Below are 72089 nucleotides of genomic sequence, written 5' to 3' on the forward strand. Positions count from 1 at the left end.
AACATAAGATCACAAGTTCCGAATTTCACAACTTTACAAAGTCACAATAAACATAAGTCACAAGTTCTACTCCTCATTTGTATCCTCGCTATCTCGAGATGTTCGTTGCTGCTCTTCTTCTTGCTTCCTCTGATTTTCAACTCTGTAGGATTGCTGCTCTACTTGCATTTCACTTTGAACCCTTCTCATTTCTTCAATCTCTCTAGTCAATGATGTAACCCTCTGACTCACAGTTTCTTCAACTCCAGTACTTGGATCATAAAATGCTGAGGTGGATGAACTGCCCTCATACGCATAACCCTGTGAACCCAAGCCATATATCCTCCCCTTCTGTCTTCCACCTACAACATCAGACCAAGTATGATACTTTGAAGTGTGGGCTGATCCTGAAGATGATCCCTCGCTAGTGGAATGGCGGCTTTCTCGAGCTCGTACAAAATCATCCTACGAGAATATAGCTATAAAATAAATTGTAATTTGATATTACAATTATTTTTATTAAAATAAATGTTTATTCCAAATTTCCAAAAAAAATTACTCACATGAGCCTTCTTAGCCTTTTCATCAACCCACTGATGATCAGCTTGATATTGATGAGTTGTTGTATGTAACTCAAGTGGTGTTGGCTCTCGACCAAGGGACTGTTTCTGTAAATTTAAGAAATGGTTATAATCATATAAATATATTTAATAAACTAATTTAAAACTCTTACCAGTCGCCGCCTATGTTCCGTATGAGGTACCGATCCACCAGTATGAAGAGAGCTCCCTAAACCTCCACAATCAGAGGCTCTGTTCTGTTTATTCTGCTATCTCACTTTTATAAACTCAGGAGTCGCCCAAGCACTACTTAAATCAGCCCAAACGCCCTCTCCAATCCAATTAGGATGCTGCCCAGACTTTCTAATGTCCGTGAACATGTCCCTGAGATGGGTCGCTCCTCTCCTTTCAAAATTTGTTCTGATCCTCGTGCTGTGCTCAGGAAACCACCTAAATTCTTTATGTAAATATTTAGGCAATAACAAAAAGATTAGTACAAATTAAATTACATATTTGAAATCATACCAAAAAAAGTATACTTGAAATTCTCCAAATCATATATCTCTAACTGGCTTCGGGATCTTCTTCCAGGATAAGTAAGGAGCATCATATTTATTCTTTATTATATTCCGGATCATATGTATAGGAGGCCTTCAAGGATTGAAGTTGCAAGTAACATTTTTTTCAATAACATATAATATATCAAAATAAAAATAACTTAATAACTTAAATTGGACTTACTTATCGCCCTCGGGCTCAATATATTGACGCTTATCTGTTGCAGCTGCATAATCGCTAGCGCCAACCTCTGGTGGTTTTGATGGTCCACCCTGTTCATGCTGCACCGAATAGGGGTAGTAATATGGGTAGAGGTAAGGAGGACGTGGACTAGTGGATGGACCTGCTACCTGTGATGATGGTGGAGGGTAATATAGATAGAATGGAGAGGCATGTGTTTGATCTAGAGAGGGGTAGTGAGGACTCGTCGAGGGAGGAGGGAAGTGGCCAGGGAAGTATGGAGGTACAATAGCAGGTGGATCTGATTGACCCTGACCCTGCTCACTCGGGGAATGCTGCTGGCTCCTAGCAGGTTGTGGCGGTGGTGGTGTAGGTAGATCTTGTTGAACTGAAGGCCCCTCACCTTCTTCAGGCTGTGTGGCTCTGCTAGCAGTAATCTTCTTCCAGCGGAACTTTGAGGCAAATGATTTACGAGGAGGATCGTCGCCTGAAGCCATCTGCAATATTAAAAAAATAATTAATAAAGCATTGTAAATAATTAATAAAAAAGGTAATGAATTACGAGAAGCAGTTAATAATGCAGGTAATGAATTACAAAAAATAGTTAATAAAGTAGTTAATGAATTATAAAAAGTAGTTAATAAAGCAGTTAATGAATTACAAAAAGTAGTTAATAAATATAAGTTGAAAAATAATTTAATTTTCTACCAACTAAACATCATTCCAATAATCTAAAATAAAACTTTCGTTAACTACCGTCAAAGCCCCTCCCCAACCCGCTCCTTTCTCGTTCCCTTTGCCTAGGGGTATCATAATCAGGTTTCGAGCCGAGTTCAAGTTAAAACTGGAGCTGACCCGTGTTCGAATGAGTTGACCCTATACCGACCCAATTTTGTAAATGGGTTGAAAGCTCTGACGCAGACCCTGCTTATTGGGCTAATGGGTTGACCCGACCCGACATGGTAACCCAAATTTTACTGAGTCGAGTCACATGAGAGAGAACGCTAGGATCCATTAAAGAAGAGGTCAATCTCTAACCATTTAGAGTAACTGACAAGATTTCTGACAATGAAAAGCATATATCGTTCACTAGACTTGAGTTCCACTGGCTTCACTCGAACCTCTTTGGAGCTGACATAGACATGTTGATCGACATGCTAGTACCGTGGAAATCAACACTTTTTAGTACTCTCATTGACCACAAGCCCACACCCATCTCTACTAGTCATTCCTTTGATATCCCGCACTCAACTCGCATAGTCATACAATGATATACTAAGATTAAAAATTAAGATAAAAAAACTTAGAATTAACCTGCAAGTGACTTTTCACTTCATAATTAGTCAGCCCGTCAACCTTCATCAGTTCTCTGATTTGTTTTGGAGTTGCTACTGCAAGAGAAAAAAGGCAACACAGCTTTAATTTGATTTAGTCTTTTAAATTTTTGAATAAGCAAAAGATCTAGTCTAGTTTTGCTACCTAGCTCCTTTGAATCTTAGAAAGGTAAAATTCTAATTCAATTACAGAGGTAGGAATAAAAGCTACATGCTATAAGCACCTCCAAAAAATATGTTTTTTCTTCAGATAATGATAATCACACACTAAAGGAGGATACTGTATGAATTCAATCGCCACCCTTGAATTTCAGATTCCATTTCAATCACAGTAGCATCACTAAAAACAACAAGCCAAGAGCCTTAAAATTATTACTATTTTTTTTTTCTGATCATTACACATCAAAGTAAAAAACTTTTAAAGAATTCAGTCACCTTAATGTTTCACTTTATAAACAAAATTATCATAACATTCCAATCTAACCTTGCGCACTGCTGAGTTGGTGAAGAGTAACGATGAAACGCCCATGTAGCTCTGGTGACCAGCACCGCCGTGCTTTTCTCTGCGGATGCTGCTGATACTGTTGTTGTGGCAGCAAGCCTAGCTGGTCATTTCTAGTGGAAGAGGATGCTATTATCACTACCTTCGAGTTCAAGCCACTGTTGTGATTGTCTTCTTCCGTAGCAACGGCGATAGGAGCTGAGCAAGGAACCTTGATTGGCAAGGGCACGAAGGAAAGATTCAGCAACGAGATGCATAGCTTCTCCTCTTCCTTCCTAGGCGCTAGCACGGCTTTCAATGGTAAAAATGCGATGCCACTTTAAGATTCTAGAGACAGGGCATCACAGTCCCTCCGACTGTGGGATCCTTCATCCTTCTTCTACTAAAATCCCATAAAGCCAATCCTTTTCAGAATTAGCAAAGAAGGAAAATGAGGGGGAAAAATGATCAATTCTTAGATGAGCTCCTCTTGGGAATCTTCCTTGCAATTGATGCTTTCATAGCTCAAATTATCGCTCCAGAGCTTAGCTGAGCTCATCCACCCCATCTTCTCCTTGCTCACCTCCCCCAAATTTATTGCTTCCTTCTTCTCCTTGTATCCATTCAATCTAGTTTCGAGTGGAATAAATTCCTCAAGGATAATGTAAAGGTTGTTTTCCTCCCATGATCGTCCGGTACGAAGTGGATCGTCCCGGGACGATCTGGACAGATTGTGAAAAAATCTGCATGTTTGTCTATACGAACCTGGAACAGTTGGGACATACCGTCGGGACGAACTAAACCCGAGAGTTTCGTCCCGGGATGACGAAATTGGCATTTAATTTCGTCTAGACGATCTGGTCCACGATTTGGTCCAGAGGAGATCATCCCGGGACGATCGAGGACATTGTCCGGGACGATCCTGTTTAATAAATATCTGATTAATGTCATTTTGAAGAGAGAGAAAGTCTAGGAGAGAGAAAACCGAAGGGAAAAGAAGAAAAGTGGATTTTTGGGCGACTTCCGTCAGTTTTCATCTGTCGTCGTAGTTGGAGAAGTTGATCGACTCGAAGTAAGGCACATTCCGCCTTTCTCAATTTTCAGAAACGAGAATTTTGACGAGTTTTCTGTCTCGATTTTTATTTCCGTTAGTAAATTTTTGGTATTATTTTCTTCTGACAAAGGTTTTACCGTGTAGCTTTTGGTATGTTTTTGAGATGATAATTAAGCACGTTTTGAGTATTTTCTCAAAGATTTTTACGAGATATTTTGAATTCTGCGGCGTTTTAATTGAATTGCAGGTTATGAGGATGTTGAAAAGGTTATGTTAGTACAGTAAAAGTCTTATAATATTGTTGTGGATATTCTGTGATAATTTGGTAAATTTCTGAATCTGTGAATTTTGTGTAAATTCTGTATAGTGCCGTTACGCCGCTGATTTTTCATACGAATTCTGATTTTTCTAAATTGATACATTAAATGAATTGAAGTATTTATATGCTATCAGAAGGGAGTTATAAGGGGCTAGGATCCTTTGAGATTCTGTAAGTGTCAGGAAAATCTGATATGAGCTCTGAAATCTGAAAATAAGTTATATTCTGGAAATTCCGAATATCTGTTCTGTTTTGGTGCTATAAGCACAAAAGGAGGCATAAGGGGCCAGAATCCATCGAGATTCTGTAAGTGTCAGGGAAGGGAGACATAAGGGGCCAGAATCCGTCGAGATTCTATAAGTGTCAGGGAAGGGAGGCATAAGGGGTCAGAATCCGTACGATTCTGCAAGGGTCTGTGAATCTGAAATCTAATGTTTGATATTTGATAATCTGTTCTGTGACTTATCTGATCTGTTTTATGAATTATCCGATATATGATTTCTGATTTTTGTATGATTCTGGTTATTCCGTACGATTCTGTCTGATATGTAACATGAAAGCTTTATGATATCTGTTCTGAACCCTGATTTGAAATAACTTTAGTTTTCTGTATTCGTAAGCTAAATTCTGATTGAGCAAGTATCTGTTCTGCTTGTTCTATGATTTCCGTACGCCTATTTTCTGATGTGAATTTCTGACTATTTTGATTGATGAGTGATGTCTTGCTGAGCTGTTAGCTCATCATTATTTTCTACGTGGTTTTCAGGTTCTGGGAAAGGGAAGGAGGTCTTGAACTAGAAGTTCTATGTCTGATATGAGATTAGGTATTTTGTACTTTTGATTTTTGTATAGTCATGGTTGTTCTGTTCTGTTCTGTTTTTTCTATCGGAAGCCATTGATTGTATTGTAGATGATTGTTTTGATGAAAAGAAAAGATAGATGAACTATTTTGTATTTGGATGTTTATAGCAGCTCTGTATTTTTCTGTCTATTTAATGTTTGGAAGAAAGTCAGAAGCAAATTCCAAAGCTAGATCCTGAATTTTCAATGGTTGTGTCACGGCCCGATGCGAGCGGGATCCGTCCCGGTCGAGTTGGGTCGTGACACACAGTCATCACCTCCACCTCTCTGGCATTGATCCATCTCCAATTTCATCCCACCGATCACTAAACCCCACCAATTCCACAACCATCAAAATGAGATAAAAAAAATTATTTTTTTTTAACAAAAAAAAGAACAATGAGCTGAATATAAATATGATTTGAGATCGAAAGTACCATTTGCGAGCAGAAGCATATATAGAGGGAGTTCTCGCTTAAAAGCTTTGATCTTGCCATATTTCCAATAATATAATTCTAATATGATGGTGTTATTAATGTATATGCAAAATTACTATAAATACAAATTATTTTAATGCCGATAAAAGAAATCACACAAGGAATCATTATACCTCAAAATGACTCATAACTCATTTATTATTTTCAATTCAAGTTGACTTTTATATATTTCCTTACATTTATACATTTATTTATTCATTATCAGTTTATTATATACCCATCACTGAGAAGATAAACACCAACCTAAGAAAATTCAGTGATTTCTTGTAGAGTCATCATCACTGTGGGGGCCCATCGACCCTGGCTAGCCAAAAATCAATAGGGTTATACTGACATACACTTAGTAAAATAGTACAATTCTTGTTATAAATAATCAGCCTGGTTATATATTTCAACATGATAATCATAATTTATATGATCAACAAGATTTATAACAGGAGTATCATTTACTACAATAAATAAAATGAATATGTGTAGACCTATGAAAGGGTACCGCTCAGCGGAGGACAAAATGCAAAGGGTTATACGACCGCACCACCGCGATGGATGAAATGATCATAGGCCTTCATGCTCTACACAAGCAACCCAATGAAAGGGAAGATTAGATCGCACATACGATTAACCATTGAGGATAGCGACTCTCGCTAATGCACCTGATAGATAATAATATGTATGACTTGATCGAAACAGCGTGTTTCCCCACCCAATACATAAGCTCGAGTAGGGATTATTTGATGGTGGAGTTCCATTTCCCATGGGCGTAAGCCCCTGTGTTTAATTACATCTCATGCTGGGGACTGAGAATACTCTCGATTAAGGATTAGACATTATTCTTTCAAGAAGGGCATTGGTACAAAGGGGAGACTAATAAATTCAAATCAAAGGGAAAGAAATGGTTCAAAGTGGCTTAGTCAACACACACGGCTCAGATCCACACTCGGAGGGATTAAGGTACCGAGAAGAGAGCAGAGAAAAGGGAAACAATGCACTCAAAGCATGCAGAGGGGAATGATGGAGGTGGCATCATCCATGTGAAACGTATAGGTAGGATTTATAGCCCCTGATGAAAAGAGAACATACCCACCGATGAGTCGAATTATGAGACACCAAATGTAGTAGCCTTAAACCCTAAATCTAAGGTGGGTTTAGTGTTCTACACTCAATACTAACACATGTGTCATAGATAATGCATCTGGGCTTATATCCTGCCTAAAGAAAAGCCAACTAACCATCTAAACAGATAAAATCCATGTTATCTAGTCTTTATGAAAGATGGATAGGTAGGTTGAGTGTTTTAGAAGTAAGATTGACATCTAGATAGTTTCCAAAGTAGCCTTAGTCTTATGTAGGGTGAATACGCCTAGTGCTAATGCAATTAATTTTAATTTAATGAGTTTTAAATGCTAGACATGCTTGTTAAGTATGCATAGAATTTTAAAAATAGGCTTATAGAAAATAATTTTTAGAAAAAGACTGGGCATCCCCAGATCTGGCACCTCATCCTCATATGTTAGATTATCTGGACTCTACCCGCAGGTGAGGAAGTGCCTTTTAACCAGAAAGGAGAGAAATTCAATAATATGCATGCAATTCTGAATGATTCTCGCTATTCTCTAGATCGTTAGAATTCTATATTACTTAATTCCTAAAATATTAATTTTTAGTTACGAGTAGAAATTTTTCTCAGTTCTTGAAGCTAGTGTATAGCGAGATCACGCCATGCACATGCAAGAGGGAAACATAGAAAAACATGCAATTTCTACTACGCACATAAAATAAAGACATTCAATTTCTCCTTTCACGATTCATAAGATACATCAATGGTCTTTCTTTTAGGCTACAATTCTAGTCCAGTTGAATCTAGTTTAAGGTCCTTCCTTAACTTCCATTTTTTCTTAAGTTGGTCTCATTTATTATTTAGTTGTGCTTTATCGTAAACCTTTACAATTTTCTTATAAAAGTTCTTCATCAAATTGCTCCAATCTTCTTTATTAAAATATATTGTTGGACGATTGCCAAGATCTCTTCCCTATACCAAAATCATAAAAAATTATCTTAATATCCCGCTCCCATATCGCAGATGCTTCATCATTCTTCAATTTTCTCATTTTTCGTAACCTAAGAAAATATGAGTAATCAAATCTTCGTTCAATTCATCAAATCTTTGTAATCAACAGAAATTTTTATATTAGTTATAAGAAATTATGAGTAATATAATAAAATGTATTAAAGATGGAATTTAATTACTAAATGATTGTAAACTAAAAATTTCCTTAATTAAATAAAAGTTGCAGGTAATGGCGGCTACTTCTAATTAAAAAATCATAGAATAATTATGTTAACTTATGATACTATTTATTGTAATTGCAGGTACTTTTGTTTAGGAATTACAACCCATATAGTTGTTATTCAGTGAATTCTTAATGGAGAAATCAAGGAAATTATAAAAATGAATATCATAACTGTAAACCTAATTAGGGGTGTAAACGTGTTGAGTCGAGCTCGAGTCAAGGGCTGTTCGAGCTCGACTCGTGAGTAAAATATCAAGCTCGAACTTGCGTGGAGCTCAAAAGTTGAGTTTGATTCGAGTCATTATAACGAGCTCATCAAGCCGCTCGATTTCGCACCCTGTTTTCATTTTCCACCCGGTTTCAATTTTCCTGCCTAGTTTTCATTTTTTCGCTCTATTTCAATTTTCCCGCCCTGAAGAAAAGAAGGCTTGCAACTTTTGCAAAATATAATTAATGTTTTTTTTTTTTATAATAAGAACTAATGCTAGGAGCCATCTGATACCATCCTCATAAACGGTTGGCTGTCTTGGAAGATAAGTTTATGCAACAAGTTATCCGCTAGTGAGCAAATTGGTATCAGTTTTGCAAGTCAAACAGAGAAACAAAAAAATAAGACACAAGAAAATAGAAAAGAAATAGTAAGGATGAGTAAACATGCAAGTGGTTTACATCGGTGCGAAAACTCTAGCTTTCTCCTGGCAATGAAATATTGATTCTTTCCATCACCCCCAATCAAGCTGTATTTGTTTTCCTTTTTTCCTCTTCCATTTTAGCCTTAATGTAGGAGTAAATGGCGACCTGATTATACTGTTAAACCTACTTTCGCTATTACATCATTGAAGCCATTCTGCAGCAACTGTGGTCCTTCAAAAATTATTGCAGGAGGAATGCAAACGATCAGTGCAATAATTGAAATGTAAGCATACAAATTTGTGATGTCCATATCAGTCATTGCTATCTTCGAATAAATTCTTCTATACGTGAAGGAGATATTGGAAATCATAGCACTAATAAAGCCAAGCCAGTTGAATGATAACTCAGTTAAAGAGGCCATGGAGACACCAATTACAACTGGTGCAAGAGACAACCATAATGCAAAGGGAATCTGCTGGCCAAGAATGAATTGTGAAGCTACCGCATTGAAGAAAGGTTCCAAAGCTTGTGGGTGAAGGACACTGCAACAGCAGCAAATGAAACATTGATAGTAACAAGACCAAGGGCATGGAAAAACCCAACTGGGATAAGCAACTTCAAAATGTTGGAGTCAATGGGAGCGCATTTAGGAAGGCCAACCAACCAGCTCACGAGACAATACACGACACCCACGAAGAGATGTATGACTGAAACAAAGTATGGATAGGGGAAGTAGTTGTAGATCTTCTTGTTCGGAATATTAAAGATCACATTTAGAAAATACCACAAGAAAAAGAAAGAACCCGTGATGAGAGCCTCGTACTTGACGGTGAAAAGAACCGGCACTTCCCCTGCGTAATCGCTCCCTTCGGCCTGAGACGAAGAGGCAGCGGCGACGATTGGATGGAGAATCTTGCGTTTTCCTGCAACCGTCGGAATAAGTGATGGATTTATCCCTTGAAAGAGGGATGGGCAGAGCTGCCTTCTAGAAATGAGGTTTCCGCCATCGCTGACGTTACCAGCGGGCCGGGGGGCTGCTAAGAAGGCAATTGAGGAAGCTGGTGTCGATCGCTAAAGGTGAAGGAGTCCAGAGATTCTGCTACCGGTGCCCGATATGGAACCCGTCAAAGCCATTGTGAGAGACTGAGAGCAGAGAGAAAGCGAGGGAGTAGCTGTGTGAGTGCGCGGATTTTCATATATTTGGGTCAAACAAAATATAATTAATGTTGTTGCTCTGGGAATGCATCTTTAAAATTATAACTATAACATTTACAAGCATTTATTAGCACAGGTGGAGAGCTCGTATTTTTTTAACTTTTAAATGTATTACAAATATTAATAATTAAAAAAATTAAATATTAATTTGAGTTGGTTCGTGAGCTCATGAGCTGAGCCTCATCAAGCTCAAACTCAACTCGTGAGTTAAATAAGTTTGGCGTGCGAGCCTATAAACGAGTCAAGCCCAAGTCAGTTCGTCTCCCTTACACCCCAAAACCTTATAGAAAGTAGTTATATTTTGAAAATAAGGTTATGGACAATAAGAGAAGGAAAGCCGAAGTTGGTTCTAAAGAATAAAATGAAAGAGTTCCAATCCCTGTAGCTGCAAAAATAAAATAGAATATAGAAAAATAGAGGAGCAGAAGAAACCAAGAAGAAGAGATGAAGATCTGAAGAAAAACAAAGTTATATTTTTGCTATCAGTGTATATGTAAATGCATAGTAAATGACCATTTATAAATGCATGGAAAAGATGAAAAGTTCTATTATTAGTAAGGCCATTGACATTCCACTGTAAGGACGAGTTCTGCAGTTAGCTTAAATGACGTCGGAGCGTCTACTTGCGGCATTTAGAAATGCTTGTGTAGCTCTGTTTGTGTGCCGGCAATATAGCCTGGCCATTAGTTCTATTTTATATTTTCTCTTATGTGTATAAATAGTTTCCCTTTATAAGACGAAGAAGGAGTTGCAACACAATTATGTAACCGAACATTACCGGCAGGAGCTATTCTTGAAATTACATCGGTTACAACAGCAACAACGAACAGTGGAGGAATATGTGGCTGAGTTCGAACAATTGTCCTTGAAGTGCAATTTAAATGAGCCACTTGAAAATACCATTGCAAGATTCATTGAAGGCCTTCAGCCATCAATTACTCATGTTGTCTAGTTACAATCCTATTGGACTATGGAGGATGTTATTAACCTGGCCTTGAAAGTGGAAAAACAACAGAAAATTCACAAGCCAAATTTTCTCAGATCACGTGATAGTGGTGCTGAAAGAAACAACCCAGCCATCCGTCATATAAGTGGTGGAGCTTCTACATCATCTGAAAATCTTCCTGCTACTAGTCGACCTCCTATCAGTCAGCCTAAGGGGGTGTCCGTGTGGAAATGTTTCAAATGCCACGGGTTTTGGCATATTGCTTCGAATTGCCCAACTCGACGAACGATCACCCTTATTGAAGAAGAAGAGAGAGAGTTCGCTGAGACCGCCCATGTTGAGGATCCCATTCCAGAACCCATCAACTTTCCTAGTGAACCCACGGTTATCGGAGCAGATGAAGGAAACCTCCTGGTTCTCCGGAGAGTGCTTAGTGTGCAGAAAGGAGAACCTGCACAACGCCACAGTCTTTTTAGGACAAGGTATACAGTTCAAGATCGCGTCTGTCAAGTAATCGTAGACAGCGGGAGTTGTGAGAACATTGCGTTGGCTACATTGGTAGAGAAGCTAAAACTACCAACAGAAGCCCACCCCAAGCCTTACAAGCTGTCATGGGTTCAGTGGAAAAACGAATTAGAAGTATCTCGGAGATGTCTTATTAATTTCTCCATCGGCAAGTATCAAGATCGTGTTTGATGTGATGTGCTTCATATGGACTCCTGTCACCTGTTATTAGGAAGACCTTGACAATATGTTCGGCAGACTGTGCACGACGGAGTCAACAACACCTATTCCTTCATTCAGGCGGGAGAACCGATTGTTCTACTTCCGTTAGCCACCTCCCAAGATGAAGGGCATGCTGATCAATTTTCCATTAGCAAGGCTGAATGTAATTTAGCCCTGGAAGAAGCTCACAGGTGTTACTTGGTAATCCTCAAAGAGGTGGGGGAAAATGTCTATTCTCAACCAACAGAGGTTCAACCACTTCTATAAGAATTTCAAGACGTCTTTGCTGATGAATTGCCCTCGGGTTTGCCACCCCTCCGAGATAACCAACACGCAATAGACTTGATTCCGGGAGCTGCATTACCCAATCGACCTCCATACAGGCTCCGGCCTGAAGAACATTAAGAATTAAAACGACAAGTTGAAGGATTGCTGACCAAAGGTTTCATAAGACCAAGTGTCAGTCCATGTGCGGTTCCTGCCTTACTCGTACCCAAGAAAGATGGAACTTACAGGATGTGTATAGATAGCCGGGCGGTGAATAAAATCACTATCTATTATCGATTCCCTATTCCTCGGATCGATGACCTCTTTGATCAATTGCAAGGGGCAATTCTTTTTTCCAAAATAGACTTACGCAGTGGCTATCATCAAATTCGGATCCGAGAGGGGGACGAATGGACGACAGCCTTTAAAGTCAGGGATGGTCTATTTGAATGGTTGGTAATGCCATTCGGCCTCTCCAACGCCCCGAGTACTTTTATGCGGCTAATGAATCAGGTATTCCAACCTTTCTTGAGTAAATTTGTAATCATCTATTTCGATGATATCCTTGTTTACAGCAGCAACCTCCAAAGCCATTTGCAACACCTTAGGCAAGGGCTTGAGGTGTTAAGAGAACAAAGGTTGTTCGGAAACCTTCCAAAATGTCAATTCTTGAGCAGTCGCACTAATTTCCTGGGGTTTATATTATATGCATCTGGAATTGAAGTCGATCCAGAGAAAGTTGAAGCTATGGTGAGCTGGCCAACACCAACATGCTTCACTGACGTAAGGAGATTCCATGGCTTGGCTTCCTACTACCGGCGATTCATTAAGAATTTCAATGCCATTGCTGCTCCCCTCATAGAAGTACTGAAGGGAGATAAATTTGTCTGGACAACGATGGCTGACAGCAGTTTCGAACGCCTTAAGGAGCAAATGACAACAACGCCTGTACTCCGACTCCCTGATCTCAGCAATTTGTTCCAAGTCGACTGTGATGCCGCTAATGTGGGGATTGGCGCAGTACTGAGTCAAGAAGATCAGCCTATCACCTATTTCAGGGAGAAATTGAATGAAGCACGTCAAAAGTATTCGACTTACGACAAGGAATTTTGATGCTATAGTTCAGGTTCTTCACCATTGGAGTCACTATCCCCTAAGCAAAGAATTCGTTCTTTTTACCGATCATGCTGCTTTAAAATTCATTAGTAGCCAGAAGATACTTCGTGGTCGGCACGCAACGTGGGCTGAATCTTTTGCTGCATTTCACTTCGTGTTGAAGCATAAATCGGGCAAGAAAAAATAACCGGAACAAATGCCGGATTATATTTGCCTTTACCTGTGCCTCAGGGACCATGGGAGGATGTCGCCATGGATTTCGTGTTGGGATTGCCCCGGACACAAAGAAATAAAGATTCTATTATGGTGGTCGTAGACCACTTCTCCAAGATGGCGCATTTTATTGCTTGCAACAAGACGCTTGATGTCACCCACATTGGCAATCTCTACTTTAGAGAGATAGTTCGGCTTCATGGAATTCCCAAAACCATAACCTCCGATCGGGATGTCAAGTTTTTAAGTCATTTTTGGAAGACTTTATGGGGAAAAATGGGAACTCGCCAACAATTTAGCTCCTTCGCGCATCCTCAGACGTACGGCCAAACCGAAACTGTTAATCGGAGTTTGGGAAATCTCCTGCGCTGCTTTGTGGGAAAGAATCTTAAGCAATAGGATTTAATTCTAGCTCAAATTGAATTTACATTCAACTGATCCCCAAATAATACTACTAGGCACAGTCCTTTCGAAATTGTGTATGGAAGCAATCCTTTGACCCCGCTGGATTTAGTTCCTATCCTCTCCCCTTCTTGTTATAGCTCTGAAGCTGAGCAAAGGAGTTTGGAACTAAAGAAGTTGTATCAGCAAGTGCAGGCTGAGATTCACAAACATAATTGTAAATACCAAGCAAAAGCTAACAAGCATCGGAAGCTCATCCAGTTCCAAGAAGGTGATCTCGTCTGGATTAGATTAAGGAAAGAAAGATTTCCTCCATGACCATTTGGGAAGTTGAAGCCAAAGGCCGACGGACCTTTAGAGTCATTAAGAAGATAAATGACAATGCCTATCAAATTGATTTACCGGGTGATTATAACATTTCAGCTGTGTTCAATGTGGCGGACTTAACCCCTCATATTGAACTTGAGTCCTCTCCCACCCCGGAAGAATGACGCCGGAGCGTCTACTTGCGGCATTTAGAAATACCTGTGTAGCTCTGTTTGTGTGCCGGCAATATAGCCTGGCCATTAGTTCTATTTTATGTTTTCTCTTATGTGTATAAATAGTTTCCCCTTAGAAGAGTGGAGGAGTTTTTTTTTTTGGATTTTTGATTTGTGAAGGGAAATTCTCCTTCCGTAATAAGAGCTTTGTTCTTTTTTCTATTTCTCTATTTTCTCTCTGTTTCCTGACGAGACTGTGCAGGTGGTGAAGAACAGGAGATCTAGCATTGACGTGAGCGTGAACCTTCAAAGCAAAGAGGTGGTGGCTGGAACTGACGCCTCCTCCCGAAGTTCTTTTCTCTAGTGTGTGTCTTGTTTAGTGGCGACGTCGGCCTCATTAAAGTGGCTAAGATTAATGCAGTAAATGGTGATTAAATGCAATTAATTGATTTTACATGCCTAGAACTTAATTTAAAAATCAATATAACAAATAATATAATTAATTAACATTTATGTTATACTCATAAAATATTTTTTTTACCACAATTCAGTAGGAATAAAGTAAACTAAGTAAAGTGATGATTTTGATATCAAAATAACATAAAGTTAAAATAACTTTAAAAAATAATTATATGTGTGTTTGTAGATATTCGTTATATCAGAAGTAGAAAAGTAATTATAAATTATGCAATACTTTAGTTTTCAATTATTGATTAAATTATTCATTAAATTCAAAATATTTTTGCATAAAGAAATAAAGTAATCTAATAACTAACTGAATACAATAACCCTCCAAAATAAGAAAAGTTAAAAATAACATCTAAAAAATGACATAATCCAATAAAATATTGCATTCAAAATTGATTATCTAAAATAAAATTGAACAAATGAACTTGCATTTTTTTAGTTAACTCCATTATCTCAATGATTTTGTTAGCTTTAAGTACTTGAAAAACCATTTTACATGAGAAAAGAAAAACCTAACATTCACTGAAGACATAATAGTAGTTAGAGTGATAACATATTATATTATATAAGTTGAAAGCTTAATTTATTTTTTTTTCATGTTATTGGCATTTAATTAGTCATGTTAGTAAAGTAATAGTCATAAGCCATGCATGACTCATGTAATGAAAATTTATTCATGTTTTTATGGCTTCATAAACACACAAAATGCATGAATGCCTGCAATAGTTTATGTTTTATGAACATTCTGATCAGCACAAATTAATGAGAATAAATCTAGCTGGCACTCCTTCCCATTTTCATTTTAGCAGATTCATTACCCTCTCAGTTATTCCAGCCCACTTCCTTCACGGTTGCGACTGATCACTACCTTATTATTGTATTGGTAGCTCTAAGAAAGAAGTAGTGTGAATATTTTTTTAAAATAGAAATATTCAAATTCATGAACTAATTCAATAAGTTCCATGTCATGTCACTGATACTCATATCCTGATGAAGCTAAACATTAGGTTTTTGAAATATATCAAATGTTCATATGTAATTTTAGGGTATTGGTGTATTGTGTTACTAGTTCAATTTTATGTGATTATTCATGTATATATTTGTATTAGAGCCAGTTAATCAATACTAATCTACAAATGAAGGTGATTCATGCTAACCAAAGATATGCATTTTTATATTATATAATGATTTGTAAACTATTTGTGTATTAGCCTTCATATTTCAATAAGGTTTTAGAAGTGCTTCATTTTTTTCTGACTTTAGTGGTTTAAAATGCCACCAAATTAATTGCAGCAATTTAATGACTGTTAGAATTTTTCTTTATTTGTATTCGCTAGAAGGAATTATTGTAGTGGTTTAGAAACTGCTTTATATTTTGGACGTAGCAACGGTTTTAACCATTTTTAAAATATAAATAAGAATACTATTCAAATATAAATGAAATGAATATTATCACCATATAAATCTTATGTACAACATGTAAAAATTAAAAGGAAATAACATTATAGGTAATGAAAGAAATTGTTAAGTACTTAGAAGGATACACTAATCATATATGAAAAACAACAAACAAACAATATGTTTTATAGGGTGAATTGAATGCATCTCAAAGGGATATACTAATAACATTCAAAAGAGATATTTTAAAATTAATACGATTTTTAAATCAAAATCATTTATCCTTAAAATTTCAAAGTTTCTATAGGTCATTCACATTTTGGCTTACAAAAACATACTCCAAATATAAATTCTCATCTTCCAGCATTAACCCTTCCTTAGCAAGTATATCACAAGTATTTATCTATATTAAATAAGATAAAGTTAGAGCTTAACATTCTTATTTTACCAACCACTTATGAAATTAATTAGCTTTACCCATTTTAGCTTAGCTTCCTAAGATGACCAAAATCCATCCCTAGGTATACAATTGATTCATCATAATTATAAACAATCTAGTATTGACTGTAAATTACATAAAGATTAATTTCCTTAATAGCTAGCAATTATAATCTAATCAAATGAAAATCATACCATCTCATCCTCTCTCCTGAAAAATCTCACTTGACCCATAGGGCGAGGGCACATTTTTTTGTTTGTTCGCATTTTTAGCATTTTTTTCGCCTTCTCTTGTAATATATAATGATCATATTATTTCAATTTTTTTAAAAGAAATCATTAACACTTTTGATTCTTATTAATTTAACTGGTCCTTACTTTGTGACCATTAATTAATTACTAGCTAACACTTCCATAATGGAGGTGGTAGTATCTTGCCACTTTCTCAGCCGCACTTTGACAACTTTATCTGACTCAGGTTCACTTGATGAAGTGCCATCTTGAGAACTAGCCTTGGTTGCCTTCAAAAATATATTTGCTGATTCAAAATCTCCACCCAGCTTTAAAAGCTCTATTTGCAATGTTATGTTGGGCTATGATTCATCCTCATTTGGAAAATACAAATCCTCATCTAAGCTATAGTCAATTAGCGGCACCATCAGACAAGATTCAGAAGCCGCTTCTTCAACATATTTTTCTTTTGCTAGCATGCCTACACTAATCAAAATAACCCAACAAGCTTTTACAGGAAGCATATGTTTCTCGGCTTCTTCTGCTTCATCAATTTTAAGTTCTGATATAAAGTCAATGAGCTTAATAGGTCATCTCACAGTCTGTTAATACTCGTCTAAACTGTCGATAACTTTTTGAGTCGACACACGCGTTGCTTGATTGGGCGATTTTGCCCCTTTTTGTGTGTGGTTTGATTTGTAGGGGTTAATAATCATGGAATAATTAAAGAAATTGCAAAATAGTTTTGTTTTCCAAATGATTAAAGTGTTATCGAGCATGAAGTTCCCTTTTTGCTTTAAATTCTAATTTTAGTATATTATTCTATTATAGTCATTACCTACAATAATTCCTTTACTTTAATATTCTAATAGCACAGACTTATGAATATTTTTAGTTATACCATGGTCAAATCACAAGGAAATTGCAAATCAACCAAATTGTTTGATGTAGAGTAACATAGGATATAGGCTTTCTAATGTTCATTAAAACATACAATTATGAACCACAAATTAAATATAATGTTAACTATTTTTTTATACAATCAAGAAAATACGATGAATCCATCCCAACAAGTTTCCCATTACATGCCTTAGAATTTTTTTATAACTATTAATTTCTTTGTAACTATTCGAACTTGTGAGATTAACTGATTATACAAATTAAATCAAAGGCCTCTAAAGGAGAAACTTTCATTACATGAATTTTTTTATTTATATTTAATATTGTACAATTTTTTGGGAATTTACACTTTTAGATATAGTGTTTGACATTGAGAGAAATAATCTGCTTGCATCAGTGTGATGCCCATAGATTTTTCCAAGGTGACTTTATTTTTTATTCACTTTTGTTTGCTTTTTATTTTTTATTTTAGTCTAACTCATCAAGGTTTGATTTTGTTGTGCATTTGCAAATTATAACATGTTAATGGTTCATGGTTGTTTCAATTTTGCATTAAATTTGTTTAATTTAATCAATCGTTAAATTATTATTTTTAGTGTGGATTCTTCACATTTTTCATTTTGAATCAAAAGTTGGCAAAATAATATTTAATTAGTGGTTTTATTAATTCATGGATGAGCTAGAAAATTCTTATAGCGATGACTTAAATTATTTTTTCAAAAATTCCCTCAACTATTTTCATATGAGCTTAGGACCAGTATTTTTTTGAAATTTATTTATTATTTCAAACAGATAAAATATTAAATAAATGATGATTTATTGTACTTCTACAAGTAAATAAATGATTAATAAAACTATACCCGCTATAAAATCAATGTCTATATCTGGAGCCTCTAGTTTCAAAATTAATACATAACATATATTATTTTTTAATTAAGTGGTAAGACAAGCTCATTCCTCTCCTCCAAGAAACAATCACATGACTATGTTATCCATTATAGCATTAGTTATAAAGGAAACTTGGATGTTTGAGCTGCTGGTGCTAGACCCTCGCTAACAGCAATCGTCAGTTTGAAAAATTGAGCAATGGGGATGTCGACATCTACCGTGCTATGAGCATTGATGGTTTGATTGAATTCATACATCATGTGATAAATTAGTGTCATCCCGATCGGAGCCGCCATACCTCCCCGAGATGTGTATGAGAATTGACTTGAGAGATATGCACCTCATGCACCATAATAATTTGCTTTTTGCATAATTAAGCGTCAACCTAAGTTCATAAATTGAATAAAATGAATGATGACAATACGAAATATATAAATTAAATTGTATGTTTAAAATTAGAATAAAAATTACTTACGATTTTGGCACAAGGTAAGATGGAGAGTGCCTGAAATCAAATCAAAAACTTTTTTAAGTTGAATAAAAAAGACCACACTATACATGAAAATTTTCTATGCCCATTCTATTTTAACTTCTTAATCTTTCTATTTACAAAATTCGGAAGCATGTCAAAAATTTAATTTGGTAGGGTAGAAGTCACCTTCAAGAAAATTGTTGAGATGATTAGGTTTGGCTTTATTGTAAATGAGGAGATGCTCAAAGAAGCAAGGGCTTTTTGATGGTTCTGTTGACCAACACTATTCCATCAAGCTTCTCCACTCAGGGTCACAAGATTCTGGAACTAAAGGCCTTAGAGTGTTGTCAACTGTTTCATCTATTAATAATGTATATTATTAATTACATGTGATATTAGTACAATAAAAAATGATGTGAGATAGAATGGTACCTATATTTGCTTCATCAGGTATGTTGGCATATGGCTCTTTGCCCATAAGAAGCTCGCACATCACAATACCAAAAGAAAATACGTCAACCTAGTTCTTGATACAAATATTAAAAAGAATTTAAGATAAATACTTATTGACTTTTTCGTGCATTTGAATTTTTATATATACTTTTTCAGGGACCAAATCTCTTCTTCCATTCATAAACTTAGATGCTATCCAAGGGATTGTTCCACGTGCACTGAAACATGACATTAAGGTGCTACACTTTATTTTTGAAAGGACAAAATCACCGACCAATAAATAAATTAATCCACAAAGAATTATCCATTAATATATTCGACTAATATAAAATGATTCTAATTGCTTACTTGTCAGGCAGCCTAAGTAATGCTCGCATAAGAATTGTGCATATTTATTTGCATAATCAAATCAAAATGAATAATATTTTGATCGTGTAGATATTCCATCCCAAAAGCCACATCTATGACAATAAATAGTCGTTTCCTTCTATCAAGAAACCTACTTAAATTCAATATATAATTTATCCATTACAATGAAAATTATATGAGTACAAAATAAGATAAATTTGTAGTGCTAGGTGTATTAAGCTAAAATAAAGAACATACTCGCTATAGTTTATAAGTGCACTTCATAGTGAATCGTCAACCATATATTTAGTGATGGCTGCAAAATATCCCTCAGGGCCTTCCCAAATAATACCATAAAATGCTATAATATTTGGGTGGTGCAAATTAGTAAGAATGAACATTTCATTCCAAAAGTTAGCTCTCTAAGAATATGATAGCAATGACATATAGTTAGAATTTCAAGAATGAGATGATAAAATAATATAGAAAAATATATTTTTTGCATTTGAAAGACATTCTCGTATCCATGATTTTCCAGCAAAATATATATAATGGATATTCTTTATGGCAACATCAGCTCCTCTCCATTTACCATGATAGACTGCTCCAAACGTTCCTGAACCTAGCACTCGCAATATGTCAAGGTCGCAATTCTTTATTTTCTACAAAAATGTGGAATATCTTTAAAACTAAATAATTATATTTAAACTAAATGTTTATATAATTCATATGTATCATACATATTATATGCAATGTGTTTCATATGCCATATGATTCATGTAAATTCTATATTCTTATACCGGACTTATCAATCATGTCACGTACATGCATCAATCATCTTCTATATCATGTATACCATATCATGTCATATCAATTGTGCAAATTTATCATATATACAAGATAGGACATCTAATTACATGTGATATGAGACTGATTTCATAGCTCATTTCCAAGTATCTAGTCTTGCGGAGGAGCTCCATTTTTCCTCTTTAGTTCTTCTTCCTCATCGTCATCCGAAATGAGGTGCATGATCCGGTCTTCAATCTCCATGTAGAAACTTTCTTTGTCTTCTTTACTTAAGTTTCTCTCCGTGCCAGGAAAAAGAATTGAAGGCAAGTAGTACTCGATAGCATAACAACACAGGCCAAACTCGACTATTATGGGATCAAAATGGAGCAATGGTATATATTTGTTGGGGACTCTGAAAGGGTGAGAAGGGGTGCGTTGTGGATGAAACAACCAGTAAAACATATTTCAAGGTAATTTATTAAGGACAAATGTGACGAAGGCAAAGGAACAATTGGAAAGGAAGATGAGATTAACCTTCGTGGATGGAGACCTTTAGGTTTGCGGGGAGAGAAGGATTAAGGGACTATTATACAGTTGATTAAAGCACTGATTCTACTCGTTCAACAAGATGATAAAGATCATGATCACATTCTTCTATGCCTGAATTTGAAAAATAAAACATAACAAAATTTTATTAGTATGTTTTTATTTCAATTAATAATAATAACTATATATTGATACTTCATACTTTTACTCTCATAAAACGATATACAAACCTTGTATAGGTCTAAATTGCCCAAGACATGAATCCTTCTTCGATGGGCCAAAAATATTTTGAGGACATTGATTATGAAAGATTGAGTATGAATCAGATACCTCAAGAAAATTTAATTCGTATAATTGATGTTGTGGTTGAAAAGAACTCACTGACAAAGGATATTAGAAAAGTCAGATTTGATTGCAGGATTAATACATATCCAATAATAATTATATTTAATTAGATATTGTAAAGTTTAAATTTTGCCATTTTTTTGCATAAAAATTAACGTTGTCATTTGTTATATATAGTTTATTTTATTGGCTTAATTCCTCGTCTAAAAGCTTAGTATGGTTTTATTCCATGGTCTTTGGTTAAAATATATTTTTGCACACAGATTTTACTTTCCATCGTAAAATAAAAAAATCTTTTGAGTTTCAAAAGTTACTGCTTTATTTGGTTTTAAGAAAATTTTGATTATATATGTATTCATGCCAAGTAAAACAGAATTTTCCGCAAAAAAGGCTTTACTTTTTGGCCAATTTATAAAATTGAGTCTATTTTAAGATTAAGGCTTCGTTTGGGACGGCTTTTTTATTGCTTTCTAAAACGGAGTTTTAGTACAAAAATAAAAAATTTTGTACTAAAACCCCGTTATATAAAGCAGTAAAAAAGCCGTCCCAAACGAAGCCTAAGTAGCTTACGGAGCATGTAACCCGAAAAATTTTAAAAAGGAACAAATATCAATTTTAATCATCCATTTCAATAGAAACATGAACTTGGTTATTCGATTTCTATTGAAATCAGAACTTTATTATCCGGTTTCAATAATTCTATTTATCAGTTTTAATAAAAAAAAAATCATTAAGAAATTGATATCCTATATACTAGTTTCTTAATAAATTTTTTCCCCTAAGAAACTAATACCAGTTTCTATACAAGTAATATTATTAAAATAAATTAAATTTAATTTATTACTTTTTTTTTAATTTAATTTATTACTTGTTTTTATAAAATGCCAATTTATTAAATGTTTTTAAACTTTAATATAAAATTATTATATGTTTTTAATTATTTTTATATTATTAATTATTTAAGAAAAAATGTTTAATATTTTATAAATAAATCAGAAATTGGATAATGAAGTTCCAGTCTTTATTAAAACTACATAATTAAAATATGTATTTGCTCATTTTTAGATTTTTCCTTTAACATCTTCCTTAAGCTAATTAAATTTAAAATAGGTTTTTTTATAAATTGGCCTTTTTGTTTTACTTTTGCTATTTGTAACCATGAGAATTTCTAAGTTATTGCAATGGAATATAATACCATATTGGTTATTCATAGATCGAAGAAGAATAATATTTGGTATTTTTTCTGTGAAAATGAAATCAACAAATTTGAGAGATTTTAGAGGTGTTTTTATAGTTTAAAATCTATAATAATTTCTAATAAATTTAAAAAGAAATAACGACACTTAGTAAATTAACTTATTTTAAAAAATACTTTCTAATTTCAACAGACAACACGAGCCTTAAGTTATCCAATAAATAGATAACCTATCTAAAGAAAATGTTAATTTTGTCATTCACTGGATTTGAGGACTCATTTAGGTATTTGAGGATGAAAATATATTTTATAAAGTGCTAGCTTTGTTATCATGCATTCATTAAGAATGAGATATTGACATCCTACTTTTCACGTGAATTTATAGCTATTAAAAATGAATTTTAGCTTTGTTAATGGGTATTTCTAACTACATCCAATAAAATGAATGAGCCTTATGAATTTCATCACTTTTCAAAAAAAAAAAAAAAAAAAAAAACTAATGGAAGCAACAAAATATACCCTAAGAAAAACTCAAACCCGAATGCTAATCAAATTAATGAAGCATTAAAGACAATCTAACCTGAAATATTGTGAAGCATTGCTAGCTGCTTATGAAAAATGGAGATTGAAGCTTAGAGGATATCCTGATGACCAACCATGATGCATATTTCATGAAATCAAGCAGTCATCTACCACCCCCTCCCCTTGACAGTTGAGGTATCATGAATGCTACACACATTGTTGACCACATGTCATATTATGTTCTCGCTGGGCTCATGAATTGTTGTTATTGGATGTTATGATTGGATGACAACAATATCACGAGCGAAAGCCTATCTGTAATTATTTCAAGGAAATGAAAGTTGAGAGTGAAGATCAGTCCGGCATTCTTACTTAGAGAGAAGAGGTAAGCAAAGGCTTTAAATGCAATGAATTGATTTTATATGTCTAGAACTTACTTTAAAAATTAATATAATATAAAATATAATTAATTAACATTTATATTATACACATAAAAAAAGGTTTTACCAGAATTTGGTAGGAACTAAAGTAAACTAAGTAAAGTGATGATTTTGATATCAAAATTCAATAAAGTTAAAATAAGTTAAAAAATATTTGTGGTAGTAGATATTCGTTATATCAGAAGTAGAAAAGTAAATTATAAAATATATAATACTTTAGTTTTCAATTATTGATTAAATTCGATTTTTTCTCCTAAATAAGAAAATTTAAAAATAATATTTGAAAAATGATATAATCCTAAAATATTGCATTCAAAATTGATTTATCTAAAATAAAAATGAACAAAGTATCTTACAATTTTTTAGTTAACTCCAATATCTCGAGTGATTTTGTTGGCTTTAAGTACTTGAAAAATCATTTTATTTGAAAAACTTAATATTCATTGAAGAGATAATAGTAGTTAGAGTCATGATAACAAGTTATATTATATAAGATGATAGCTTGATTTAAATATTTTTTCTTTCACGTTATAAGCAATTAAGTCATGTTAGTAATGTAATAGTCACAAGGCTTGCATGCATGGCTCATGCAGTGAAAAATTTATTCATGTTTTTATGGCTTCATAAACACACCAAAAGCATGAATGCATGCAATAGTTTATGTATTACGGTTGCTCATTAACGGCTTAAATTAATGAGAATAAATCGAGCTGGAACCCCTTCTTCCCATTTTCATTTCTGCAAATTCGTTACCCTCTCAGCGACTGATCACCACCTTTTTTTTTCGAAAACAGAAATATCCAAGTAAATAGAGACCTCATGCAGTAAACGAGCAGTTAAATTCAGGTCCAGATCTTCAATTTTATGAACTAATTCAATAAGTTATATATCATGTCACTGATACTCATATCCTGATGAAGCTCAACAGTAGGTTTTAGACAGATATAAATTGTTCACAATATAGGAAAATCACCCATTTCCGACGGCCTTTTCCGGCGAAAATTGAACATTTTCCGGCGGTTTTGTAGTTTTCTGGCGGTTTTCAGGCGGTTAAGTTACCGCCGGTAAAAACGGCGTAGGAAAATAAAATCCGGCGGTTAAAAACCGCCAGTCAAATTTTTTTAAAAAAAAACCCTCAACGCGACCGCCACGCCACTGCCAACAACGCGCCCCCGCGCTCCCGCTCCGGCGCTTGCCGGCGCGCACCTGCGTCCCGCGGCTGCCGGCGCAGCCAGCCGCCCCCGCGTGACTCCAACTCCGGCGTTGCTCCGCGCGCGACCGTTCCCGTTCCCGCGACTCCCGCTTCCCGCACGCGGCCTGCATGCCTTAGGATTCGAACTGGGGTCAGTTGGGATATTGAAATCCAGCTACCAACCGGAATTTGTATTGTCAAAGGGTTAGTAATATCAATATAAATATGTTTAAACTAATCTTTTACTCATAAATAAATAAGCTTTCTAATTATTTAATTGTAAAATAAAAATTAAGTATCTTATTTAAATTAAAAAAAAATTATATAAATAAAAATGAATATAACTTTAGTTACATAATTATAAGACAATTTATATAATACATAAATATAATATCACTTTTAAAATAGTTATTTCGTTAAGTTTAAGTATTAAATAGTTTAATTATTTTTTTTATTTTGAAAAGCCGCCGGAAAAGTGCCGCCGGAAGTGAAAGCCGCCGGAAAACGTTCCAAGAAAGCCGCCGGAAAATGTGGCCGCCAGTAGCCGCCGGAAAATTAGTGATTTTCCTTGTATTGTCAGATTGTAGTTTAAGGATATTGAAATATTATGTTATACTAGTTTCAATTTTTTTTAATGTTCAGCGCATAAATTTGTATTAGAAGCCAGCCTAATCAATACTAATCTGTGAATGAAGGCGATTCATGCTAAGCAAAAGATATGCTTTTTTATATTAACGCCTGGAGCAAACTGCCACTATTCTTAACGGAATCCCGTAATTTCTTCTCCTCAATCGTCTTTCATCTGCGACTCTACGCTTAGAGCGAACTTGCCGCTAAAATTTTGTTTTACTATTCTTCTCTTCACGTGTTGACCATCCAGCAAGCCGGCCCTTCCTCATTGTGAGTCGCTACCCCTTTCTTCTTCTTCTTCTTCTTCTTCTTCTTCTTCTTCTTCTTCTTCATTCTTTTCATATTCTTCTCCCTCTTCTTCTCATTAATCTTCTTCTTGTTTCTTTACCCTAATCCACTAATTAATCAGAAAAGGATTTTATTTTGTAATCTGTCTTTAAAACTTAAACCCAAAGTTTATTCAATATCTTTTATTGAAAGAAACTAGGATAATGTACTATCAACGATTTGACAAACAATGTTTTAGAGCTCAACCATGGCGCCTCCCCAATCTCGTTATTAGCTAATTTTCCTCATTGCATTTTTTAGAGATGATTTAATTAGCTGCCTTCCAACCGATTGTTACTGTTAGAGATAGTTCATAGGAATTAATCCCTAATTTTTTGTAATGAAGAGAAATGTTTTATGCATAGAATTATATCCCTAATTTTTAGTAATTGAATTCTCGCCTTGTTAGCATTGGAGTAAATGTAAACTTAAACTTTTTGAAAACTTATATGCTAGCCTTATATAATTCTCAAGACAGTCAAGTATGCTTATAATAGATACCCCAAGTAGAGAAAATATTTTCTCTTTCTTTTTAGTAGTAACTTATTGATTTTGGCGAGATCTTACATTAGATTGGCAATTAACCTTGATTGTTCTAATCCAAATTATTTGGTTGAAAATGGCATAACTAACAACATGAAGGAGACAATGTTTAGAAGCTTTTAAGAGGTTACAATTCAACTCCACCTTCTCCATTTTATATTGATAGTGTTTTTTGCTAAATTGCTCAACATAAAGGTAAGGAAATCCCATGCAGCTTGAAAAGTTACATTAGATCTTAGGAGGGGACCCTTCAACTTAAGTTTATGGGTGACACATATCTCTTACAATGCAGAGGAAAATCATTATTTAAAAGCATTATTCTTCTAGATATTTTACTTTGGAATGTGATGGGAGAGATAGTATATATGAATAATATGATGACACAAATGTGAGGTTTTGAGGTATTTAACTTCTAGAAAGCTAGGGGCATAGAAAATATAAAGTATTATATATTGAATAAATTATGGAATATGTTTGTCTTGATTTCAATTCATATATTTTCCTTTTTTGGTTTCAAAATCATATAAGGGAGAATTTCTTACATTGGTTTCTCTTTGCTTGTTCATAATATCATTATGTTATGATTTTGAAAAAAATAGCATATTATCGATTTGCTGGTCCATTTTAATATGAATGGTTATTTTCATCTTGATATAATTGTGTGGCTCTATGTAAATATATGCAAATTTGAGGTTTTGAGGTAATTATATCAAACTCGTTAGGCTTATATGAGCAATATTTTTCGTAAGAGAAGTGAAATCATCCCTTCTATTATTATGTTATGATTTTGAAATAAGTAACATAATATTTAAATGATTTTGTTTTGTTTGTAGCTTATTATTTAGTCAAGATACTTTTTTATTAAGTCCAAGAAGAAAATATTGTGAACATTGACTAAATCATTTTTTTTATGTTATAAGGTTTATACACATAGTCAATGCAAATCCTTCTTTTGCACCGATTTAATTCGGTGTAATTTACTTGATGATTGCATAAAAAATTGAGTTACCTAATGAATCTTTATTCTCAATAGTGACTTGGAAACTCATTTTTCATGAGTAGTATGGATAAGAGTTAGATTACGAAAGCCAAGTGGAGTTGTGATTATGTAAATGGTGTAAACAATTTCATAGAGTTTGCAAGTCGAAGCCAGAATTTATCAGGAATAATTTTATGTTCGTGCAAGTCATGCATTAATAGGTACTTCTATTCTTTGAAAGAAGTGAAAGACCATTTAATTTCCAATGGATTTTTTCCTGGTTATGTTGTATGGAATCGACATGGAGAAGAGCATTGTCTTATAGATGAATATGCAATAAATGAAGAATCTGGTGTCACATCAAAGTTAAAGGAAGGTGAATCTCTTTCTGAGGATATAAGAAGAGATGATGTAGATGGATTATTAAGAGACATGTTATATCCAAATGATCCATTTCAAAATCCAACAATGGAGCAGAACGTGTTTAATACTAATGAAGAAAATGACCATGATGAGAAATTTGCAAATTTAATGCAAGATGCAGGAGCAGAGTTATACCTTAGATGTAAAACCTTATCAAAGCTTTCCTTTATATTGAAGTTATTTATTTTGAAGTGTTTGTATTCTTGGACGGCAAGATCTTTTGATATGCTACTTGAGTTACTGGTTAATGCCTTTCCTAAAGGGGTGTTGTTACCTAAAATTATGTACGAGGTGAAGAAGATAATTAAAGCATATGATCTTGGATATACGAAGATAGATGCATGTCTTAATGATTTTATGTTTTTCTGGAAAGATAGTTCTGATCGGAATATATGTCACATATGTGGAGCATCAAGATGGTCAATTATAATAAAGAATACTTTTAGAGGGAAAAAAACTCATATGAAGTCAGCTAAAATTGCCAGATATTTTCTATTAATTCCAAGACTTCAAAGATTTTTTAAAACAAAGAAATCCGCTGATGAGATGATTTGGCATGCTAAACACAGAAATGTAGATGGTTTGGTACGACATCTAGCTAATGGAGAAGCATGGAAAGATTATGACTCTCAATAACCTGATTTTGCTTTGGGCCCACATAATATTTTCCTTGGTTTGGCTAGTGATGGGTTTAATCCATTCAAGATTATGAATAGTACATATAGTATTTGGCCTATACTTCTAGTTCAATATAATATGCAACATTGGGTTGGGATGAAACATGATTCTTTTATCCTATCAACTATAATACCTGGGGAGAGAAGTCCAAGAAATGCTATTGATATTTATGTTCAACCTTTGATTCAGGAGTTACGCGAATTATGGCATGGAGTGCAATGTTATGATGCAGCAAGTGGACAAACTTTCAGCATGCGAGCTGCATTACTATGGACCATTAATGATTTTCCAGCATACAGTATGTTGTATGGGTGAAGCACGAAAGGAAGATTTGCTTGTCCTTGTTGTGCTCAAAATACAGAATCGTTGTGGTTAAACAAAGGCAATAAATTCTCTTACATGAGTCATCATCGTTGGCTTCCAAATAATCATATTTTACGCCGCCAAAAAAAATACTTTGATAACACTGAGGAAGTTCGAAGAGAACCTAGAAGGAGAATTGGCACTAAAGTTTTGTCACAATTACATAATATAGAATTTCCAATTGCATCCTTAATTAAAGCTGGTAAAAAAAGAGGACGTGTTGTATAGGGAATTGAAGGCTGGAAGAAAAAATTAATTTTTTTACCTACCTTATTGAGAGTATAACTTACTACCACATAACTTAGATGTTATGCATATTGAGAAGAACATTTGTGACAATTTTATTAAAACTTTGCATGATTTGAAAAAATCAAAGGATAACTTACAAGCAAGACAAGATTTGGTTGATATTGGAATTAAAAATGAATTGCATCTACATACTCTAGAGGATGGTAGCTATTCATTACCATGAGCTCCTTTTACAATGTCAAAGAAAGACAAAGTGATGTTCTGTGAAGTTTTAAAGAATTTGAAGTTCCCTAAAGGCTATGCATCAAACATATCAAGATGTGTCAATGTTGCTGATTATAAAATTATGGGCTTAAAAAGTCATGACTGTCATGTTCTAATAGAAGACATTCTACCCATTGCGCTTCGGTCATGTGCACCTTTAGATGAAGTTATGTGTATTATGGTGGAGATATCATATTTTCTCGGAGTAGTATATAAAGTATCTTACATTGCTTGGATCATATAAAATCAATTGATTTGTTAGTTCACTCTTATTTTTTATCTTATAATTTTCATGACAAAAAAGGAAAGAAATTATTATCTTTTGAAACAACACATAATTTTAGGAAATAATCATAAGGTATTAACTTCTCTAGGTTATTCATCCTAATCTCTTGGTATAGGTCTTTTAAAAAATGAAATTCTGACATTATACAATTAATAAGTCACAACTATAACTAATTAGAAAAAAAAGTTATCACATATATATACAAAGATTTTCATGAGTTGTTTACATGAAATCATAAATAAAAAATCTTGAAATAGATACAATACTAAAAATGAAGTACTACCTTGCATATTGGTCGATTAGGATCCCTGAAGTTAACAAGCAAGTTGTCACTTTTCAGTTCAAAATGAATAATATTTTGATCGGGTAGATATTCCATCCCAAAAGCCACATCTATAGCAATTAATAGGTGTTTCCTTTTATCAAGAAACTTGCTTAAATTCAATAAATAATTTATCCATTACAATGAAAAATATAAGTACAAAACAAGTTAATTTGTGGTGTCAGATGCATTAAGCTGAAACAAAGAAAATACCCGTTATAGTTTATAAGTGCACTTCGTCGTGAACCGGCAACAATTTATTTAGAGACAACTGCAAAAGATCCACGAGGGCCATCCTAAACAATACCATAAAATGCTATAATATTTGGGTTGTGCAAATTAGCAAGCATGAATATCTCGTTCCAAAAATCAGTCCTCAAAGCACATGAAATACATCGATATATAGTTCGAATTTCAAGAACGAGATGATAAAATATTATAGAAAAGTTTTTTTTTTTTGCATTTGAAAGTTTTTCTTGCAAAATATATATCATCCGTTACTGTATCCAAGATTTTCCAGCAAAATATTTTTACATGGATCTTCTTTACGGCAACATATGCTCCTCTCCAATTATCATGATACACTGCTCCGAGGCTCTAGAACCTAGCTCTCGCAATACGACAAGATCACAATTCTTTATTATCTACAAAAATATGAATAATCTTTCAAACTAAATATTATAATTAAACTAAAATAACAAAACCAATTAATAAAATCATGATGGTTAACCTGAATCTGCTTAATATCATTTATAACACCAAATGCTGTGCATAAGATTGGTTGACTTTAATGTGCTGATTGAATTGTATATTTGTTAAAAAAATTCAAAAGGAATAAAAAAAAAACTTATGAAATAAAAAGATGTTCACCTAAAAATTTATGGCCACCTGGTATAGCACCATTAGGAGAACTGAAGTTGTTCATATGGATCACAATCTCATGATAAAATGTTCAATTATATTCATTTGGCTCAAGGAAAAAAAATGTAAAGATGCATACCTAATAGGTGATTGTAGCACTTATTCTACTCGTTCAAAAAGATGATGTAAATCATGATCAAATTCATCTATGCCTGGATTTGAATAAACAAGCATGACAAAATTTTATCAATATATATTTATTTCAATTAATAATAATTATTATATATTGGTACTTCATACTTATACTCTTATAAAACGATATTCATATCTTGTATAGGTCTAAATTGCCCAAGACATGAATCCTTCTTTGATGGGCCAGAAATATTTTGAGACATTAATTATGAAATATTGGGTATGAATTAGATGCCTCAAGAAAATTTTCTCCGTATAATTAATGTTGTGGTTGCAAAGAATTCACTTGATCAAGCTGAAAAAGGATATAAGAAAAGTCATATTTGACTGCGAGACTAATACATATCGAATAAGAATTATATTTGATTAGATATTGTAGAGTTCAGATTTTGCCATTTTCTTGCATAGCAATTAACATTGTCATTTGTTATAATTTATTATTGGCATAATTCCTCATTGAAAAGCTTAGTATGATTTTACAGGACGCCATCGCTAAGACATGGCATGAGCTTGCCACCGAATTTGCAGTAGAGTTTCACCTTGTAGGATGATTGGAGGTCAGCTGTCTGTGGGATGGTGGTGGCAGAGGGGTTCCTGTTAATGTTCAAGGGGCCAACAACCATTGGAAAGAAAGGGTATTTGGAGGTGGGAGAGTTGGAATAACTACAATGAAGATGAAATGGGGTTGAGAGTAACTTGTTTTGAGGCTCATGCAGGTATTTCCGAGAAGATTGCAACAACCAATTCATTTTGGCGGTGGAAGTGGATTTTTGGAAAGGGAAGAGAGGCGAAGCGGATATTTGGTGACAATGAAGAAGATAAACTTCAAGGATAAGAAGATATATATAGGCGAAGTGAAGACAAGAAGAAGCTTAAATGGATCCTCCAAGCCGAAGGGGGAGCCCGCGAAATCCTTCTATAGGAAATAAGAAAAAAATAGGCGAAGATTAAGACGCTCAATCCTTCAGAAAAGGTGATCACGAAATAGGCGATCTCAACTGATTATCGGTGAAGGAAAAGCTTTTAACTTTTGAAGCGGAAGTGGCTCTTTCGGCTTTTATCATTTGAATACTTTTACATAGTTATATTTTAACCATTTGAATTCCTCAATCTAAGCCTACTTCTTCTCCCTGCTTCAATATCGGGGATAAACCATAAAAGATTTTTACTGAACTAAAATTATGTATCATTAACTCTCCATTAATTACTGATAAAATTCTCTAGTACTTTTTCTTAATTTACAATTAAGATATATTCATTTGAGGTTTTTTCTCAAATTATCCTATTTTCTCGAATTATTTCTATAACAAGCTTAAATTGGTTGCTTTGGTTATTTGAATCTCGGATTTGTAGAGCACTTACATTACAGCACATTACGTTGGAGCAAGAGTAGTGCAACGATGTGATGGAGAGATTAAACTACCAATGGACTTCGTTAATTAAGCATATATATATACCTAATGTGCTGTAAGCTATATATATATATATATATATATATATATATATATATTCAAATAATAAACTAAATAAGATTAAATTTAAAACATAATTATAATATAATTTATCATATGCTAGAATTTAAAATTAGGAAAAAGGGGAACTCAAACAAAATAATTACAAAGTAATTATTATCTTGCTATAATAAGAATTTTGATCCAATTGTATAGATTTCCTACCTCAATATTTTGGCCACCAAGGCTTCGTTTTGGGCTGATATCGTATTGTTTTGCTTTTCAAATCGTAATAATAAATTTCATTTGGCTACTATTTTTTCGTTGCTTTTAAAAAATTTCTCTCTATAAAAGGCTGTAGGAAGCTGATTTCTATAGTAGTTTTATGATTAACGATTAAGCTTTGTCAATAGACTCCTATGATGTCCACTTTGATTCGAACGATAGGATATAAAAATATGAAAATTATAAACTCAGTTTGCAATTGCAATTTCTATAGCCACACGAGCCATTCCTCTACTCATTGTCCAATTTTTTGTAGCTTTATGGGCTGATTTGTATCATTCTATTTTAGATTAACTGTTTATACTTCTTCCATCTCTGCTTACTGCAAACTAAATTAAACGAATTAGTCATAAATGATTAGTATTGAATTATTCTTTATAGAAATGCATGACATAGTGAGCAATTGTTAAATTTATAGGTATTTGGTTTTTGCTTCACTTGTTAGAAGTGTTTCCTTTTGCAGAGGATGAATCTACAGCCACGAGCTTAAAGAATGTGTGATCAATTGTAAAATTTAGGGTTTAGAGTTTTCTTATACCAAAAAAAAGGTAACCATAATTAAAAACCTGATAAAGATGAAAAGATTTGCACCTCATTTTTGAAAGATCATAGCGAGCTCATTCACTTTTATTCTTTTGTAATTAACTGTCAATGGAATCCTTCCAACCATTAGAATCAACGCCATTCCATAGCTGGACTCTTCTCAGCACTGAATTCCTTATTCCCCTTGTAACCCGGTGATGATCTTCAGAAGCTCCGACTTCTCAAAAGTTCCAAGTTTATGGTTTTATTTATTGGCCAAAATTGCTTGCACCATTGACTGAACAGCATCTTGAAGATCTGCTGTCAATATGCACTTCTTGGTGCTATGTTCGACCTTCCTTCTCCATGTACTGAGCAACAAGCATAGGCTTGTTTCCAGGTCCAATTGCAATATGTATCATTATTAGTTAATCGAGAGGCAAGGATGATGATCCCGCATCTACAATAAATGCATAAAAGTGGAGAACTCCTTGATCTAATGGGAAAATTATTAGGTCCGGTCATCGGACCTAAAAATAGATCCAAACATACAATTAAAACTTACCACGTGGACTGCATTTTGACCGTGCTTTGTCTGCGCTTTGACTGCGTTTTATCTGCACTTTAGGTGCGCTTTACGTGTGCTTTATCTGTGCTTTTCATGCGCTTAATTTAAAATAATATTTTATTAGCATTCGGGCGTATCTCTACGTTCGATCAACGGATCTAATAATTTGCCGATCTAATGACATCGATATGTGCCGATACAGGTCTTTCTCTAACTGCATTGAAAGATCTCTGCCTTTTCAGTAAATTATTCCTATGGGGAAATAAATGAGAAATCTCTTAGAATCAACACTATCATTGGTTATCTTAGGCGAACGGGATGGGTCATCACCTAAAGATTCCCTCCTCAGATGCCTATCTTCATCAATCGGTGGCGTTGTGATGAGCACAATGACAATCATCGACCAGCGCTCGTTGAAAAGGAAGGTAATAGATCAAAACCGACCCAATTTTGTAAATGGGTTGAAAGCTCTGACATGGACTCTACTTGTTGGGCTAATGGGTTGACCCAATCCGACATGGTAACCCAAATTTTACTGAGTCGAGTCACTTGAGAGAGAACGCTAGGGTCCATTGAAGAAGTGGTCAATCTCTAACCATTTAGGGTAGCTGACAAGATTTTTGACAATGAAAAGCATATATCGTTCACTAGACTTGGCTTCCACTGGCTTCACTCGAACCTCTTCGAAGCTGACATAGACCTATTGATCGACATGCTAATATTGTGGAAATCAACACTTTTTAGTACTCTCATTGACCACCATCTCACACCATCTCTACCAGTCATTCCTTTGATAGCCCGCGCTCAACTCGCATAGTCATACAGTGATTTACTAAGATTAAAAATTAAGATAAAAAACTTAGATTTAACTTGCAAGTGACTTTCACTTCATAATTAGTTAGCATGTCAACCTTCATCAGTTCTCTGATCTATTTTGGAGTTGCTACTGCAAGAGAAATAAAGGCAATGCTACTTTAATTTGATTTAGTCTTTCAAATTTTTGAACAAGCAAAAGATCTAGTCTAGTTTTGCTGCCTAGCTCGTTTGAATCGCAGAAAGGTAAAATTCTAATTAAGTTACAGAGGTAGGAATAAAAGCTACACGCTATAAGCACCCTCGAAAAATATATTTTTTCTTCAGATAATGATTATCACACACTAAAGGAGGATACTGTACGAATTCAATCGTCATCCTTGAATTTCATATTCCATTTCAATCACAGTAGCATCACTAAAAACCACAAGCCAATAGACTAAAGATTATTACTATTATTTTTTTCTTCTGATAATTACACATCAAAGTAAAAAAACTTTTAAAGAATTCAGTCACCTTTACATTTCACTTTATGAACAAAATTGTCATAACATTCCAATCTAACCTTGCGCACCGCAGCGTTGCGAAGAGTAATGATGAAACGCCGGTGCAGCTTCGGTGACCAGCACCGCCGTGCTTTCTTAGCGGATGCTGTTGATACTGCTGCTGTGGCAGCAAGCCTAGCTGGTCATTTCCAGTGGAAGAAGATGCTATTGTCACTGCCTTCGAGTTCAAGTCACTCTGTGATTGTCTTCTTCCATAGCAACGACGATAGGAGCTGAGCAAGGAACCTTGATTGGCAAGGGCACAAAGGAAAGATTTGGCAACAAGATGCTTAGCTTCTCCTCTTCCTTCCTAGGCGTCGGCACGGCTTTGAACGGTATAAATTTGCCGCCACTTTTTGTGACAGAGACAGGGCATTACAGTCCCTCCGACTGTGGGATCCTTCATCCTTCTTCTGCTAAAATCCCACAAAGCCAATCCTTTTCAGAAATAGCAAAGAAGGAAAATGAGGGAGAAAAATGATCAATTCTTAGATGACCACCTCTTGGGAATCTTCCATGCAATCGATGCTTACATAGCTCAAATTATCGCTCCAGCCAGAGCTGAGCTGAACTCATCCACTTTATCTTCTCCTTGCTCACCTCTTTCAAATTTATCACTTTCTTCTCCTCCTTGTATCCATTCGAACTTGTTTCGAGTGGAATAAATTCCTCAAGAACACAATCATCACCGCCGCCACTCTGGCATTTATCCATCTCCAGTTTCAGCCCACCGATCACTAAACCCTACCAATTCCACAACCATCAAAATGAGAAAAAAAATCTATTTTTTTAACAAAAAAAAAAAGAACAATGAGCTGAATATAAATATGATTTGAGATCGAAAGTACCATCGGCGAGCAGAACCATATATAGAGGGAGTTCTTGCTTAAAAACTTTGATCTTGCCATATTTCCAATAATATAATTCTAATATGATGGTGTTATTAATGTATATGCCAAATTACTATAAGTACAAAGTATTTAATGCCAATAAATGAAATCACACAAGGAATCATTATACCTCTAAATGACTCATCACTCATTTATTATTTCCAATTCAAGTTCACTTATATTTCCTTTCATTTATATATTTATTTATTCATTATCAGTTTATCATATACCCATCACTGGAAAGATAAACACCAACCTAAGAAAATTAAGTGATTTCTTGCAGAGTCATCACTGTGGGGGCCCCTCGACCCTGGCTAGCCAAAAACCAACAGGGTTATACTGACATACACATAATAAAATAGTATAATTATTGTTATAAATAATCAACCTCGTTATATATTTCAACATGAAAATCATAATTTATATGATCAACAAGATTTATAACAGGAGTATCATTTACTACAATAAATAAAAATGAATGTGTAGACCTCTAAAAGGGTATCGCTCAATGGAGGACAACATGCAAAGGGTTATACGACTGCACCACCCTGATGGATGAAATGATCATAGACGTTCATACTCTTCACAAGCAACCCAATGAAAGGGCATATTAGATGGCACATACGATTAACCATTGAGGATAGTGGCTCTCGCTAATGCACCTCGATAGATAATAATATGTATGACCTAATCGAAACAGCGTGTTTCCCCACCCAATACATAAACTTGAGTATGGATTATTTGATGGTGGAGTTTCATTTTCCATGGGTGTAAGCCCCTATGTTTAATTACATCTCAGGCCGGGGCCTGAGAAAACTCTCGATTAAGGATTCGACATTATTCTTTCAAGAAGGGGATTGGTACAAAGTGGAGACTAATAAATCCTAATCAAAGGGAAAGAAAGGGTTCAAAGTGGCTTAGTCAACACACACGGCTCAGATCCACACTCAGAGGGACTAAGGTACCGAGAAGAGAGTAGAGAAAAGGGAAACAACACATCAAAGAATGTAAAGGGGAATGATAGAGGCCACATCATCCATGTGACACATATAGGTAAGATTTATAGCCCTTAAAGAAAAGAGAACTTACCCATCGATGAGTCGTATTATGAGCACCAAATGTAGTAGCATTAAACCCTAAATTTAAGGTGGATTTAGTGTTCTACACCCAATACTAACACAAGTGTCCTAGATAATGTAATTGGGCTTATATCCTGCCTAAAAAAGAAAAGCCAACTAACCACCTAAACAGATAAAATCCATGCTATCTAGTCTTTATGAAAGATGGATAGGTAGGTTGAGTGTTTTATAAGTAAGATCGACGTCTAGATAGTTTCCAAAGTAGCCTTGGACTTATGTAGGGTGAATGCTCTTATAGCTAATGTAATTAAAATTTTAATTAATGAGTTTTTAATGCAAAGTAGCCTTAGAACACCAATTTTTTGTACTTGCATTATTTTAATTGCTGTGCTATTTTATATTCTTTTTTGTCGTAATTCATATTGCTAATATTTTTTAACTTTTTGTGCAGATGGCTTCAGGTGATGATCATCAAAGAGGAATAATAAAGAATATATTTGGTAGGCGCAACAAGAAGATTACTGTTAACTCATCCAGTAGGTCTGTACGTATTGAGGGCACCTCTTCATCTCAGCCAGCTACTCAGAGTCAGCCTAGCCCGCCTATACCTTCTCCTGCAGCCACTACTCAGAGTCAGCCTAGCCCACATGTTCTACTCACCAGACCCACACTTACCTTCATCGGACCTTACGCAGACTAATCCTTTCCACCCCTACTTCCCACCACCACCATCTCATGGTGTTTATCCTACATATCTGCCATATTCATATCTGTCATATGTCCCACCACCTGCTTAGCCCACTACAACAACACCACCTTAGCCCGCTATAGCACCACCTCAGCCTGCTACAGCACCACCTCAGCCCGCTACAGCACCATCTCAGCCCGCTGCAGAAGAGCAGGCGATAGAGAGTTGCATGTTGATTGAAACTGACAGTGACACATAAGTGCTAATTTTATTTTAGCCATGCAAATAAAATTGAATTACTTTTTCTGACAAGTAATATATTTCTCTCAAGTTTCATCCGTCAAAGAAGCTAATGCATAAAATACGGGACATAATATGAAGCAGATACGATGCTCCTTATATTTCTTGGAAGAAAATCCTGAAAGAAGTACGTTATTATATATATATATATTTTGTATTATATATAATTTACATAAGCTAACAAAATTAGTTATTCTTTATTGTATGTGTTTAAATGCAGAAAGATTTTTATTGACTGCCACAACATAATGATAAAATCAGAAAGAATTTTGAGAAGCGTGGCTCGACTCACATGCGAGACATGTTTATTGATATTAGAAAGGCAGGCCAGCGACCACTCTGGATTGGTGAGAGTATATGGGCAGAGTTGAGCACTGCTTGAGGTAGCCCAGATTATACCAGGAGGAGGGATCAAAATAGATAGAACAGAGCTTCTGATGTTGGGGGCTTGGATAGTTCCCTTCATACAGGGGGTTCGGTTCCTCGTACTGAGCATAGAAGACGCTTGGTAAGGCAATTTAAAATATTTAATAATTTTCTTTAATTAGAATACTAACATATGTTTTTCACACAAAAATGTGCTGGGTAGAGAACCGACTCCTGTTAAATTGCATAGTCATACCCATAAGCGGTAGGAGGACCAACAATGGGTTGACGAGCAAGCCAGGAAAGCTTATGTAAGTATGTAAGTTTCATTTTTGTGTTGTTATGTATAAAATGCTTAAATTTTTATTAACTTTCATAGGAGGAGTATACATATCTTCGAAAAAGTTAGGCTGCAGCAGGTGAAGATTCTTCTGCTGGATCAGTAGAATATTCTGACTACCGCACTAGGTAGTAAGCGGTAGAAGGAATGCACCACGGTAGAGTATACGGGTTAAGCTCGCAAGCATATGCATATGAAGGGCAGACATCTAGTGGTTCAAGTTTTTCATCTAGTACACATGACTCTTTATATACCCAACAGATAGCTGCCCTTACAACCGAGCTAGAACAGGTAAGGAAAGCACAAACTGATTGGCAGATACAAATACAGCAGTAGTAGATGCATATGCAGCAACAGTTAGCTCAAATGTTAGAAGAAATGCGAAAGATGAGAGAGCAGCTGAGTAGTGGGAGGAGTACAGCATCAGCTGAGGAAGAAACTGAATCAGAGTAGATGTTATTTATCTATTTTACGAATGTGGACACCTATTTCTATATGTTTTATTTCATGTTTATATATGTGTTTTTTGAACATCTTTGTTTCTATTTATTGTGAACATGTTTAGTTAATTGTTGTTTGGACATGTTTGATTATGTAATTGGTGATGTTCCTAATTAGAATTTGATGTATAAATGCAAGTTGTGTTGATGAAAATTGTGTTGTTTATATGTGTTCTTTTATGCAGGTTTTTTTTGTGGAAATCAATTTTTAAAAGAAGGAAAGTTTTTTTTTTCTTTCTGCTCCAGGTTTCCGGCGGAGCATCCGTCGGACACTCTATCGGTACGACAATATGACGTTTCCGGAGGATATTATCCGATGGTTACAAATCATCTTATCAACAACGTATGATCCGCCGGAAAGTCCGATAGAATAAACGACGAAAAATGAAAATTGTGCGGTGGCAAGATTTACTTTTTTTCCTCCGGAAATACCGCCGGAAACATGTTTCCGGCTCAATTTATGCTCCGACAAAAATTTTCGACTCGCGATAATCCGACGGAAGATTTTTTGATGGAAATTTACCGGAAAGCAACAATTTTCAGCACATTTTTGTTGATAGCGACGGATCTAGTCCGCCGGTATAAGCATTTTTTCATGTAGTGCTAGTTAAAATGTCTAAATCAAGTATGCAAAGAATTTTAAAAATATGCTTATAAAAAAATAATTTTTAGAAAAAGACTGGGCATCCCCAGGTCCGGCACCTCATCCTCATAGGTTAGATTATCTGGACTCTACCCGCAGGTGAGGAAGTGCCTTATAACAAGGAAGGAGAGAAATGCGATAATATGCATGTCAATTCCAAACGATTCTTGCTATTCCCTAGGTCGTTAGATTTCTATGTTACTTAATTCCTAAAATATTAATTTTTAGTTACGAGTAGAAAAATTTTCTTAGTCCTTAAAGTGCCTACAGAGATCACACCATGCACATGCAAGAAGGAAACCTAAAAAAACATACAATTATACTACTCACACAAAGTAAACACATTCAATTTCTCCTTTCACCATTCATAAGATAAATCAGTGGTCTTTCTTTTAGGCTACAGTTCTAGTCCAGTTGAATCTAGCTTAAGGTTCTTCCATAACTTCCATTTTTTCTTAAGTTGGTCTCATTTATTATTTAGTTGTGCTTTGTTGTGAACCTTTACAATTTTCTTATAAAAGTTCTTCATCAAATTGTTCCAATCTTCTTTATTAAAATATAATGTTGAACGACTGTCAAGATCTCTCCCCTATACCAAAATCATAAAAAATTATCTTAATATCCCGCTTCCATATCGCAGATGCTTCATCATTCTTCAATTTTCTTATTTTTCGTAACATAAGAAAATATGAGTAATCAAATCTTCGTTCAATTCATCAAATCTTTATAATCAACATAAATTTTTATAATAGTTATAAGAAATTATGAGTAATATAATAAAATACATTAAAGATGGGATTTAATTACTAAATGATTGTAAACTAAAAATTTCCTTAATTAAATAAAAGTTACAGGTAATGGCAGCCGCTTATAACTAAAAAACCATGGTTAACATAATTTCAATTCTCAAAGAATTGCATCAAAATTTCTGATAAATAAGAATAATTATGTTATCTTATGAAACTATTTATTCTAATTTCAGGTAAAATTAGAAATTTTAGTCTTTCGTTTAGGAATTACAATCCATATAGTTGTTATTCAGTGAATTCTTAATGGAGAAATCAAAGAAATTATAAAAATGAATATCATAAGTGTAAACCTAATTAGAGGTGTAAACGTGTTGAGTCGAGCTCGATTCAAGAGGTCTTTGAGCTCGACTTGTGAGTAAAATATCAAGCTCGAACTTGAGTCGAGCTCAAAAGTTGAGTTTGACTCGAGTCATTATAACGAGCTCATCAAGCCACTCGATTTCGCACCCATTTTTCATTTTTCCACCCGGTTTCAATTTTCCTGCCTAGTTTTCATTTTTTTGCTCTATTTCGATTTTCCAGCCCCGCAACTTTTGCAAAATATAATTAATGTTGTTGTTCTGGGAATACACTATATATATATGAAAATTTCACTTTTAATCATAATTAAAACTATAACATTTACGAGCATTTATTAGCACAGGTGGAGATCAAAATGCTCTTTCCTCCTCGGCTCTACTAGGGTTTCGTTTTGCTGTGCTGTTACGGGGATTTCCCAGCCCCGATGGGGCTTCCCCTCCGGTGATCTCCTGGATTCAGGGAAGTATTCTCCTTTCCTGTGTTCTCCTATTGTTTTGGTGTCTTTTTTGGTTATTTTTCTTGGCTTTCTCCGGCGGTGCCGGTATGGCGCCTAATAAACTTAGGGACCCTGGTTTTTTAGGGGGGGTTTCTCATTCTCGTTCTTTTTCAGAGTTGCTTGCTGAATCTATGCCTACTTATCTGGATTTTCGGACTTCTACGTTCCGTGGTTTGCCTTCTTTATGGATTTCCGACTAGGAAATCAACGATTTAGCAGCTCCCTTTCAATTCTCATTAGTAGGGTTTTTCCCTTCTAAGAGATCTGCTCTTGACTCTATTCAGAAATTTTTCTTTAATTTGAAGCTTAATGGAGAAGTTTCGGTTACTTTGTTGGATCCCTCTCATATTTTGATCAAGTTATACAATGATCTAGATTACTATAGGGTGTTTTGTCATTGATCCTACTTTGTTTTTAATTGCTATATGAAATTAACGAAATGGTCGCCTAGCTTGGATATAGGTGTTGAGTCGCCTGTTATTTCGATTTGGATTTCGTTTCCGTGTCTTCGTCCCCATTTCTTCACCCCTCGGATTCTCTATGGGCTTGGTGAGATTTTTGGCAAGCTTTTGAAAATTGATGAAGCAACCTCTATTGGTTCTCATCCCTTAAATGCTCGTGTTTTAGTCAAACTTGATATAACAAAATTTCATCCTCAGCAAGTTTTGTTAGGCTCTAAAACTTTAGGTTATGTCCAGGAGTTTGTGTTAAATAAATTTCCCCATTTTTGTGCTTCCTATAAATGTATTGGACATGCTCCGGGTAATTGTCGTCCTGTTTAGTTGTTATTCCTAATGATTCTTCTAACCCGAGAGCTAATTTAGTTCCCCTCTGTGTTGAAAATGTTGATAATGTCGTTGCTCCTTCTGTGTTGGAGGTTTTGGGAAGTGGTATTGCTAATTCTAGTGTTGTAGTTGCTGCCTTGTCCCCTGTTGGTTCACCGATTTTAACTCCTGTTGCTGTGGGGTCTCCTGCCCAGTTGGCTGGTGGGAGTTCTGTTGTGTTGGGGGATACCACTGTGTCTGTTACTGAGGTTGGGGTGTTTGGGGATTTTCAAGCTCCAAAACTTCCTCGAGTTGTTGTTAGTAATAGTGATGGTTTAGGTTGTGCTTTTAACGCTTGTCCTGTTTTGGTTGAGCTCGATCCCTCGACTGCTCTGTCGTCTCATAATGTGCCTGTTTTGGGTGTCGAGGCTTCGGGTATGTCTGGCTCGCGTGTGAATCTTAATGAGGATAATGGAGGGTTGGATAATATTGTTTCTCCTGATTTGGGTGTTAAGGCTTCGGGTAAGTCTGCTGCGCCTGTGGGCGTTAACGAGGATTGTGGAAGGGTGGATAATATTGTTGGGAATGGAATGTTGGTCTGCTCTAATACTTTTGTTAATGTGCATGTGAATTTGATCAACACCCAAGCACTGGTGTATCATGTGGGTGAAAATTCATGAATGGATGTTATGACTCATCTTGATTGGTTGCTTTGTACGTCTGAATTGGAATCCGATTCTAATTCCTCTTCGGATTATTGTGGTGGCTCTAACCCTATGCACGATTTTAAACTGGTTCGTGATAGACCTATCCTCTCTGTTGCTTCTCGTGAGAGATTTAGTGGGAGGGGCATAAGAGGAATATACTCCCTTTTTTCCAGTGATTGTTTCATATTATTTTATCTGGATTGGTTATCTGGTTTTTTGGTCATTTTTGAGGATAGTAGGATTGTTGGGAAATGATGTGGCTGGGGCTCGTGTCCTCATCGTCATAGCTGGTGGCAACCTTTGGTGATGTTCTCATACTTGATTGGATCGATTGGTGTGCTTTCTTCGTCTTATTGGATTGTCCGTGCGAGCCTTCGGGGATGCTGGGAGCCTTGGCCTATTACTGAGCCCTCATTTGGTTTCTTTTTGTCCTTTTTATTGTTTTTGATCTTTATCCTGTGTACTCCTTTTTTACTCTAATTATATATATATATATATAAGCACAGGTGGAGAGCTCGTATTTTTTAAACTTTTAAATGTATTAAAAATAGTAATAATTAAAAAAACTAAATAGTAATTCGAGCAGGCTCGTGAGCTCACAAGCCGAGCCTCGTCAAACTCAAACTCGACTCGTGAGTTCGATAAGTTTGGCTTGAAAGCCTATAAACGAGTCAAGCTCTCGTCTCACTTACACCCCAAAACCTAATAGAAAGTAGTTATATTTTGGAAATAAGGTTATGGACAATAAGAGGGAAAACCGAAGTTGGTTCTAAAGAAGAAAATAAAGAGTTCCAATCCCTGTAGCTGCAGAAATAAAATAGAATATAGAAAAATAGAGGAGCAGAAGAAACCAAGAAGAAGAGATGAAGATCTGAAGAGAAACAAAGTTATATTTTTGCTATCAGTGTATATGTAAATGCATAGTAAATGACCATTTATAAATGCATAGAAATGATGCAAAGTTCTATTATTAGTAAGGCCATTGACATTCCACGGTAAGGACGAGTTCTGCAGTTAGCTTAAAGTGGCTAAGATTAATGCAGTAAATGGTGATTAGCAGAAATAACAAATAGGTGGATAAGTGGCACTAAAGTGGTGGTTGACTGCTAGTATAATTTAATAGAAGATACCGAATTAAATAGGTGTTAAAATCTAATATATAAATATTGTAAATCTAATTCACCATGAGAATTTCTAACTTATGGCAATGAAATATAAGATCATATTGGTTATTCATAGATCGAAAGAATAATGATTTTCGGAATTTTTTTTTCTGTGAAATTGAAATCAATACATTTGAGAGATTTTGGAGGTGTTTTTATAGTTTAAAATCTATAATAATTTCTATGAAATTAAAGAGGAGATAATGGTTTGTAAATAAACTTATTTAAAAAATAGTTTCTTATTTCAAGTAACTGCACCAGCCTTAAGTTTTCCAATAAATAGATAGCCTATTTAAAGAAAATGTTAATCTCATCATTTTTCATCATTCACTGGATTTGAGGACTCATTCAGTTATTTGCGGATGAAAATATATTTTATAAAGTGCTAGCTTTGTTATCTTGCATTCATTAAGAATGAGATATTGCCATCCTTTTTTTAATGTTATTTTAAAGCTATTAACAATGACTTTTATCTTTGTTAATGAGTATTTCTAACTACATCCAATAAAATGAATGAGCCTTCTAAATTTCATAGCTTTTTCAAGAAAGACCTACTACAAGCAACCAAATGTGTCCTAAGAAAAACTCAAACCCGAATATTGTTCAAAGTAATGAAGCAGTAAAGACAATCTAACCTGAAACATTGTGTAGCATAGCTAGCTGCATTTGAAAAATGGAGATTAAAGCTTAGATGATGTCCTGATGATAAACCATGATGCATATTTCATGAAATCAGTTAGTTATCTACCACCTCCTCCCCTAAACACTTGAGGCATCACGGATTGTACAAGTTGACGATATCATATGATATTGTATTCTCACTGGGCTCATGAATTGTTGTTATTGGATGTTATGATTGGATGACAACAATGTCACCAGTGAAAGCTCATCTATAATTATTTCAAGGAAATGGAAGATGAGAGTGAATATTAGTCCGACATTCTCACTTGGAGAGAAGAGGTAAGAAAAGGCATTAAATACAATGAATTGATTTTACATGCCTAGAACTTAATTTAAAAATCAATATAACATATAATATACTTAATTAACATTTATGTTATACTCATAAAATATTTTTTTGACCACAATTCAGTAGGAACTAAAGTAAACTAAGTAAAGTGATGATTTTGATATCAAAATACCATAAAGTTAAAATAAATTAAAAAAACTAATTATATGTGTTTGTAGATATTCGTTATATCAGAAGTAGAAAAGTAAATTATAAATTATGCAATACTTTAGTTTTCAATTGTTGATTAAATTCAAAATATTTTTGCATAAAGAAATCAAGTAATCTAATAACTAATTGAGTACAATAACCTCCTAAATAAGAAAAGTTAAAGATAACATCTAAAAAATGACATAATCCAATAAAATATTACATTCATAATTGATTATCGAAAATAAAATTGAACAAAGGATCTTACAATTTTTTAGTTAACTCCAATATCTCGAATGTTTTTGTTAGCTTTAAGTACTTGAAAAACCATTTTACTTGAGAAAAGCAAAACTTAACATTCATTGAAGAGATAATAGTAGTTAGAGTGATAACATATTATATTATATAAGATGATAGCTTAATTTAATTTTTTTTCATGTTATAAGCATTTAATTAGTCATGTTAGTAAAGTAATAGTCATAAGCCATGCATGGCTCATGTAATGAAAACTTTATTCATGTTTCTATGGCTTCATAACCACACCAAATGGATGAATGAATGCAATAGTTTATGTATTACGAGCATTCTGATCAGCACAAATTAATGAGAATAAATCTAGCTGGCACTCCTTCGCATTTTCATTTTAACAAATTCATTACCCTCTCAGTTATTCCATCCCACTTCCATCACCGTTGCGACTGATCACCACCTTATTATCATATTGGTAGCTCTAAGAAAGAAGCAGTGTGACTATTTTTTTAAAAATAGAAATATTCAAATTCATGAACTAATTCAATAAGTTCCCTGTCATGTCACTGATATTGATATCCTGACGAAGCTAAACAGTAGGTTTTAGAAATATTTCAAATGTTCATATGTAATTTTAGGGTATTGGTGTATTGTGTTACTAGTTTAATTTTATGTGATTATTCATGTATATATTTGTATTCGATCCAGCTAATCAGTACTAATCTACGAATTAAGGTGATTCATGCTAACCAAAGATATGCTTTTTTTATATTATATTATGATTTCTAAACTATTTGTGTATTAGCCTTCATATTTCAGTAGGGTTTTAGAAGTGCTTCATTTTTTTCTGACTTTAGTGGTTTAAAATGACACCAAATTAATTGCAGCAATTTAATGATTGTTAGAATTTTTTTGTATTTGTATTCGCTAGAAGGAATTATTGCAGTGTTTTAGAAACTGCTTTATATTTTGGACGTAGCAACGATTTTAACAATTTTTAAAAAATAAATAAGAATATTATTCAAATATAAACGAAATGAATATTATCACCATATAAATCTTATTTCCAACATGTAAAAATTAAAAGGAAATAATATTATAAGTAATGAAAGAAATTGTTAAGTACTTAGAAGGATACACTAATCATATATAAAAAGCAACAAACAAACAATTTGTTTTATAGGGTGAATTGAATGCATCTCAAAGGGAATACTAATAACATTCAAAAAAGGGATATTTTAAAATTAATACGATTTTCAAATCAAAATCATTTATCCTTAAAATTTCAAAGTTTCTATAGGTCATTCACATTGGGGGGTGGGGTGAATTGGTATTTTAAAAGTTTTCTTTTCACAAAGAAGTAAAATCTCATAAACCAAATCACACCACAAAAAATAAGTGCGGAAATTAAAGTGCGGAAGCAAGAAACAAGAACACAAAGATTTAAAGTGGTTCTTTCAACTCGACCTACGTCCACTCCACAGAGGCAACCTCTGAGTATTGCACTACAATCGTGACTCTCCTTTAGCCCCCACGGCTAGGCGGAGAAGCCTTTACAAAAAACCTCTTTTTTCCACCAAGGCAAGGCAAAGAACCACAATCAGATGCTGAATCCTTACCTCTACTGACCCTTCCACGGAAAAGAAACTCTAGGCGAAGAAGAAGCAGAGCGATCCTTGAAGCAACCCTTGTGAATCCCCTCACAAGCTCCCCATCACAAGATCCTCTCTCTCTCCCTCTCTCTCTTTCACTCCTTAAGGTCTTCTCTGGTCAAGGTAGCAGCAAAAGATTGTTCAAAATATTGAACAAGAGCTCTTAAATAGAAGAGCTTCAAAGGAGCTCATTAATTGCAAGTTGCCGACAATATCGTCCAGGCCGATATGGACATCGTCCTGGCCGATCAGTACAAACCTCAGAAGATCGGCCAGAGCATCGCCCTGAATGCAAACTGGATGATTTAAAATTGGCTTGATTATCCTGGCCGATATCACGATCATCCAGGTCAATTAGTTCAAATCAGAGGAAAATTGTCTAGAGCATCGCCCTGAATTTGTTCTGGCCGATATTTATCATCCAGAAGTAACTAAGGTTTTTGAATATATCGTCCTGGCCGATCCTGCGATCGTCCAGGATGATATGATCGTATCAATCATCCTTAATTACTTCATTGATTTGTATGATTAATTAAGGCAAGATTGTGAATATCGTTCAGGCCGTTCCATGATCGTCCTGACCGATTACCAAAAATTACAGAATACCTTAATTATTTATGGCGGCAATTTGTTTCTGTTTTGAGCTTATCGTCCTGGACGATACACGTATCGTTCAGGACGATCTATTAATGATGGCTGCCTTAATTAAGAATCCCGAATAGAATCTCTGTTTTAAACTAAATCGTCCAGGCCGATAAAGATATCGTCCTGGCCGATGTGAGTAAAAGCAGAAATTCTAAGTCTCTCAAGTGTGTGTGTGTGTAGGGTTACTTAGCATCAGTCTCTTTGAATATTACAAATAGACTCAAGAAGAGAAAAAGTAAATTACAGACTAACTCAACCCTAACCTACGCAATCTTGAGTTGGCTTCATTTGTTCGTCCGATCTTCGATTCCTGAAAAGTTAGAAATAACAGACAGTCTAAGAGAATCAATAGTGTTTGTCAATCATCAAAACATAAGTCATGAAAATAGATTTGTAACAATCTCCCCCTTTTTGATGATGGAAAACACAAGTAGGAAGTAAAAATAATAGTTCATTAAAATTTCAAAGTTACAAGCACATCAACTTTTTCCTACCACATCCTACTCCCCCTTTTGTCATTACAAAAAGAGGGTCCTAAACATATAAAAGGAAAAGGAAAAAACAAAGAACAAAAGAAATTAAAACAAAGTACAAGACAAACTACAGAAAATAGAAAATAGAAAAAAAACTAGAAAAATGAGGGACCCTAATCATCAGATGGAGGTGGTGGAGGTGGCTGCTGAAAGTAGCTGGCAAGGGTAGTAAATTGAGTATTGAACCAGGTGATGTCCTGGTCATGCTGCTGCTGCTGGTGAGTAATGTAGTTGTCAAATCGGGCTAAGTCCTATATACGGTGCTGCTCGTAGCGGGCCATGTCCTCAGAATGTTGCTGCTCCTGTGCAGCAATGTAAGCATCGAAACGGGTCTCCTATCGATCAAACCTCTCCACTAACTGGTCAAGCTGAGAGTGCTGGTGAAGATGAGTAGGATCAGGAACAGGAGTGGGAGCGGGAGCCTCCTCCTCCTCAGCCCCCCGAGGTTCCTCATCTCTAGGGTGGAGACGAGTACTGTGAAGGGTACTGAAGGAACTGTTTGAGTAGAAGAGAGTTGGGATGTTAGGTGGAACAAGATATTGAAGTTGATATTTTGTTTCAAGGACATAGGCTATGAGGTGTCCTAAAGCTAGATTGGGTTTCCTCTTATGACCTGGATCGCGAATTGTGGTTAAGTGATCAATGTACCGGAAAATTAAGTCTGCAGTATTAAATTCTCTATGTTCCATGATGTAAAAAGTAGTCAGAGAAAATAGAGGAGTGATGTGGATTTGGTCCCTGGTTTTTGGAATTATGGAGGTGCAAAGGATATGTTGGATTGTCCTAGCATCTTTGACTAAAGAGTTAGTCTCTCCAACATGAAAAGGTGCATTGATTTGGTGAAGGAAATGATTTACCATGGACAAGTCAAAGTCAGGATCTGAAATGATTATGTGCAGCTTATCCCCAGTGGTGGATAGCTGTAAAAGTTCAACACAGTCCTGATATGTGATTTCGACCGGGCATCGATTCACATAGGAGGTCAGGGCTGTGAAAGTAGGATTTATGCGAAGGTTTGCGAAGAATTATCGAAGAAGCTCAGTATTAAAGGGGAAAATGAGAGACAGAATGAAACAAAGGGAAGTGTGAGCGAAAAGATCCATTACCGGATACGAAATGTGGGTAGGATTGATGATTCTGGAGATAGTTATCCCACATTCTTTATATCGATGGTAACCAGCTTCATCTTCTGTGTCCCTGAAACGAGGGTCAATCCTAGCCCTCGAAGAACTCCCAGAAATTTGTCGAACTCATTTCCCACCATCCATAGTAAGGAGTTAACAAGGAAACACAAGAAGAGAAGGGATGTGAGGTGAAAAACATGGCTGGAACGGCCTTAATTTAAAGAAACGGCCATATCGTCCAGGCCGATCGCAGAATCATCCAGGATGATATGGTACAATAATTGCGTACAGGCCGATTGGTCAAAAAGGCTGTCCGATCGGCCAGGCCGATCAGATATTGGCCAGGCCGATTAGAGACAGGCGATCGTCCCGAGGAGTCAAGCCGGACAACCGTTCAAAAAGCATATCATCCGGGCTGATTAGGTGTATCGTCCAGGACGATGCATAATAATTAATCGTACCGGCCAAAGTTAAAATATTTAAAATCTGTGCCACGTGTATCGTCCAGGACGAACAGTGGATCGGCCAGGACGATTGTCCAATAATGGATCATCCGGGGCTGATTTTAAGGATTTAAACGTGCTGACACATTGATCGTCTAGGACGATCTAGTGTATCGGCCAGGACGATGACCATAAAATGCATTGGCTAGGTCGAAATATATTATCTGCTAGGACTATCATCAAGATTGCAACAGAGTTCGATCAGATCGTCCAGGACGATAAATTATCGTCCAGGATGAAGAGTTATTCAAGCATAGAAAAGTTCAGCAGATGAAAATTTGAAGAGAATTTGTCCTATTGTCCAGGACGATAAAAGTATCGGCCAGGATGATGTGACTAGAATTTGAAAAACAATGAATGATGGTGATGATCAAAGCCCTAAAAAATAAAATAAAAGAAAAGTAGAAGAAAAGAAAAAGAACAGCGATAAAAAGCTAAAAAAAAACAATTTGAAAAGAAGCCAAATATATATATATATATATTATGTTTTATATTTTTTTTAACACAGCAATTCATATGAGAATTTCTTAAATAATTTAAACTTTAGAGTTTCAAGAGATCAATAAGTTAACAAATTTCAATCGAAAGAAGGTAGAATATCCGATTCTGTTAACCCTAGATCGGACATCCTTCAGGGTATAAATTATCTTTTGAAAAATAGAAGCCTAACTCAGAATAACTAAATAGGATAAAAAGAATATCCATTCAAAATTTGTTTACAAAGAAAATATCTCATAAATAATATGTCAAAGTAATTTTTCTCAATTATGGAATTTGAAATCAAGCATTTGAAAATATCACATAACCCATAAGTTCTTCTAAGTTTTGAAAGTTTTGAAAAGAGAGGATAGCTTACTTTTTAGTGGGCTCATTTTATGCCTCTTGAATCTTTGATTGACTCTTTGAGCATCTTTTGATTTTTGATACACGTTTGTGCATATACTTTTTATTTCAATTTTGACGTGTTTGCCACTTTTCTTTTTATCTTTTGCAAGCTCAATTCTCTTTTGCAAACTCTTAAAAGAAGTTCTTAGTTGTGAGTATATCTTCTAGATATTAGAGAATATGAGCACTCTCTCTAACATAGGGAAGAACTACCCACAAAACAAAACTAAAAATCATATGATCAGTGCAAAGGCAAGATCTCAATTAACTTGAGAGATATATAAGAACTTTGGATATTATGCACAAGATAGATTTTTTTAGTAAGATAAAAAGAATCTTAGGTTCAAAAACCATTGGCTAAAATGAGTTAGACTTTTGTTTAGAGAAGAAAATTATACCACAAAACAAGGTCAGAAGGAGGGAAACCATCAACGGTATTCCTCCCTTTAACCAATTTTGAAATGCTAAAAATAATATCTAAAACTCCAAAATTTTAAAGCTTAAAAAATAATCATATAGGAAACCAAACATAAAAAAAAAAACAAAACAAAACGAAAATAAGGCAATCTAGAATAACACAAAGCAAGCACATAACAAAAATAACACAAAACTAATTAAAGAAAAATCATTTCAAGAAATTATGAAACAGCGAGTTTAAGCAATTTTGAGCTGCGAGCCTCCATATATCAAATTATCCTATACTCCCACGAGATCTTTGGTGAGAGCACACCTATAAAACATAACAACAGTCAGATTTAGGAACCTAACCTAGTTTGGATCCCTTCTTAGGAAAAGTAGAATACAATGCAGGCGTGGTATGCTGTGAATCATGTACCTTAGGTCTCCATACCCAATGTGTACTATGGTGAGCAATGCAAGTGTGTGAGATGTGTCCTAGCATGCCACATGAAAAACATCTAACTCTAGGAAAAGGATTTCATAAATGTTTTGAGTTATAATGCCTCTTTCTAGGTCTTGGCTTTAAATCAAAAGTGTGTATCTTCCAATTTTCTTTAAGAGAATCCAATTTGTTCTTTAGTCTCAAGTTTGTATTTTCCAAAACATTATTATCAATCCTCAACTTTTCCTCTATCTCTTGAGATTTCTTAAGCTTAGACTCAAGTGAGGTGTGTGAAGCTTTCAATGAAACATGCTCATCAATTAATTTAAAATTCTTTTTATTTAAATCATCAAATTCATCAAGTAGAGTCATGTGATTTGAATCAATCGTAGAATGATCTTTGAGAATAATTGCATACTCCTTTTATAAATTAGAAAGTTCTAACTTTAAACTAGCATGAGTCTTTTTAAGTTTTTTTTATGATGCATGAATTTTCTCACAAATTTCAAATAATTCATCATAGGTTGGTTTACATACATCTTCCTCATCACTTTGCTCAAGATGATCTTCCCCCATTAAGCACAGGTTTGTTGTCTCTTCTTCTGGTTCAGTCTCAGAGGAATCAGTACCAGATTCTGCCCAGAACGCCTTTTGGACTCTCTTCTTGTCCTTCTTAAACTTAGGTTTCTCCTCACCTTTTTTCTTTTCTTTGCTCGAGTGATCTTGAAGTGTAAGACAATCGGCTTTAACATGTCCAGGCTTCCTGCATTCATAACAAATAATATCAGAAAATTCTTTAGAATGTTTATGATCCCTATCTTTTATCCAATGATGCTTTTGCTTCTTCCTTAGAAAGCTTTTGAATTGCCTTGTGATGAAGGCAACTTCATCGCTTTCAATCCTGGAAAATTCAAAATCTGATTTGTGCGCTTTCAGTGTAACTGTTTTCTCCTTCTTCTTTTCACATGTATCAAGATTCTTTGATTCACCCCTTGCTCGTAAGCAATGAGTGAGCCAAGTAAGTTATCAATAGAATAAGTGTTCAAATCCTTAGATTCAGTGATTGCAGTGACTTTAGCATCATATGATGAAGGCAAGCATCTCAGAATCTTGTTTATTTTTTCAAAGTTTGAAAGTTCTCTTCTTAGGGCATGTAATGAAGTAACAATTTGAGTAAATCTTGTATACATATTGAAATAGATTCAAAGTTTGTAGTCATGCAAGAGAATGTTTAAACGAGATTGTTTAACTTCATTAGTGCCTTCATAAGTGATACACAATTTATTTCAAATTTCTTTACTAGTTTTACAAGTGGAGACACGCATGCAATCCTCAGATTTTAAAGCATAGAAAAAATAGTTCAAATATTTTACATTTAATTGCGCTAAATCTCTTTCATCGAAAGTCCTTTCAGTAAAAGAAATTTCAGTTTTAACACCATTAACTTCACGAGAAGGTGGAGAATAACCTTCTGTTTTACAAGTGGAGACACGCATGCAATCCTCAGATTTTAAAGCATAGAAAAAATAGTTCAAATATTTTACATTTAATTGCGCTAAATCTCTTTCATCGAAAGTCCTTTCAGTAAAAGAAATTTCAGTTTTAACACCATTAACTTCACGAGAAGGTGGAGAATAACCTTCTTTGATAAGCATCCACATGCGATAATCAGTAGAATGTAGAAACATTGACATGCGGGTTTTTCAGAAATCAAAAGGTAGGTTATCAAACAGAGGAGGTCGGGTAATAGAATACCCTTCCGTAGTGTTACGATTCCCAAGGTTAGCGATGAATCAAAATTCAAAAAGTTTTTAAACTAATTTTTTATGAATTTAGCTCTGATGCCACTTGAAAGTTCGTTAGGGATGTTAAGCCCTATAGAACTGGCCCAAGCTAACCAAGAGGAGGGGTGAATTGGTATTTTAAAAATTTTCTTTTCACAAAGAAGTAAAATATCACAAACCAAAATCACACCACAAAAAATAAGTGCGGAAATTAAAGTGCGGAAGCAAGAAACAAGAACACAGAGATTTATAGTGGTTCGGTCAACTCGACCTACGTCCACTCCACGGAGGCGCCCTCCGAGTATTGCACTACAATTGTGACTCTCCTTTAACCCCCACGGCTAGGCGGAGAAGCCTTTACAAAGAACCTCTTTTTGCCACCCCGGCAAAGCAAAGAACCTATCTCCTTTTGCTTCCTTCTGAAGCTGGAAGAGAACCACTATCAGATGCTGAATCCTTACCTCTACCGACCCTGTCCACGGAAAGAACTCTAGGCGAAGTAAAAGCACAAGCGATCCTCGAAGAAACTGAAATCCCCATCACAAGCTCCCTCACAAGATCTCTCTCTCTCCCTCTCTCTCTTTCTCTCTTCAAAGGTCTTCTCAGGTCAAGGAAGCAGCAAAGATTATCAAAATATTGAACAAGATGTCTCTTAAATAGAAGAGTTCAAAGGACTCTTTAATTGGCAACGTTGTCGACCAATATTTGTCCAGGGATATTGGTACATCGTCCTGGCATCAGTACAAAACTTAGAGAGATCAGCCAGAGCATACCGCCCTGAAATGGCCCAAATCTGGCAGATTAAAAATTTGCTTATATGAGCCTCAATCTCAAGAGTTCAGAATCCATCATGATCTAGGTTCAAGTGAGCGACCGTAACCAAGATTAGTATCAAATTAGAGAAAAGAATCAATCTTCGACATGAAGCATCCCCTGAATTTGTGCCGAATGTTATCGGCCAGGAAGTAACTACTGTTTGAATATATCTCCAAGACGAATGGAAATCGAATCAAATCACAATAAGCTCCATTAGAGGGTATCGTAATCAAGTGATTTCCATACATCTTGATAAACACAATTGCCCATAACATTATGACACTATCCGCATAACAATAGAGTAAGGAAAAGCGCACGGTAAATCCAAAATTTCCATGCCCGTTTAACACCACAATATATAAGAATAAACCTTATAATATTATGCGCGAGCGAGCATAACTTGATTCTAGTAGCAAACTTATACAGACACATGAACATGCACCCCCAGAAGCGAGCTGTGGCGTCGCAGAGCAATGAACGCATGTATATAATGTATCATAAGACTGATACATATATAAAAAAGATGATAAAAACAGCTAAATAGATCAAAAATATAAACATAATACAAAACTACAATACAGTACAACAACAACGAGCCGAGAAAAAATACAATAAATATGTACATAAGAGATCAGTAACATTGAGAGTCACAAAACCAAGAAATTCTACAAGTCCTCATTCCACACGGTCTACGCCACGTACAAGTCTAAATACTTAGCATCAGTCGTCCAATATAGAGAAAACCCATATACTAAATACTTTACACAAAGACACTCCACACAACTAAACCAAAAGAAAAATTAACAGAGCAATGACCACACACCCTCAGACACCGTCCAAAATCCTAGCGGCTGCTTCGAGACTAACTCATTTGCTAATTCGACAATTAAACTTTCACAATCAAATTGCAATCAAAAAAAAGAAAATAAATTGATGAAACAGCTGCATAACTATTACAGATAAATATCAATAAATCTATATCAGTAAAGCGACCACAAATCAAGATTCTTCAAAATCAAGCAACTAACTATACGTTGCAATTGATAAAAGAAAAAGATCAATAAAAAAGTATATGCTCCTAAAAACAACTCTCTCATTGCTTTACTATATGACATATAAAAAAATAATTTAATTAAAAAATATGTGCGCAGATTAACCGCTAAAAATAACAAAATAACAAATAATAAACAAAAATAAGAAAGCCAGAGGAAGAAACTATTATGAAGCTACTTGACACTATCAAAAATTACGCAAAAAAAAATATCTTGCTAAACTAAAATATTAATACAAAAAAGGCTAATAGAAAATTTCAAAGCAGGAGTCTAGATTTGGAATAAGCCCCAAAAAAAAATGTAACAAAGACATATATACAAGAAAAGAGAAAATATTATCAAAAGAATAAAAGTATCAGTAACAGAAATGTAAATTACACATAGAAAAAAAACAAAATATCCGAGAGAAACGTTACCAGCGCAATTGTTTGAATGTACCGAGAGAAATATGTCGAAAGCTTCCCCTAACGCGAAATATCTCGTTTACCAAAAAACTACCCAACATTACAAACAAAATAGAAGAAGAAATGCCATCACTATCAACAAAAGTAATACACAAACTAGTTAACCAAAAATAATCAAAATATCCAACCAATAAAACCTCCTCTCATACAGCCTATAACACTCTTCATAAGTAAAACACAACGAACCAATGAAAAATGTAAAGAAGGTGCAAAATTGTTTGAACTGCTTCTGCCAAACCCAGCCCTTCACAAAGAAGAAAGTAAAACAATTGAATCTGAAAAGAGGAAACTGATATACACCACAAGGGCAAACTTACGCTCTGAATAAAAAGAATTCACCAAGTAATCCCCCGCCTCAAAGATTTCACAAGACTAGCAGCACAGTTTAGGAGAAAGACCCCAAGCATCATTTAAACAACCCATCTAGAAACGCTCCCAACAAACAGAACAATTATAACCAATATCCATCCAGTTTAAGAAAATTACCACCTCAGAATCAATAGTTAATTGAAAGGTTATACACCCAAAAAAGCACTCATTCCAAAATTTGAAATACCACATCCGGCCCCAACCAAAAAACCAGAGAATCTCCTCCTGAGCAACGAAGGAAGAAAACTCCCAAAAATGCCAGCCCAAACTAAATAGAGGATAACCCATAACTGGAAACAAATGCATGAGAATAAAAATATAGCAGGTAAGTAATGAAGTAATCCTTAAACAAAATTGCCACTTCAAAAGATGCCAGCAACTGTAACAAGACAACACAATATAGAACATCCAACCAGCCAAACGAGAATAAGTATCAAACATTTCGAATATAAGGTAAACCAGCTTTATCCAAGTTTATCATACTTTTCAAAATTGGGTTTAAGCTCCAAATATCCAACTCTTCATAGTTTTTCATATAACAACCTTTTTAGCTAACCAATCCGCACAAACGTTAGCTTCCCGATAAATGTGAGATATAAAAAAATTGACAGATGTAAGAAAGTTCTTAATTTTCCTAATGAGATAAAAAATTTGAGGGTTACCAGGGATAACATTGTTAATGATTTGAATAAGAAGCATAGCATCCACCTCTATCCACAAATAAGTGATACCCATTTTGTTACAGATATCCAAACCATAATTTAAACCATAAGCTAAGCCGTAATCACATTAGAACAATGTAAAGGGGTAGCATACGCAACAAGAACACACCTTAATTAGTCTCTAATAATACCATCAGCACCAGCAGTATTAGCTCCAACAGACCCATCCGAATTAAGTTTCACACAAGGAGGCTTGGGTTTAATCCACTGAATAATTTTATCAATAGAAATGACATTCCCATTGTTCACAGTAATACCAAAAGCACTAGTCAAATTCTTGCAATTTTTAAAATTCTGAACACTAATAAGATTATAAGAATAAAGTTTCAAAATTTTATGTCTAACATTAGAAATAATCCGGGAAGCAACCATATTAAAAGTATTGTGCTTAGCATCATTTTTAGCTTTTCAAATATACCAAATAATAAGGATAGGAATAAGATTAAAAATATGACCTTTAGAAACATTGGCCCAATGCTCAAGAATAGAAATAACATTATTATGATGAGAGTTAGAACTTTTATTGGCAAGGTTATTGAAATAAGACCAAATTTTCTGGGCAATACAACCATTCACAAAAAGATGATCAATACTCTCCACATTGGAGCAACATAAACATTTAGAAGGGATATAGAAATCTTTTTTTGGAGCATAATGTCTACCGGAAGATAACCTTTAATACATCTCCAAAGAAGAATAGAATAAGATAGAGGGAATTTTGATAGTATCCAATTTTTTTTCTTATTATTGTTTTTGCTCATAAGCCATTAAAGAGCACATAAGTTCATCAATAGTCATAGATTCTATATCGTTAGCTTTCTTAATAGCTGCTACAAAATGCTCAAATTTATCATTCACTGAACTTAGATTTTTTTTCTATCATTCGAATACCTTCTAATTTTTCTCCATAGCTTCATAATTGATTAACTATAATCAAGACAATTCTGATAGTCCACATTTTCTACTTCTTTCATTTGAAGTGCTCAAATTAAGTTGAGAGAGTTTGAAGTTCATTTTTTTTTTTTTGGAGTTTGAAGTTCATCTTGTTTATGCCTTTGTAAGAAACATGAAGTATTTCCCATGCTTGCTTAGAGGTAGATGCATTGACAACTTTCTCAAAATATGCCTCATCTAATGCTTGATAGATGAATAAGAGCGTCTTCTTTAACTTTCTTTCTTTTTAACGTTGCTTCATCTTGTTGACATAACCTTTTTCTAACTTGGCTTTGATATCACCATATAGAGAAAATATGCGTGTAAAAAATAGAAAAGCAGAATGGGGCTTATGTGGAACATACATTTGAAGCCCATCGAATTAATCATTAACCTTACGTAATTTTTTATTAAATCAATGGGGCTTAGCCCCACCTGAAGCTTTTTAATATATGTTCTCACTGCCATGGATGGCTGGACACTTGCCTTGCTTATCTTACAAACTAATAAGTCTGTTAGCCACGCGTCGCTGAACATTTACGTATAGTCTTTGTCATTCTGGGACAGTGTGCCGCGTGTTAACTACGTCTTACACGTTGCCTCAGTTCAACTGTTCACCCAGACAAGCTAACGATAAATACAAAAAGAGGTGTTCCAGGAAGCATACAGCTCCGAGAACTAGACTAATGGAGGCGAAGGAAGGCGGAGACGAAGATGGAATTAGAGAGGTTAAAAGCCAGAAAGAAGAGGATCATCAGTCGTCCCTTCCTCATCCTACGGCGTCCAACATACCGAATGATGGCAAGCCCGACGAACAAATCAAAAAGCGAGAAGAGAGAGTTGCTGAGAAGCCGTCCGATATCCTTGTTTTCTCAAGGATCGTTGATCGCGTGGACTGTTCGCTGGAATGAAGTGTGTATTTAATGGCAAGACTAAATTCTGTAGCAATTATGTTTGCATGCTGAAGTGGTCAAATTTAGTAATTTTTTTCTAAAACTTTGAATTTTGAGTCTGCTGTGGAAGTCAAAATTAGATTTTTTTTTAATCACTTGATAATCATGCTTATCATATTAACAAAATTGTAAGTTAATAAAAATTTAAAATTTGGTAAGGAAAGGCAGGATAAAAATATATATTTTTTAGGATAATTAGGTCAATTAAGACAGATTCATACACATATTGTATACATAAAACTCTAAACCCAAGATTTCTTAATTGATGAACTAAACTCCCAACAAATAGGCCAAGAAGAGCTGTGTAAGTTAGGATAATTAGAGAGCATATGAAATATGGAGACTTCAATCATACTTGCAAACAAAGCTCTTTCATTAAATGTAATAGATTCTTTCAAGGAGGATGATTAGGAATTGTTCGGTGTTAAAAACTTCTTCAAATATATATTTTCAAACATTTGAGTCATTAAAGTAAATTCACACATATATCACATATTGAAATTTTGAATTCAAGATCTTTTCTTAATAGCCAAAACTATAAGGGAAAATTTTCACTCTAAGCATGTTTAGGAAGTTAATTAAATAATTAAGCATTTTTAAAAATATTTAAAAGTTGGCATAATTGCTCTTTTAATTGACGACTAAGCCTAACTAAGCAGAGATGAGTCAGGTAGCCATTCTAAAAGTCGCTCGTTGTTAGTTATCTTATAAAAGTCGTCCGTTGTTTGGGCGACTTACGGGTGACTTACATCTAATATTTTATAAAAAAAAACAAACCACATGGATAAATGGTGCATTGGATTTAGAATGAAGAATTAAAAAAAAAATTATAGAAATACCAAGTATGAGACTTATATTGACATTAAATTTGAAATAGCATAAATACAAAAAAGTTTTAATAATTTGTATTATATTAAGATGGACTATATTTATTAACATTTTATTTTTTTTCAAAATAATAGTATAAATTATAGCATTAATTTTATTTTTTAGAATTCCTTTATGAAGAATTACTTAATTTTTCATTCAATTATGTCATGTTGAAATGTTTGGATTATTTTGTCCAAAAAATATCATTAAGAGCATAGGATCTTTATAACGTCTCATTTATTGTGTAATTGCCATTCATTTCACTAGCAGTACTATATCCCATCAGATGACCTCTCAAGTTTTATTATGTTGTAGGATTGCATGTGATGGTTGAATATCATGAACTCTCTCCTATTTAAAGAGTGCAAAGAAGAGACATGAAATATATTTGTAGAGATACTTAAGCTATTTAGTATGTTTGGCCATGGAGAAGCTGAATGGCATTTCCAACAATGAAATATTTGATGATGCAAGCCGAAGAATACATGCTTGTATAGCACGAGCTGGTGATAGTCCTTTGGAGCAACACGTGAATGCGAATGAGATCTTTAAGTGTTGTGTTCACGAATGATCAGAAGATGAGGATGATTACCTCTAGAATATGCATTCAGAGTTAATTAAGGTTAAACTTATAAGACAAGAGATTTGGTTTGAAATCTCTTCAAATTAGATTCTACCAAGAGAATGGTTACCTTGTCAGCCCTCATTTCTTACAGATGTGGTATAAAGAGATGAAAAGTCATAGAAATGGCGATCGTTCCCCTCCAGATATTGACTGCAGTCACCTTAACATTGAGCAGGTCATTCTATATTGTAGTTGGTGTTCGAGATTTGACATGTACATTGTAGATTTAGGAAAGCCCATCGGCCCACCGTATAAAAATTACTAAAGCAATGTCATTAGTTAAAAAAAAATGTACATTGTAGATTTTTATAAAGATAGGATGAAAGAGATATTACCTGGTCGTCAGCTCAGACAATGCTTCAATGTTGAGGACTGGCAAAACCTATAATATGAGTTCGAGGTCGATATGAAATATTGTCCAACACAAATATAGCTCCAATCACGCTTACATATGTTACTTAGGAATTAAAAAATCTATGTTAACTTAATATTTTTATTCTTTATGTGGTTTCTATTTTCTAGGCTTATTTTGTTGAAGTAGTTGTTCTGGTTTATATTGTGAAATCAGTCAAAATGCCTTGTCTTATGAAATTATTTTTCATAACTTGTATTGTTAAATTATTTCTACATCTACAAGGTGTTAGGTCCCATCAAATTATATTGACAGTTCAGTAAGTATTGTGAATTCATTTTATATTGACATATTATATATATTAGTATATGTTGTCAAATCACTTTAATTTGACATAGCAGTAGGTGTTGTTAATTCAACTCATATTGACATATAATATATATTAGTATGTGTTGGGAAACTCAACTCCAAGTTATGCATTTATTTTAAAATAATATTTATATATTGGATGAGTTCTTCTACTTAGTAGTTTATAAAATCATATAAATTTAAATAGTTTATATAATAAAATTATTACATATTGTTAAATAAAAATGTGATATCTCATCTATTTGTCTTGAACCAAATCAATTTTTGTGTTGTAACGTCACTATGTATTATTACATCATTCTGAGCTGTCAAATTATGTCTTGTCATATCACTATGTATTGACAAAATATTATAATTAATATAATCTTCTTGAATGCTCCTATAAATAGAGCACATCATCCATCCTTCTAAGCAAATGATAATGGAGGGCAGCAGTCGATGGAGGGAAGGAAAGTATAAGACTCTCAAAATCCCTTCAAAGCAAATGATTGTGGAGGACAGTACTCGATTGAGGGAATGCTTAGCGCATTTCACTGATGAGGGGTTAGAAGAGATGACAATAGTAAATGGCATTTATTATTGTTGCTACATTTCTGGTCACTCATGAACCATATGAAGATGTGAAGCAACTTCCAAAACTGTGCCCTACATGTCACGAAGATTTAAGGGCATAATAACATTAAATGAAAGAACGATCATCATAATATTTTTAATGTAATCATACCTCATCCGGATAAGCCGCTCTGTATGACCCACATAGTCAGGCAATGCTGAAATGTAGATCTATCGGTAGATTTTTCTTCTCTTCAGTACACTGTGCTACAACTTTTCTTGCTTGACGTTTTTGACGAGCATGTTGGCTTTCTACCATAATACTTGTAATTTGACATCAAAGAACCGTTAGTTTATAAAATAAAATAGAGTAAATAAAACATTAAGAGCAACAATATGATGATCTATAAGAACAAAGTAATCTTAAGAAATCAATTAACATAAAAAATTATGATTTTGTTACTTTATCAATAAAACAAAAAACAAAAAGGCAATTTGAATAAAGTTTCATTTTGAATGGCACCTAAAATATTTAAACATATGTATTTGATAAAGAGAAGAAGTTTAAAAATATTTAATAAGTACAAAAAAGATAATATAAATACATAGATTAATAAACTCACTTTCAAACAACATAAGCAACTCAACTAAGGCCTCAACAAAATTTTCTGTGGCAATAATATGGTACAAAAACTACTTACCAATATCCACACAAGGGTTTTGAAAATTACTATATCTAGATGAAATATTTTTTGAAATTTTTGTAAACATCTAGGAAAGTTTCCATAAAAATTAAAGACAAATATGATGCATGCCAAAAAAAATTACAAAGTACACAATTATTAAAAGACATGTATAATAAATGTATTGTCCTTGGATTTTTTTATCTTACCAAATTAAAAAATTTAGACAAACAAAAAATTCATGTAGATGTAAAGAGATTTTATCTACATTTGCAACAAGATATAGAAGTTTTTGAGAGTTAGTTTGATAACAAAATTTCATTAAATTACTCTATATTATATTAAATTCAAAATAAACACAGACTTAAAAGCCAAAAATAACATTTAACCAAAACACAATTGTTCATATTACTACTAGAGAATAGAAAAATACAAAATAACTTGGACTACCTTAAAAAAAAAAAAAAAACTCACAAATGTTTTGCATGTCGTGTTGGACATGTTATTTTATTATGTCCAATTATATGATAATAACTGCATACTCTGCTACTTTGATGCATTGGTTCATTCATTATGTTTCTATATCGAGTGATCTTGGGCCTATGGATCTCCTTTTAAAGTGTGGAGGGCTCAAGGGATACAAACCAGCAGTAGGATCATGAGTGGGCCAGTATTCTTTATCCGGTATTATAGGGAATTCTTCTAAGTAAGTCATCTTAAAGTTATTCATTGTGTAATACTTCAAAACATAATCCAGATGACTTATCATGATTGATGTAGTTGAACTTTTTACATGGGCACATGGCATGTGATAAATAACAAGTCTTCCACAACTACATAAACTGTTAGCACCCGGCATAATGTCCACATAGTATGATTTGAGGAAATACCAAAAACTTGAAACTCACACATATTAATTTGCATAGGATCCGATATTCTTCTTACATCATTTTCAATTTTTTTGTAATTTAGCATGGATTCATGGAGAAAATTGTTATTACTCTAATGTTCTTTAGTATTAATAAGCTCGAGTCGACAGACAAACATTCAAACAACATTATAATATATGGCAGTAATGACAGTTTACACTGGTAACCTACATGCTCTCTTTAATATGCCATTAAAGGCTTCTAATGAGTTAGTTGTCATTACTCCATGTTAGAATCCACCATCAAATATCAAGGTCCATTTGGAAACATCCCTTTCATCGAACCATTGATGAAGTTCAGGCTTTATTCTTATTATATCTAACATGCTCTGATGAATAATTTTGCATCATCGGTATTATCAGATTTGTACACCTTCTAGCATAACAACTCGATTTATGGTGTGCTGCTCATGGGAATATATCTATACATCTATGTACCAACCCAACATATTGATCAAAAATGATACAGAGATTACTTCTAATGGCAACAAAAGGGAGTAAATCATGAATCATGATAAGAAACTATAACCAAGAATCATTGCACTATAACTCTACAATTCCAAAAGCTAAAGAGAAAATGTTGCTATTCGCATCAAACCCAACATATGTGAGTAACGTTCCCATATATTTACCCAATAAAAAAGTCCCATTTAGGCTGAGGATGGACAGGCAAAACCTCCAACTAGTGATAGATGGCCAGAAAGCCCAAAATAATCTTTGAAATCGATATGAACTAGAGGATTAGATTTTGTACACAGTTCCGGACATAGCTTGAAAGATACATTTCATGAATAAATTCAGTGATCGATAAGACTCTTCCCAACTACCAAACACTACCTTAAAATCCTTCCGACGTGCATCTCATGCTTTCATGTATGAAACTTTAGTGTTAAATTTCACCTCATGTCTTCCAATTATTTCTCTAAGTTTAATATCCATTTGTTTCCTTATATTTGGAATTGTAAAGAAGCTAATGAACTATTAATTATATTACCTGTGACTTGCTTGAAGAATAGGATTCAAGCACGTATATGGACCTCTTGTGGTAGCTATCTTTCATACCCCACCCAATCGCTTGCTTAGGCTAGCCTGTAAACACCAAGGACACTTTGCGATCGTATTATCATGTTGTATATAAGCAACTATGAATTTTTGTTTGTTTGAAGCCACCATGACAAATTAAACATTATTTATAATTGACAAACCGTGTAAGGAAAACTGTAATTTAGATTTTCAGCAGAAACACATATGCTCAACCAATTCATTCGGAATTATAAATTCATCACCCATAATGCTGAAAAAATTATTACTATCTGTTGCAACCTCCGCATTCCACTAACATGTAGTATTGGGTATCTCAGCATATTCATTATTAGATGTCATATCCTCTTATGTATTTTCAATCATTATACAATAGTCATGAATAATATCATTGATATTTGGCTGAACACTAAGATTTGTAATAGCATAATCATGAAGGATATTATCAAACTCTTTATCCCCATCATGACTTGAACCACTGCTCATTGTCTCGTACCCCTCATCATTTATAGTAGGAGCAGATAATCTAATATCATTGACTTCAAAAATAAAAGTAGGCTTTGATTGTGTAGAAGGATCAGACATTTCCTTTTAGTAAGACATTAGTTTTGATCTGTATTTATACTTATGTAATATTAGAAACAATATATAAAAATTTACTTTAAAAAATATTATAATTTCATTCACAACTAACATACCCAAGATATGCATTAGACATTGCGAAGGCCATCTCAGCAGCATCATACATCTCATGTACATGATCATGTACAACTGAATCACATATTTGAGTCGACATATCTTCATCCAAATTAATATCATTCAAAATTTTCTCAACCTCCACATGTAGAATCAGAACATCAGAAGCAGCCAATGATAATATAAATTTACAACCTTCATCATCCCCAACCTTCGAGGTCATGAATTGGTTACCCACTGGAAAATGACCCATAATGGTCACCATGAACTTTGAGGGTTTGAACTTCAGCACCCTAAGAACCCTATCATTTAACTGCTTCAAAGTCGATTTGAATGGAACTTGTAGGGGCTGACATTTACCACCAATATATGTTGGAAAAAAATTATCATCTAAGGATAACTCTCTGTCGTATAATAACATAAATGATGATTGGTGTGTGCTCAATTTGAAAACCTACATTTATAATATATTTGAAATGATATATTTATTCCATCGAGACAATCATCAACTTCATAATATTCCATTTACGCATTAAATTTATTAAAAAAGACACTAAAAAAAAAGGTAAATTACACGTACAAACACTAAGCAACTAAACATACTGAAACGTAATGATATATTAGAATAATATTAATGAGTGTTTAAGAATAGTTAATTAATAGATATGAAGAGCAAATACATAATTTATTATTCTTCAATACTCATCTATTTTAAATATATTTGTCCTCATCTCTCACTTCTAAATGTATGGTAGTGATTTATGATATCACTAAGTTATAGACCTTAACCTAGCTAGTTTAAAGAAATCGATCATAATGGGGCCTTGAAATTGAAACTCTAGTTAGAGCTGAAGAAACGTATAGATGTAGGTTTTAAACATAAGAAATAAATATTTATAAATTTAAATGTGTTCAAATGTTATTTCTTCTTTAATTTGTTAAAAGTTTTAAAATACATATTCATTATTTATTTAAATAATTAAAATATGTCATTTATTAGTCTTCTTTCGTAAGAAACATTTGAAACAATTCTTTTAATATGCTTATTAGTCTAATTTCGAATTATTTGATAATTTTAAGGAATTAAAAAACTTCTAAACTTGCATACTAATGAATTTGTAGGAGATAATTATCTCAAATTGTAGGTGCCTCACCATAATGTTTTAGTAGCATCTTCTACTCCATAAATTCTCTTAGATTGGTGGATCCCCCCATTAACAAACTTAAAAAATACATAATACTCATGAATCTTTTACTTTTGCGTGACTTATCCATAGATTTCAACAAAAACACAAAAATTATAGGCATCACCTAAAGCTACGTCATTCTACAATTTTATGTGGTGCATTTGCTTTTTTTTTTTTTTTGGCTTGTTCTACCCTCTATTTAGAAAAGGAATAAGATAATACAAAATTTATATAAAAAACAAATAAAAACTTAAGTTAAACAACAAATTCGACGGAGGGAAGGAATGACAACGGGAGCGGAGAAGGCAAACAGGCACGAGTTCGGAACTAGGGATTCGACCGATAATTTTAAACAGGGCAAAATCGCCCGTCAAACTGGCGATTTGGTTCTGTTAATAAATTGCCCATCAAACAGACGATTATGCCTATTTTTAAATTTTAAAAAAGCCATGCTTAATGTTAAAAATTCACCAAACCATAAACCAACTTACCAACATGAGCTTCGTAACGTCCTTCAGATCAAATACATTTTTGGTTTAAAGCATGCACTCTTAAGTATTTAAATAAACTAATAAAGATGATCGATTGTAAATTTTAACATTAAAACAGTTCCAAGTAAAAATACTTTAAATGATAAAAAATTGTTGCCAAACTGATTGTCTTATGGCAATCATTTGAACAATATCAAAAATATCTATACATGAGCATATTTGGAGTGTGAATGGCCCAAAATAAATGGACGCACACATTGAGTTGGGCAATGGGATTCGCCCATCTGACTACCCACTTAGAAAGCTCTTCAAAAGTAAGCATATTGTGATTTCTGTTTTGTCTCGGGCGTCATTTGCATTAGTTTGTTTGACTATATTGCGACTTCTAAGACTTTTTATTTCCTACACAAATCTTTAATTCACTAGCTATTTATAGTGTATGAATATTTAAATACTTTTGAAGACCTCATTTTTAGAAATTATTGTGTTGAGAATAATTAGCAATTGATCAATAAATTTGTTTATGGAATTAGGATTTATATTAGGAATGAAGTTAAATTTCTTGAACCTCATACCATAGAAGAAACTTTTCCTTATGCTTTAGTAATTAAACAATAATAAAATTTATATTTATTTCTAAAACTAGGAGTAAAGCCCTCTACATTATCGTATAATTCTTATACTCGATCCACTCGTCCCAATAGCCTAACACATTCGACCAGAGCACTAACTAAATGGGGTAATCAGAACATTAAGGCATCAATGTATTTTAAAAGTTGCCAAAATGATAATATATAGACTTAATGTAAAGCCCAAATTTTATTTGATGAAAAATTTGAACATTTAATATTTAATAACTTCAAAGAAGTTTATGATAATACCACAATTTCAGGGTTAATAAGTTCAGCAATAGCCATACCATTACACCAGGGGTCCCAGAAAAATGAAAAGCTGCTATTCGTGGTAATGTGGAGGTTTAATTTGCTTTTTATCTTCCTAGCCACAGAGCAAATCAACTTCCAGAATTTTGAGGCCCCAGCAGGCGAAGGCTTCCAAGGGGAATCATAATTACCCCTATACCAAACAGCGAGAGCATTATTTCTAGCAAGCATTCTCCAAATCAGAGAACAAGTAAAACTGTGATATAATGCATTAATAGATGGTAGACCCAATCCCCCTGTTTTCTTTGGGCTGCAAACCGTGGTCCAAGCAATCAGGTGCATTTTTTTGTAATTAGAATTGCCATGAAATAAAAATCTAGAGCAAATTCTGTCTATGATTTTACACACACTTTTGGGTAAAATTGCTCCCCTAATCCAATAAGCTAAAGTGTTGGCAATAGAAAATTTTAAAAATTGGATCCTCCCAGCCAAAGATAGAAATTTAACTTTCCAGCCATCTAACAAACCAGAAATCTTATCTATTAGGGGCTGGAAAAACGAAGCCGAGAGCCTTTTAGTAGAAATAGGAATTTCCAGGTAAGTAAAGCTATCAGCCGAATTAGTAATGCCCAGTATAGAACCAATTTCCATAGTGTTACCAGCACGAGGGGAAAATATAATAGTACTTTTGTTAGGATTAAAACAAAGAGCCGAAGCCTTTGCAAAATCCTCCATGATAAGTTTTAATTTCTGAGCATTCTGAATAGAATTTTTTCCAAAAACAAGAACATCATCCACATAAAGTAAATGGTTAAACTCCTGGCCATTAGAAGAATAACCCTTGAACTTATAATTCTGTTTATCCATCAATCTATAGGAAAAGTTATCCATAACAATGCAAAAAAGAAGAGGGGAAAGCGGGCAACCCTGTCTTAGACCAGAAGAGGAATTAAAAAACCCATCAATCGAGCCGTTAACACAGATAGAAAAATAAACATTAAAAATGCATCCTTTAATCCAACCAATGAATTTATCATGGAAACCATTGTTCTTAAGACAATTGATGATGAAATCTCTAGAAATAGAGTCAAACGCTCTATGAATATCAAGCTTGGCACAGAAATAGTTATTAGAATTGTTGAAGTCTTTAAGAATTTCAGACGCAAGAATGACATTATCAGAGGCGCATCTATCCTGAATAAATCCCCCTTGACTATCATGAATAATGTAAGGTAGAACCTTTTTCAGCCTATTAGCCAAGAGCTTAGCCACCACCTTATAAAAAATATTGCAAAGAGAGATGGGTCTGTAATCAGAGATAGAGTTAGCATTAGAATGCTTAGGAATTAAAGTAATAGCCGTGGCTTTTGCTTCTTTAGTCATCTGACTAGTAGAAAAGAAGTTTTTAACAGCTTTGCAGACTTTTAGGCCAATTAAGTCCCAGTTATCCTTGTAGAATTCAGCCGTGTAGCCATCAGGTCCAAGGGAGGAACCATTAGAAAAAGAAAAAACAACCGATTTAATGTCATCATCAGAGAAAGGGCTTTCCAAAAAACTAGAGAAATCCGGAGGCAGAGTATTCCCCCCATAAGTATCTCTAATGTTAGCATTAGGGGGAGCAGGAGTGTTGAACAGACTATTAAAATGGTTAATAAGGGCTATAGCAATTTCTTGGTGATTAGAGCAATCTCCCTCCGGAGTGGATAACACTTTTAAAGTGTTAATATTCTTCCTGGATCTGATTTTTGCATATAGGAACCCAAGGTCCTCTTCCCCATGAGAAAGCCATTTAATCTTAGCTCTCTGAAGATTCCAGGAAGCCCAATAAGATTGATAATTCGAGAGTCTGTCATTAGTGTCTTTAAGCAAGGAACTGATAGCATGATCCGACGGATTATTATTAATATTCCTTTGCTTAGACTTAAGGTCCTCAATACCCTTAATAATAAAGTTAGAGGAATTTCAGTTTTTCCTTTTAATCATCCTCTTAAGAGATTGAAGGCTCGAGTACAACGAAGCAATGGGGCTAGAGGCCGGATAACATTGGAAAGCATCCAGTGCTAATTCTCTAAAACCATCCATATTCGACCAAAAGTTTTTAAATAGGAATCTGGAGGGCTTAAATTGGATGGAATCAGTGTGAGTGATCAAGGGAGAATGATCAGAAGACTGAGGGGCATCCACGATATAATAAGAATTAGGAAAATTATTCAACCAGTCAGTATTAACCAAAGCTCTATCCAATTTACAGTGGATAGGGTTATCTTTCTGTTGATTAAACCAGGTGTAAAAAAGACCAACCGAGGAAAGGTCAAAAAGACCACTATCGAAAATGGTTTTGTTAAGATCCCCCAACCTGCTGTGAGGCAAAGGAACCCCACCAATTTTTTCATTTTCATAACGGCAACAGTTAAAATCTCCCATCAAAATCCAGGGCTTAGTCATATTAAGAGAAATATCAATAATACTATTCCAAAGAGATTTTCTGTCCTCTGGAGAGTTTGCAACGTAGATTACAGAAATATAGAAATCAGAGTGAAGACCTAAATCAACATTCCCATGAATAATTTGATCAGTAATAATAGTCGGGTTAAAAGTAACTTGAGAGGAGTCCCATTTAACCCAGATCCTTCCCGGAGAAGCAAGGTTAAAATTGTTACAAGAACCTTCATTCTCATAAAGCTTATGAGAATTAATAAACCAAGTATCCTCAAGCATAGAGTACTGAACTTTAGCCTCAAGAATACAAAAAAACTTTAGCTTGTGTTTAGAAATCAAATTCCTACAAGCAAATATTTTTCCCGGGTTGTTAAACCCTCTAACATTCCAGCAGGCTAACTGAGTAGAAATCATCTGGATTTAGAAGATGAAGGTTTTGCCTTTTTGGCATTTTTTGCTTTTGAAGATTTTTGATTTGTTTTCTGAGGAGGAGATATGTTAATATTGGGAGATTTTTGAGCAGAGGATTTGTTTTTGGATAGATCCATTTCCTCATGGTCTATCCCATGTTGTAAAGATGATATCTCCTCTATTTCTCCTTCCTGAGTAAAGTTCAGAGGATCCTCCTCAACCAGCAGATTAAACTTATTAGTTATCTTGATGCCCTTTCCATTGTTCACCATAAAAGAGGAGTTAGTTTCAGAAGAGGATAATTCCTCAGTAGGAAAATTGAGATTAGGGATATTAGAGTCCTTTCCCTTTAAACCATTGTCACAGACCGGCACATCAGGAACATTTCGTTCTTCCTGATTAGTGGGTGTAGTGGAATCAACAGGAGGAGCAGCCTGAGAAGAAGTTGCCATCTCAGGATTAGGAGCAATAACCGGGTTATGATTAGAGGGCCCAGAAGAAGGAGTTGGAAGAAGCGGGGGTAGCTTGGATTTAGATCTGTAGACGAGACGATGTTGTCTACTAATGCTTCTTCCTCTTTGTTTATGAAGAGTATTAGGACCCGAAGGTTGATTAGGAGTGGGGTTAGTAGGGCACAGATTAGAAGGATGAATTAGAGAACCGCAAGACTCACAAGGAGTAGGTTTCCAGTCATAAACGACTTTTAAAACAGATTCTTCCCCTTCAATCACAATCGGGATTTCTTCTGGAAGTTTGGAATCTTTAGAAATTTGGACACAAATTCTAGCGAAACTAAGACGAGTTCGCTTAGCAGTAAGATCATCAACCGTTAGAGGTATACCAACATAACTAGCAATTTTAGAAATTCCCGAAGGCGTCCAAAGAGCTAAAGGAAGATCTAGCACTTTGATCCAGATAGGCACCGAAGCAGATTCATCTCTTTTTGGTTTAAATTTCGGAGACCATTGTTGAAGAACAAATGGTTTTCCTAGAAGGAACCAGGGTCCTCAAGACCAGACAAAGTTGTAATCATCAAGATTATTGAATTTAAGAAGAAAAAAACCTTCAGGAAGAGAGATCAGAGACATAGATCCTTTTAATTTCCAAAGCTTTCTCATAAAAGCAAGAAGCCTTTCATAATACGGTCTTTGACCGATAGAATATCCCACGAGAGTAAGGTTCCAGAAAGATATACCTTCCGAGAGATCATCCGTAGAGAAAGATAGTTTTTGTTCCGGAGGAACAAAAGTCATAGGGAAAACCTCAGATCTGGTTCAGGAGCAGTAAAGTTGTCTGTCCATGGAGCCTGAAGCGTCGCCGATTGCTGGCCAAACTCCGAAGCTTTCGAAAGCGGAGGAAAATCTTCCCTAGATCCAGCCATCAGAGCCGTCGGGAAGGGGGAGAAGCCCCCTCGACGGAGAAAAACCCTAGGTTTCTCAGAGAGAGCGCCGCTTTCTCAAAACCCTAGGTTTCGCTCAGAACCAATTTTGGGGAAGCTTAAAACGGCTGACATTTTGCTTAAAAGAAATATTTTTACCCCTATTACCTGCAGCTGCAATAAAGATCAAGAATGTCATAACCATTTGTTCTTTGAATGTGACTATTCTTTTTGGGTGATTAAAAGTTTATTTCCTCTGTTGGGAAATTTTCTTATGAGGCCGACCTTGATCCAAATTCTGGAGCATTTTGATTTATATCAAGGTTTTTCTAATAACATGAAGAATTTTTGCTACTTGGTTATCTCTGCTGCTGTATATTACATCTGGATGGAGAGGAATAAGAGAAGATTCAATGACCTTTGGGTCTCCCCTTTAACCTT

General features: G+C 34.5%; 2 pseudogenes; both read right to left on the minus strand.

Moving 5' to 3' along the window:
- Positions 1–8895: 8895 nt before the first annotated feature.
- Positions 8896–9875, minus strand: LOC110093306 (annotated as a pseudogene).
- Positions 9876–16987: 7112 nt separating this feature from the next.
- On the minus strand, positions 16988–35924 carry LOC110093281 (annotated as a pseudogene).
- Positions 35925–72089: the final 36165 nt, after the last annotated feature.

This window comes from Dendrobium catenatum, unplaced genomic scaffold, assembly GCF_001605985.2.
Source record: "Dendrobium catenatum unplaced genomic scaffold, ASM160598v2 fragScaff_scaffold_743, whole genome shotgun sequence".
NCBI lineage: Eukaryota > Viridiplantae > Streptophyta > Magnoliopsida > Asparagales > Orchidaceae > Dendrobium > Dendrobium catenatum.